Below are 72,089 nucleotides of genomic sequence, written 5' to 3'. Positions count from 1 at the left end.
TGGACTGCTAGAAGGATAAGGAATTGGCTGAATGGCCACATCCAAAAAGTTACAATGTACAAGCTCAATGTACAAGTGGAAACTAGTAATGACTGGTGCCCCTCAGGGTCCGTACTTGGACCAATAGTGTTTAATAACTTCATCAATGGCAAAGACAGTGGGATTGAGTGCACCCTCAGCAAGCTTGTGGATGACACCAAGCTGAGAGATGTAGTTGATACGCTACTGTGGAATTATTGCTGGAGGTGACTTAGAAATTAAATCTATATTCTCATTTTTAGGAAAGGAGTACCTGGGAATGGTCCCACAGTCTGTTACCTTTTGATAAAATACTCCTTATAATCTCATTATAATACTAAAAACCACACCCCCATCCCAAAGCTACCCACCTCCAAGGTGCGACCACCCCTCACTGAGCCTGCACTCTGAATTTTTCTTGGTCTATACCTTTAAAAGCAAAGTGAGAAACTTTTACACCAATTACAACAAAGAAATATATGACTAGAGTCACTCAAGCTCCACCTGTAAAGTAAAAATAGTATAAAAAGGCTTAAGAGAGGAGGGGTGTTAGGGAAGATACCATCTCAGACCTGCTCTGACATCTGGGAACAGCTGATGGGCTGAACCTCTCTTTCCCCCCCAATAGGGACGCCTTTGGGTAAGATTCGGACACTTGGCTATACCAAGTGTCCCCCCTGGGAGATTTAGCAACCTCTATAGAGTTGTTTTGTGATTTAATGCGCTTGTAGCTGTCTATATTTCTCATATTAACACTTGGCTATACCAAGTGTTTCCCCGGGAGATTTAGAAACCTCTATAGAGTTGTTTTGTGATCTAGCGCGCTGGTAGCCAGGCTGTATTATTCATATTAACACTTGGCTATACCAAGTGTTTCCCTGGGAGATTTAGAAACGTTTGTGATCTAACGCATTTGTAGCCAGGCTATATTACTCATATTCTTGTTATTTTTACCACCTTTGTGGGCAGTAGTTCTATCAGCGGCAATCCAAAAGAATTTGTGCATCTGTTGCTTTAATAAACTACACTATTCATTAATATAGCCGTAAGAGTTCTTATTGAATGTGACCAAATTCCTTAAGGGTGGCTGTGATAGTTCATGCAACATGGCTAGTCTGAAAGTGTATGGAGTTACAAGTGCATCCATAATTGTTGGGATTCAATATATATATATGTGTGTGTGTAATATATATATATATTGAACAAGATCGGACTTGTAATACAGGAAATTAGGCATCACTCAGAATCTAAGCCTAGCCGGCCCCAGGCCCTCTGATATCTGAGGACAAGCTGGAATGCAAGGGGCTTTATTTTCTGCCAAATTGCTCAGTCCTTTAACATGACAGCTACAGGAAAGGGATGCCATCCAGAGGGACCTTCACAGGCTGCATAAGCGGACCCATGTGAACCTCACTAAGTTCAACAAGGCCAGGTGTAAGGTCCTGCACCTGGACTGGGGAAATCCCCAGCATCAGTACAGACTGAGTGATGACTGGATTGAGAGCAGCCCTGTGGAGAAGGACTTGGGGATACTGCTGGATGAAAAATTGGACATGAGCTGGCAATGTGCGCTTGCAGCCCAGAAAGCCAACCATATCACGGGCTGCATCAAAAGAACTGTAGCCAGCAGGTCGTGAGAGGAGATTCTGCCCTTCTACTCCACTCTCATGAGACCCTACCTGGAGTACTGCGTTCAGCTCTGGGGTCCCCAATGTAACAAGGACATGGACCTGTTGATGAGCATCCAGAGAAGGACCATGAAGACGATCAGAGGGCTGGAGCACCTCTCCTGTGAAGACAGGCTGAGAGAGTTGGGGTTGTTTGGCTTGGAGAAAAGAAGGTCCCAGGAAGACCTTAGTGAGACCTTTCAGTATATAAAGGGGGCTTATAGGAAAGATGAAGGTTTTTTACCAAGGCCTGTATTGACACGACAAGGGGCAACAGCTTTAAACTGAAAGAGGATAGATTTCACAGAATCACAGAATCACTAAGGTTGGAAAAGACCTGTAAGATCATCAAGTCCAACCATCAACTAACAATACCATGCCCATTAAACCATGTCCCACAATGCCTCGTCCACATGTTCCTTGAACACATCCAGTGAGGGCGACTCCACCACCTCCCTGGGCAGCTTATTCCAGTGTCTCACCACTCTCTCAGTAAAGAAATTTTTCCTAATATCCAGCCTAAACCTCCCCTGGTGCAACTTTCCTCTTGTCCTGTCACTTGTCACTTGGGAGAAGAGACCAACACCCACCTCTCTGCAACCTCCTTTCAGGTAGTTGTAGAGAGTGATGAGGTCTCCCCTGAGGCTCCTCTTCTCCAGACTGAACAACCCCAGCTCCCTCAGCTGCTCCTCATAAGACTTGTGCTCCAGAACCCTCACCAGCTTCGTGACCCTTCTCTGGACATGCTCCAGCACCTCAATGTCCTTCTTGTAATGAGGGGCCCAAAACTGAACACAGCATTCTAAGTGCAGCTTCACCAGCGCTGAGTACAGGGGCACGATCACCTCCCTACTGCTGCTGGCCACACTATTTCTGATACAGGCCAGGATGCCGTTGGCCTTCTTGGCCACCTGGGCACACTGCTGGCTCATATTCAGCTGGCTGTCAATCAACACCCCCAGGTCCTTTTCTGTGGGGGAGCTTTCCAGTCACTTGTCCCCAAGCCTGCAGCATTGCATGGGGTTGTTGTGGCCAAAGTGCAGGACTCAGCACTTGGCCTTGTTGAGCCTCATACAATCGGCCTCGACCCATTGATCGAGCCTGTCCACATCCATCTGCAGAGCCTTCTGACCCTCAAGCAGATCAATACTCCTGCCCAACTTGGTTTCGTCTGCAAACTTGCTGAGGGAGCACTCAATCCCCTCATCCAGATCATTGATAAATATATTAAACAAGACCAGCCTCAAAACTGAGCCCTGGGGGACTCCGCTTGTGACCGGTCGCCAGCTGGATTTAATTCCACTCACCACGACCCTCTGGGCTTGGCCGTCCAGCCAGTTTTTTACCCAGCGAAGAGTGCACCTGTCTAAGTCACGAGTCGCCAGCTTCTCCAGGAGAATACTGTGGGAGACAGTGTCGAAGTCTTTACTGAAGTCCAGGTAGACAACGTCAACAGCCTTCCCCTCATCCACTAGGCGGGTCACCTGGTCATAGAAGGAGATCAGGTTGGTCAAGCAGAACCTCCCCTACATGAACCCGTGTTGGATGGGCCTGATCCCTTGGTTGTCCTGCATGTGCCCTGTGAACGCCCCTAAGATGAACCTCTCCATAATCTTCCCCGGCACCGAGGTCAGGCTGACAGGCCTGTAGTTCCCCGGATCCTCCTTCCGGCCCTTCCTGTAGATGGGTGTCACACTGGCAATCCTCCAGTCGTCCGGGATCGTACCCTGTTAACCAGGACTGTTGATAAATGGAGAGCGGCTTGGCAAGCTCCTCCGCCAGCTCCCTCAGTACCCTTGGGTGGATGCCATCAGGCCCCATAGACTCGTGAGTGTCCAGGTGGCATAGCAGGTCGTTAACTGCTTCCTCCTGAATCATGGGGAGTTTGTTTTGCTCTCCATCCTTGTCTTCCAGCTCAGGGTACTTAATACCCTGAGGATACCTGGTGTGGCTGTTAAAGACTGAGGCAAAAAAGGCATTAAGTACCTCAGCCTTTTCTTCATCCTTGGTAATGATGTTCCCCCGCACCACATCCAGTAGAGGATGGAGATTCTCCTTGGCTCTCTTTTTGTTGTTAATGTATTTATAGAAACTTTTTTTGTTATCCCTTACGACCGTGGCCAGATTGAGCTCTAGCTGGGCTTTTGCCTTCCTAATTCCCTCCTTGCGTGTCCTAACGAGGCTCTTGTATTCTTCTTCAGTTGCCTGCCCCTTCTTCCAAAGGTGATAAACTCTCTTTTTTTTCCTGAGTCTCGGCAAAAGCTCCTTGTTCAGCCAGGCTGGTCGTCTTCCCCGCCGGCTCTTCTTACAGCACATGGGGACTGCCTGCTCCTGCGCCTTTCAGATTTCCTTCTTGAAGAAGGTCCAGCCTTCCTGGACCCCTTTGCCCTTCAGGACCATCTCCCAAGGGACCCTTTCAACCAGCATCCTGAACAGGCCGAAGTCTGCCCTCCAGAGGTCCATGGCAGTGGTATTGCTAACCCCCCTCCTTACTTGGCCAAGAATTGAGAATTCTATGATTTCATGGTCGCTAAGCCCAAGATGGCCTCCGACCTTCACTTCTCCCACCAGTCCTTCTCTGTTCGTAAAGAGCAAGTCAAGCAAGGCACCTCTCCTGGTAGGCTCGCTTACCAGCTGTGTCAGGAAGTTATCTTCCACACACTCCCTGAACCTCCAGGATTGTTTCCTCTCTGCTGTATTATATTTCCAGCAGACGTCCTGTAAGTTGAAGTCCCCCCACAAGAACAAGGGTTTGCAATTGTGAGACTTCTGCCAGTCGCTTGTAGAACGCTTTGTCGGCTTCTTCGTCCTGGTTGGGTGGTCTATAACAGACACCCAACATGTTATCCACCTTGTTAGCCTTCCCCCTCATCCTTACCCATAAGCACTCAACCTTGTTGTCTCAATCGTTGAGTTCTATACAATCAAAACACTCCCTAACATAGAGAGCCACCCCACCACCTCTCCTTCCTTGCCTACCCCTCCTGAAGAGCTTATAGCCATCCATTGCAGCACTCCAGTCGTGCGAGTCGTCCCACTGTGTTTCGGTGATGGCAACTACGTCATCCTGCTGCACAACAGCTTCCAGCTCCTCCTGTTTGCTGCCCATGCTGTGTGCATTGGAGTAGAGGCATTTGAGCTGGGCTATTTATTTCGCCCCCAACATCGGCATGCCACCCCTAGGCTCATCTCTATGCAGCCTGGTTTCATGCCCTTCCCCCTTCAAATCTAGTTTAAAGCCCTCTTGATGAGGCTCGCCAACTCATGAGCAAGAATCCTTTTCCCCCTTGACGATAGTTGAACTCCATCTGCAGCCAACAGGCCCAGTGCCGTGTAGACTGCCCCATGGTCAAAAAAGCCAAAATTCCTCCGACGTCACCAGCCTCTGAGCCACGTGTTAACCAGGTTCACTTTCCTGTTCCTTTCAGTGTTCCTCCCCACCACTGAAGGGATTGAGGAAAACACTACCTGTGCTCCTGATACCTCCACCAGTCTCCTCAGTGCTCTGAAGTCCCTCTTGATCACTTTTCGGCTTCTTTGTGCAACCTCATCGCTGCCAACCTGCAAAACCAACAGCGGGGAGTAGTCAGTGGGCCGTACCAGACCAGGGAGTTTCCTAGTGACCTCTCTCACCTGGGCCCCAGGGAGGCAGCAGGCTTCCTTGTGGGTTGGGTCTGGTCAGCATATTGGGCCCTCTGTTCTCCTCAGAAGGGAATCGCTGACGACAATTACCGTCCTTTCTGTCTTAGTAGAGGTGGTTCTGATGCGTGGTGCAGACTGACACACCCTAGGCAGCCCCCTCGAAGGACTATCATCCATATCCTCATTAGCCTGGCCCTCAAGTTCCAGAGCCCCATATCTATTGTGTAGGGGCAGCTGGGAAGGTGAGGGAGGCCGGGAGGGGATTCGCCTGCTGCCCCAAGCAGGGACCTGTTTTCATTCCCCTTCACCTCTTAAATCCCCTCCTTCTGCCCGGCAGCAAGAGGGTAAAGGGATTCTCTGCTTCTCATGGAGCCTCCATCCTCTGCCTTTCCCTCAGGGATGGTAGGGTGTGGCTCCACCAGTCTATCTCCCTCTCGCACTCCCTGATACTCCTCAGCCTCTCCACTTCCTCTTTCAGCTCTGCCACCAGGCTGAGCAGATCATTCACCTGGTCGCACCGCACACAGTTGTTGTGTCTCCCAGCCTCTGGTTTGAGCGACAGGCTCAGGCACTCCTGGCAGCTGGAGACCTGAACAGCTGCGTGCCTGGGAGGGAGCTCCGTCTGTGTCACCACATTTCTTCTGGCGATGGTTTTCGGCTGGGTGGAGACCATAGCTGGGCCTCTTCTGGAAGGGTGATGACCACCCGTCAAGAGAGCCTCTAGAGCCAGGAAGGGAGGACTATTCCCTGCCCGCATGCCTTGCCTACACACCCTGCCTGGGTGAACTGACACTCAAACTGACACTCCCTGCTCTTCTGATGCACCACGCCCTGTTTGCCTGCCCTGTTTGCTGAGCTCCGGGTCACTCGCGCTCCCTGGGGCCTGCTCTTGTACTTGAGGGGCTTAGGCCCCTGGATATAAAGAAGAATTTTTTTATGATGAGGTTGGTGAGACACTGGAACAGGTTGCCCAGAGAAGTTGTGGATGCCCTGTCATTGGAAGGGTTCAAGGTCAGGTTGGACAGGGCTTTGAGTAACCTGATCTAGAGGAAGATGGGGTTGGAACTAAATGATTTTGAAAGTTCCTTCCAATCCAAACTATTCTATGGTTCTATGATTCTGTATCTACATGTTTTTAACAAAGGCTATACTATTCCTTAGACATCCTACAAAAAATGATTTGCAAGTAAATAACATTTCCAGTCAGTCTAAACACTGATCTTCCTGCTGTTGGACTCTTAGCTTCCTTGCACTATATTTATTTCTTTATATGGGCTATTGAAGCCAATCTACAGCTGTCTGAAGTCCTAAAATTCTAGAGTTACTTAAAGTGACACAGAAAACAGGAACAATTTGCAGTCCTGGCCTTTAATCTCTAGAGGAACAGAAAGGATTTTTCCCCTTTCTTCTTGATCTGCTAATAGTTTTGCTAGTAAATAAGAACTGCTTCTTTTTTGGGAAGCATATTGGGTAATTATTCCATGCTGTTAATTTATAGCAGCTGTCCTTTTCTTGGGGCTTCTTAGAGTAGATTTATTTGAACCCTAGCTTGTTCTTTTTTTTTTTTTTTTGTCTTGAAACATTTCTCATCTATTTCTTGAAATCATGATGCTTGGATTCAAAAAAAAAGAAAAAAAAGAAGAGTCAGGGATAGGCATTGCAAAATGACTCAGATTAGTAGAGCCAACTTTCTTATTTATAAACTGAATAATCAGCTTTGTACTTTATAATCATACTTCACAGGTAGATCAATTACTCCATTAGTACTTCTAAAGGCAAGAAAGTAAATATATTAAAAAAACCACAAAACACCACAATAAAAATCCCTTCTAAATAACCTCATTTCTATTTGCTAAAATAGCATGAAAAGGAACATGAAAGACAAACTAGATGAACTTCAAACAAACAAATTAAGGAAAATAATTTTTGGTATTATTTTGAATAAGTTAATCTATGTATCTAATTACTGCAAACAAAACTGACTCAATTCTTACAGAAGACAAAAGCCATACAGCTCAATCCTTCTTCATTTCATATGACACTGTCTGTTAGGGAGAGTTCTCTTCGTTAAATGTCAGATTATGTTTATCTCATCATCCTGCCTTTTTTCTTTAGGCATATAAAGCTGTAGATACAAGCTGGATCAAGGGGAAAATACACCAAACTATTCTGCCACAAGGAGTAGGCACAGATATGTTGCGTTTCACACCAGAATTGTTCAAAATCACAGCTGAGTCATACAATGATTTTACTATCCATTTTCTTCAGATCTGAGTATTAATTGACCTAATTGCAATATTTTTCCCTCATCTTTTCTCTGTTGGTTCCTGCTTCTACATTGGCTGTGTACGCATGAAATTCTGACCCTGTTAAAGTGAGTGTGAACTTCTTTAAATACTGCTTAGGCTTATACAGATTCAAAAGGTTTCCAAGGATAGCAGCCGTTTTTCCATGTTCTTTTGTGTTACAAAGCGATAGATAATCAAAGAGAAAATGTGAAGCAAATGGTATTGGTGTTCAAAGAGCAGCACTCCCACCTCATGGGTAAAACAGAGGGCCAGAGCAAAGAGAAAAGATTAAAAAAACCAACCAACCAAACAAACCAACCCAAAAACCAACACAGGAGGCTTGGAGAGGCTGGTATACGGTGAATATTTTTTAAAACATCAAAAAGTGTGAAAAGAAAGACAAAAAAGGTTAGAAAAAAGAATATGTGGTGATGGGGAAGAAACACACTATTTGTACTACATGCTACTCATTCCACAGTTTGAGGCTTCATGTTTTAGCATGGTTTCACAGACATTTCTGACGTGCACCACTTGAAACATATGTTTCCATGTCTTCTTCTATTTCTGTTTAATGTTGCAGTTCTATAGGAGCCTAACGCCCTGAAATGCAGATTATTACCAAAGCTACTAATTTAGCAGGTCCATTTTTTATTAGGAAACTAAAAGCTTTTTACTCACCTGCAGTCAGTGGAAAAATGGATAAAGAGTGGTATCTATGCTTTCACACAAGTGGAAATAGAATTCAGACATCATGCATTAGCACATTTTACCTCATTAAAGTGTGATGTTCTCTCAGTTTGACTAGAGTGCCATTCTCAGCCTGCCATCTGAAGGGCAGCTGCTTTAATAATTACTCTTTGAATGTAAGTTCAGAATTGAAAATGAAGTTCATTAGCTAAGTTTGAACCACATACGTAGGCCATTTTTAACATCTTTGAAAAAAGTTTATGTGGATATTGTTTCCTTCTCTGTTTATTTGAGACTCTGAAGTGCTGGTCTCTTTTATTAAGGGTTAATTGAATAGACCATATGGGAAATGACTGAATTAGAGATCTATTAAAATTGTTAAATGTGCAGAAGTTAATTTTTCAAAGTTATGACTTTGTTTTGACATCAAGTTTTCAAATTTTACACTAGGTGAAATTACTATTACTTGTCTCATGGGACTGGCTATTTGTGGTATTCTCCCATGGTTGAAAAGAAACCTGGTGGCAGAAAGAAAACAACTTTCCATTCAGAGTATGAGTTCAGATTCTTTTTTTGATGTGGATCAAGGATAAATTTTACACAACCTGGGAAAATGCTCAGACAACTTAAAATTATCTTAGTGGGATTTTTCCTGTCCTCGGGATATATCTGACGAAACAAAACTACCCATATTTTCCCCCCAGGTATTTACCCTTAAGACATTAATTTTATCAAGTACTGAACTCCAAGTGAGTAGCCAGGAGCAATATCCTCAGGCATGAATCGGGGGGGGGGGGGGGGGGGGCGGGGGGCGGGGGTGGGGGGGCAGGGGGGAGGGAGTTTAGTCTTTAAACTAGTAAAAAAAAAGAACATTTAAGCTTTAAATTGAGGAATGGCAGAAGTATCTCCCAGAATTTTCAGATCTGTTATAAATATGCAGCAGGTAAATGACAACACAGCCACGGAGGCAGAAGCAGTAGAATTTTAAGGGAAAGAACTGAAATCGATCAACACAGATCAGGAAGATATTTCATCCAGTAAATTGGCAAGATGAGATTAGAAACAACTACAATGTTTATAAACTAGTTTGAGAAGCATTGGAAATAAAATGGAGAATTCGCAATTCTGATTCAAGGCATGAAATCAGACTTTACAGAAAATACTAATAACAACAGTTACACTTGGACCAGAGTTACTGAAGGCTCAGCTGTTTAGGAATAAGAGAAATGAAATAGGGGAAAAAGTAGTTGAATAATACCATACATAGAAGAAGTGTCTTAGCATTAAAGGGAAAAAAAGGAACAAGAATATAATAGAAACTGTGTGAAGCACCTATTGTGTGAGTAAAAATGTATAATTTCTGAGGCAGGAAATCTGCTCTAGATCTCCAGTACTGGCTGCAAATAATGATATCTATGGGAGAAACAAGCAAAAATAGAAAATGTGTGACAATAGGAAACTTTAATTTCCTAGATATAAACTGAAAAAGCACCACCTAATTTATAGATAGTTCTGGAAAACAATTATTAACAGCTTTTTCTGAAAAATAACCAACAGATCAGCTGCAAGGTTTACTATTTTAATCTTAGCAGTGAGTATCGTATCAAAGCACTGGTCACATATACCAAAGTTGAAAATAATAATGGTTGTAATGATATTGAACTTCTCATTTTAGTCCAAAAATAAATCCATAATTTATTGCTTCTATTAGTAATGCTGTAGAAAGGAAAACTTAGGTTACTTGAGGAAACATATAGTGAGGTTAATAGAAATGGAGACTGATTAATATGATCCTTTTTAGGAAGGGTAGAACAGTGCAAATTAAGCTTCAAAAATTGTTGTTCTTTCTCAGTTTAAAGGAGATCTGGTCTTTGAGTTTTCTTTACATTATATATTAATCATACTTCTTTTCCTGTCAAATTCTTTCAATTCTTTTTTCTGTCTAAATTCTTTCAAAATGCATACCTACTTCCTCTGACATGTATGATAGTATTTCAGCATAAAGGAAGAAGGACAAATTGTTTCTTTGTATCACTAAAAATGTTGTTCAGGAGTTTGGTGATAAATCTTCCTTCAGTTTTCATCAGTTACAAACATCAGAAAGAGCTATAACATTGCCCTACCTTAGATTAGATAAGATTGCTATAGATTAAAAAAAAAAAAAAAAAGTGTGGATTGAAAAAGGGGAAGAAAAGCATATTTCTTACTTTCTAGCATGCTCCAGATATAATTTTAGGAAATTTCCTATAAATTTAGAATACTATGACACTAAGGAAAACATCGCTATTTGGGGTTTTTTTAAATCATTTATCTTAAAGAGTCTCCTGATGGTTTATAGTTCTGGATAGTCTATGGTCTCTTATGTAGATTAAAAACTATTAGTTATTTGCTTGTGATTCCACAAAACTTCATTTCATAACCCAAGTGGCCTCTGTTAATCTCATGTCATGTACTCAGAAAAATGTAATCTGTTGAAAAAACACACAAGCCACAGTTCTCAAAATAGTACACTCTTTATGAAACAAAACTTGCACTTCATGTTTTACAGTAATTTATTAGTTACATTAAAAATTCATGAGTTTAAGACATCAGTAGATATAAAAGAAATTAATCTAAGAAAGAAGAGCTGGTGTTTGAATTCAGGTGTTACTTTATGTTATTTTGAGATGTTATTTTAAAATTGTTTTATGGAAAGGCCAGGAAAACTTCCTGTCTCAGATGAAGCAGGAAAACCAAATGCTGCAAAGTAATTGTTCTCCCAATACCATCAAAATGTAGCAAATGTTGAAAGGTGAATCTTATGAAAGTGCAGAGCAATTTTATTTTAGAACTTAAAGAGAGTGCCAAACATGCATAAACCATGATCCTTATAAAGTATTTGAATATTAAAAAGTCAAAATCCTTCATTTGACAGTGTCTGACCTTTATGCTTATCTGCTTCTAAAATACATCTTACCTATCAACCAAAACTTTAATCACTTTCTCATTTCAGATATTGAAAGAAAGATTGCATTTAAATCAAGCAAAGGTCATCTTTCTTTGAAATATAGATTACTCACCTGCACTTTTTAAAGAAGTGAAGACTGGAGAACAAACACAGGAGAAGCAGCTCTCTCTCCACACTGACAAAGTACTGAGTCAGCAGTAGAAAGGATTAAACATAATTATGCATAACTCCCAGAGACTGTACAGTCCAGCCCAGAAATGAGATGCAATTCAGTTTCAAAATGTATGAACTTCATATAATGAAAAAGAAATGAAATGAAATGTTATAGTCTCAGTCTTTTTGAACTACTTCTTAAACTGCAGTTAGGTTAAAATGGCACCAGAAGCATCAAGAGATAAGAACAAGTGTGTACTTCGTCCGAGACCACTTGAGATTAAGATGAAGTTTTCCAACCTCTGTTTGATTGCTTACATACTAAGCAGATGATCAGCTTTTCTAAACTCTTATATACACATTTGTTTTACTAAAATATTGTATTAAATTTTAACGCTTGGCCCCAAATATCAGCAAAATTCCAACATTTAAGATATATTCACAATGTGATTTCTATGAGTCTCTGAATGACTGAACCATTCATAGAGAAAAACAATTTCTGCTATCAAGTCTTCTAAAATAAAATGTAGCAGAAGAGCTACCTCTAGTATTTACCCACATCTGAGAATCCGAGTTTTTAGTTTGTCTGAACTCATACACACTCATGAACATGAGGTTATTTTGAATAACACGCAAAACTGTAATATTAACCTAATTAGAATTACAATATATTTGAAATAGTAATTTGCTTTTGCTTTAATTTTGTATTGTAAAAGCTATGGAACACAGTATGAGAAGGTGCTATGGAGGTAACTGACTTCTCCAGCTTGAAAGAAGGCTCTCCATTCTGCCCACATTGCCTACAATGAACATTCTACAGTGGTGGGTAGCACAGAGTCATTACCCACGTGTGCTTGATCAAGACAGTATGATTGAAATGCCAATTTGAAAGTATATTGGACTGTATAAACTTGGGTACTGCTGCACAAGACAGTGTGTTAGTCCAAAATTAGGAACACTAAATAAAACACAACACAACTCTTACAGAAGTGTCTTTTATTTTTTTCCCACTATACTGCCCCTGTCCTCCCTCAGCACTGTGATAAAGGCTTGGAATATCACGTCTTCCTACATGATTCTTAGTTATCATTTGTTTCTACCTTTCTAGAATGCACTATATGGAGTCACAGAAGCCATTTCTTCTAACAATACAAGGAAATTATAAGATATAGCAATGCAAGATATGAGAAATTTGCAAAATTAACTACTTAATTCAGTTTGGAAATAACTGTATTATCTAACTTCAATATTTGCAAAAATATATCCAACAAGAAATTAGTCATTTCAAACACTTCATAAACTACTAGCTCGATGAGAAGAAACATGAATTAGACAGGGTTTTTTAAAGATGTTTTATCTGTAGAATAAATTCCAGTCTCCAGTATTTTTCTTAAATATGAATGCTAGAAAGTGTTTGTGGAAGTACATCTAATAAGAAATAGCATTTTGTAGTTTTAAAGTATAATTTTTCTTAGAAAAAGGTATGTTTTCTGACAGAGTTTACAACTCTAATAACATTCCCTATTTTTTAGATAGAATAGATTAGATTCTTATAATGCTGGGGCACAAAAAAAACCCCAATATGTCTTCATAAGTGTAGGTTTTGGTATTTCAGATGAAAGATTCTTTTTCTCCTGAATTCCAGGAGAAGACATGTGTGTTGTTACTTGGATGTTGAACAAAGAGCTCTACCTTTGAAGACTGTTGGTGGTAGCATGATTACAACCTCTATAAAAGATCATATGCAAAGTAGAAATCACAATAATAAAAAATACTTTTAAAAAATGGTTGAAAGATAGAAATCCTAAATGACTTTTTGGTATTATTATGATGTTTTTTCCTGTTCAGGGTGGTAAAACTGTTGTAAAACTGTGGTAAAAATGCTGTTGTCCTCACCTCTGTCATTGTTACAGAAAGTATAAATTACATTTGAAGTTTTAGGTCAGCATAGGTAATTCATTAAAATTCATCAAATAAAATATGCCTGTGTGCTATTAAAGTCTCCAAGTACCACAGGTAAAAAAAAAATAGTGCAGAAATCTCTCTAAAAGGAACAAAACCATCAGCAATAGACTATTAATTCAAGAATGGACATTTTTAACAGTTCTTTTTGCATTGGTTTTAAAGTTCCTCGAACCATGAGCAATGCAAAACAATATTAGCTTGGTCTAACTTTCATAGACTAAATCAGTACCCATAAAATCTTCCTCAGTTTTCAAGGCACAGTTTAACTGAAAAAACTCACCAGAATCTATATTGCCAGAGAAAAGTTTCTCTTTTCTGTCATGATTAATAGTTAGTTTCTGCTACCATTGCCCTCCAGTAAGGATGACTTGAAATTTATGCTACATGTGAGTTAGAATTAATCCTTTTCTACCTAAGCATATTGGTATTATTTTTGTATTGCTATCTGTATTGCATTTGCGTGGCAAGGTTTTGATAGCGGGGGGGGCTACAGGGGTGGCTTCTGTGAGAAGATGCTAGAAGCTTCCCTGATGTCTAATAAAGCCAACACCAGCCGGTTCCAAGACAGACCTGCTGCTGGCGAAGGTGGAGCTCATCAGCAAAGGTCTCATCAGCACCTCTGTGGTAACATATTTAAGAAGGGGGAAGAAGCTGCTGCGCAACAGCAACTGCAGACAAAGAAAGGAGTGAGAATATGTGAGAGAAACAACTCTGCAGACACCAAGGTCAGTGAAGAAGGAGGGGGAGGAGGTGGTCCAGGCACCGGAGCAGAGATTCCCCTGCAGCCCATGGTGAAGACCATGGTGAGGCAGGCTGTGTCCCTGCAGCCCATGGAGGTCCACGGTGGAGCAGATATCCACCTGCAGCCCGTGGAGGACCCTATGCCAGAGCAGGTGGATGCACCCAAAGGAGGCTGTGACCCCATGGAAAGCCTGCTGAAGCAAGCTCCTGTCAGGACCTGTGGACCTGTGGAGAGAGGAGCCCACGCTGGAGCAGGTTTGCTGGCAGGACTTGTGACCCTGTGGGGGACCCACGCTGGAGCAGTCTGTTCCTGAAGGACTGCACCCTGTGGAAGGGACCCATGCTGGAGCAGTTCGTGAAGAACTGTAGCCCATGGGAAAGACTCACACTGGAGAAGTTCATGGAGGACTGTCTCCCATGGGAGGGACCCCACGCCAGAGCAGGGGAAGAGTGTGAGGAGGAAGGAGTGGCAGAGACAAGGTGTTACGAACTCACCGCAACCCCCATTCCCCATCGCCCTGTGCCGCTCGGGGGGAGGAAGTAGAGAAGTTCGGGAGTGAAGTTGAGCCCTGGAAAAAGGGAGGAGTGGGGGGAAGGTGTTTTTAAGATTGGGTTTTATTTCTCATTATCCTACTCTGATTTTGATTGGTAATAAATGAAACTATTTTCCCCAAGTCGAGTCTGTTTTGCCCGTGACAGTAACTGCTGAGTCATCTCCCTGTCCTTATCCCCACCCATGAGCATTTTGGTATATTTTTCTCTCCCCTGTGCAGCTGAGGAAGGGAAATGATAGAGTGGCTTTGGTGGGCACTTAGCATCCAGCCAGGGTCAACCCACCACACTATCTAACGTTTATCAGATCAAGCATCAGTTTAGACTCCATGACCACAAAATAATCTCATCACTCTTCAGCATTGGGGATGATCTAAGCACTGAATATATATATCCCCAGTAAATATGAACGCTTTAAAGTTTCCCAACCTCAGTCCAAATTATTTGATCACCACGTTAATACTGGAATTGGATCGAGTACAACTCTGCTCTCAGGGATCAGGTGCTGTGCACACACACACAGAGTTTTAGAAATAAGGACTGAATATTATATTTCATTATTTGAGTACCAATAGCTTGTCATTTAATTATGGACTAGTCATGAAGACAATGACTTAAAGTTTGTATATGTAATCTTAATTTTGCCATTTTATGTCTTCTGAATGTCAAAAAAAGCTTATTGCTTTTTTAGCATATTGTTTTATTAACATATGTAAATAAGGAAAAATGTAAATGTTGGATGCATGCATTATTTTCAGCTTGCAAATTGTCCAATTTTTCATCATCCAAAATGCATAAGAAATATGCAAATATTTAGTAAATAGAACCATTGAATTAAAGGAAAACAAATCTTTATCACACCATGAAGCTCATGAGGTTCGCAGTATGTAGAATTCCTCTGTTAATACTGATACATTTTGGAATACTAATACATCTGGTACAGGGGGGAATTTAGTCAATCACAGCAGGTGAACCAAAAAATATTTTGCAATTATATTGGTGAAGTTTCTTTCTTATGACTTTATCAGTTTATTATCCTTTTCTTTAACTTTAAAGAATAGAATTATTTAAAAATAATTTGCCTTTCTCAGAAAAACATGAAATTTTCCCTACTTTTGAAGAGTTTCTTGCAGTTCAAACTCATAAATTATTCTGATTTTTAAAAAGTATATAAGCTACTCTAAGTAGCTACTCTAAGAAGTGTAACTCTATAATTCTCCACGTAAAGATATAGTCTGGTCTAGATCTAGATGTCACTCAAATAAAATGCTCAAGTATAAGCACAGCTACATAAAAATGAAAGTAGCCCACACAGGGAAAATATAAACCATGTGTCACTGATTTAAGTGAAAGTGTGACACAACCTCTCTTTCGATAGCTACATAGATGTTGTTATGGTTAGCTAAAGGGTTGAAAATAAGCAGCATGTATACACCAGCTGTGGTGGGTTGACTCCAACCAACAGCTAAACACCCACCCAGCTTCTCGCTCACTCCCCTGTCCTGCAGGCCAAGGAGAAAACATAAGGAAGGCAAGAAGACTCATGGATCAGGATGAAGACAGTTTAATAACCAAAGCAAAAGCTGTGTGCAAAAGCAAAACAGAAAGAGGAATTCCTTCACTACTTCCCATCAGCAGGCAGATGTGCCGCTTCCTGGAAAGTAGGGCCATAGCGTGCATAACAGTTGCTTGGGAAGATGAACGCCATAGCCACGAATGTCCTCCCTTCTTCCTTCTTTCCCTGAGTTTTATTGCTGAGCACAATGTCATATAGTATGGAATATCCTTTTGGTCAATTTGGGTCAGTTGTCCTGGCTACGTTTCCTCCCAACCTCTTGCCTGTCCCCAGCCTACTCGCTGAAAGGAGTAGTAGTGGTGGAAAACCAATGCTGTGCAAGCACTCTTCAGCAATGGCCAAAGCACTGGAGTATTATCAACACTATTTTAGCCACAGATCCAAAGCACAATACCGTAAGGGGTGCTATGAAGAAAGTCAACTCCATCCCAGACAGACCCAGTACACTAATGAGCGAGGTAGGAACGGGCAAGAACATTTTTCCCTGTATGCTTCAAGTTAATGTTCTGTGCCAAGTTTCAATTGAGTTTAACTAAGAAGGATGGACCTTCAGAACTATCTTTGTCTTTGCTTAGTCTCAGCCTAAGCCTCAGCTAATAAACAAATTACTTACATAGGGCTCTAGCTACTCCAATCTATCAGTCAGCATTGGTTATCAAATGAGTAATGCTGAGTACATCATGCTCTAGTCATCACCTACCACCCCAAAGGTAAAGAATGATGAAGTAGCTGGCTTCACATGCTCTTTACCAGGCAGAAGTACAGAATGTCAGCAAAATGTTTTACATAGGCATCTCAAATAGACTGATGAAAAGTAAACAATCTGTTCCCATGACAAATTAGAAACTGTTAGCAATATGCTTAAGAGTCAGGAAATCTGAGTACTGATTATACTGATGTTAACTTTCTAAGACTAATTTTCTGTATCGTTGGTCAAGGCATTCAAGTCTCTCAGAATCTAAATTCCTGGAATACCTTAAGACATGTTTAACCTCATAGTAAGAAAATTATGCCTTATGGAAGTCAGAATTATAATTATGCAAGATAGCAATTATTTCTGTTATACCAACATCTTCGGTGTAATATTAAAATTTGGTTACCTTGGATAATTATTTTTTAATATATATAAAAGGTATATAATATAGCATGTATTACACGTATACTATATATAACAAAGTGTATTTTACTCAGTAATATATAAATTGCTTATAATACATTTCATTTGGCTATCATGGTTTTATATATATATATAAAAATAAAATATAGATATATGCTTGATAAGATTATCAGTGAATTCAGTCAGTCTTACTTTCTAAGCACTGCTGTACTCAACCTAAGGTATCCTGCAAATAAAACAAATAAGCATCCTTGAATAGTACTGAAATACACACCCACATTTCTCTTTTTCCATTTGCACACATTGAACATCTCTAAGTTTTGTTTTATCAAAATTTTATATTTGTAATTCCTTCTATATTTTCACAGAATCACAGAATCACTAAGGTTGGAAAAGACCTGTAAGATCAAGTCCAACCATCAACTGACACCACCATGCCCATTAAACCATGTCCCACAATGCCTCGTCCACACGTTCCTTGAACACCTCCAGTGAGGGTGACTCAACCACTTCCATGGGTAGCTTATTTCAGTGTCTCACCACTCTCTCAGTAAAGAAATTTTTCATAATATCCAGCCTGAACCTCCCCTGGCACAACTTGAGGCCATTTCCTCTTGTTCTGTCACTCGTCACTTGCGAGAAGAGGCCAACACCCACCTCTCTGCAACCCACTTTCAGGTAATTGTAGAGAGCGATAAGGTCTCCCCTGAGGCTCCTCTTCTCCAGACTGAACAACCCCAGTTCCCTCAGCTGCTCCTCATAAGATTTGTGCTCCAGACCCCTCAACAGCTTCATTGCCCTTCTCTGGACACACTCCAGCATCTCAGTGTCCTTCTTCTAGTGAGGGGCCCAACACTGAACACAGTATTCGAGGTGCAGCCTCACCAGCGCTGAGTACAGGGTCACAATCACCTCCCTACTCCTGCTGGCCACACTGTTTCTGATACAGGCCAGGATGCCGTTGGCCTTCTTGGCCACCTGGGCACACTGCTGGCTCATATTCAGCTGGCTGTCAATCAACATCCCCAGGTCCTTTTCTGTGGGGGAGCTTTCCAGCCACTTGTCCCCAAGTCTGTAGCATTGCATGGGGTTGTTGTGACACTTGGCCTTGTTGAACCTTTTGTATTCTTGGTTGTATTCTGTTTTTTCTTTCATATTGTTTTTCATACTAGTATTTAAATGTAAAATGAATATATGAATGCAATAAAAGATGATATAAGAATTCGAAAAGACAATGTGTTTCCATATTTTCATATTAGTTCATATAAATAATGTTATATCATTGATGTTTTTATGAGGAAAACAAAAGAAAAACTGTAATAAACAAATGAATGCATTTGATTCTTTACAAAATTATTGTAAATTCATTAACAGGAATAGAGAGGAAAATATAAGAGGGATGGAGTTTTGCTCGGTGATTACATTTATTCAACATGCCCTCTTCCATACTTTTTTTTCCTGTCTGTGAAATCCGGTGTGAAAACCAGTCTCAGTTCATGGAGTTTCAGTTAGTTCAATTTATTGCCAGTTAGCAAACTTTTAATTTATGATTTGGGTATTGAAGGGAAAAATAAGTAATTTAAACAAAAACTTAAGGAGATGCCTTTCTTCCCCTTCCCCCAGGCTCAGCTCAGTGCAACACATCTCCTCCTCCCTTCCTAGTCTGAACTCCCCTTGTTTTCACCACATCTTATGCTCAGTCCCTCCCAGCTAATTTGGTAAACAATGGGAGTTACAGAAGGCTGATATTGGCCTTTATTTATTTGATATTTATTATCTGGTTTATTTCTGCTCCTCCCCACTTCTTTTTTGTTTTCCTCGACTGCTACTTGCTTCTTACTGTTCCTCTGCTCTATCATGTGTCGCCCATGGGCTGCAGGCCCTCATTAGGAAGAAAAAGTAGACGAGGCCTTCAAACAACTGGAAAAAGCCTCATGTTCATAGACTCTGGTCCTCATGGGGGTCTTTAACCACCCTGAAATATGCTGGAAAGACAACATAGCAGGGTACAAACAATCTAGGAAGTTTATGAAGTACTCTGACAACAACTTCGTGACAGAGACGACTGAGAAGCCAACAAGGAAAGGTGCTTTGTTTGACTGGACACTAAATAAGGAAGAACTGATCATTGATGTGAAAGGTGGGGGCAGCTTTGGATGCAGTAACCATTCAATTCAAGATCTTGAAAGCAGGGAGCAGGGCAAAAAGCAGGACAACAATGCTGCATTTTAGGAGAGCAGACTTTAACCACTTCAGAGATCTGTTTGGAAGATTCCCATGGGGAACTTCTCAGAAGTTCAAGAAAGGGAAATGAAAAGTCCTGGACCTGGAAAGGAATAACCCCAGGCACCAGTACACACTGGGGGCAAACTGGCAGGAAAGCAACTTTGCTCAGAAGGACCTGTGGGTCCTGGTGGACACCTAATTTAACATGAGCCAGCAATGTACCCTTGCAGAAAAGAAGGCTGACCAGATCCTGGGGTTTATTAGGAAAAGCACTGCCAACAACTCAAGGGAGGTGATCCTTCCCCTTCATTCAGCTCTGGTGAGGCCACATCTAGAGTACTGTGTCCAGTTCTGGACTCCCCAGTAGAGGAAAAATATAGACTTCCTGGAACAAGTCCAGCACAAGGCCACAAAGATGAGGAAGGGACTGGAACACCTCACATATGAGGAAAGGCTGAGAGAGCTGGGATTGTTTAGCCTGGAGAAGAGAAGGCTCAGTGGTGATCTCATCAATGTATGCAAATATCTGAAGGGGGGATGCAAAGAAGATGGAGCCAGGTTCGTTTCAGTGGTGCCCAGTGACAGGACAAGAGGCAATGGGCACCAACTGAAAGACAGGACGTTCCGTATGAACATGAGGAAACACTTTTTTACTGTGAGAGTGACTGAGCACTGGCACAGGTTTCTGAGGGAGGTTGTGGAGTCTCCATCCTTGGAGGTATTGGAGCCATCTGCACATGGTCCTGGACAACCTACTATAGCTGACCTTGCTTGAGCAGGGACATTGGACCAAATGACCTCCAAAGTTCCCTTCAACGCTAGAACTTTCTGTGATTCTGTGAAATAATTCTGTTTAACATTGTTTGTGAGGATATGTGAAAAATTTCAACAAAATTGAATCAGTCCACTATTTTCACTTCACAAAATAATCCTGTTCTAATTTTCTTTATCTGTTATTGAAATAATTACACTAATAAAAATTTGTTAGTGGAAAGTCATTTAAAATAGAGTTTCAGTTAACAAAAAAGGCAAAAATATCTTATTCTTTTGTCATTTAACATCCGAGTCATCAAGAATATTCATTAAAATATACATTAAAGCAGTTTAGACAAAAAAGTATTTGCAATAGCAAATTTCTTCTTCAGGAATTATGTCTCATTCTAAAGGAATGTTTGTAAATTCAAATACAGAGGATCTTACTGTCCTTTTCTCCTTCATTTTTCTGAGATACAGAGCTTGTGAACTGGTAGTATATTTTTACAGCAAGTGGCCTTGAGCCATTAGAACAATGGGATATACTAAGTGACTGCTCGTTACATTGCCTTTACAAGCAGCTTATAACGAGCTTTTGAAGGAGTGAATTACACCAATCCTAATAAAAAGAATAGGAAAAAACAATAATAGTACCACATATCAGTAGGCTAGCATCATTTTCAAATCATACAATATGTGAAGAATGCAAAAAGTGATAAAAATTATTTTCTTCAGGCAGCAGGCATCTCAGTTGTATTCTTCCTTCTTGTTTGTATAAAATAGTCTGTATTTTGCTGTAATATTTATGATTATAATGGAATTTCATAGCAGGTGGTTAGGACACACATGATTTTCCATATTATCAAGCAATAGTGTGAAACTAGCCTTGTAAAATGCAAAAACATAAATGGGCATCAATGTCAGAGTTCTATTGAATTGAATGTGGAACTATGGCAATTTACATAAAGCAAAGAACTCTCCTAAGAGACAAAGGTTCCTAATTCAGCAAAATCGTTAAAAACAGCCAGGTGTGAAGTGAACGAAAAGTCCTATTAAATGTGAGAATTTACAATACATTACTGAATGTGTGTCTGAGAAATGTATGAGCATTTACAAAATACTGTAAGAAAGAGCAGAGAATTGTGACAGAACTATAACTGAATAAGATCAAAATATTCTCCAAATAGATGTATTCTCCAACAGGTATTTCCATTAGAGCTGCTTATTTTTCCCCTACAGATAACTATAATATTAAAAAATCCAGTATTCATAAATAGATCTTGAAGAATACTTCAAGATAGAAAAAATGTACAGAAATGTACAGAAAATGACAAATAGAAAAGTTAATACCACAAATAGTGTAATTAGTATGTACTGGGTTTATTGATTTGCTTGGGAGAAGTTCCTGGTTGTTTAAAAAAAAAAAAAAAAAGTTTTTTGTTATATTTTGTTATATAATACATAATATATTTTTAACAGTATTAAAATTATAGATTATAATGTACAATCATATAGTTCTCAGCACATTTAAAAAAATTCAAGAAATGGCATGCAATAAATAATTCTGTATTCAATCTTCCCAACAGGGTTCTAATAATTTTATTAAGTACCAGTTATATTTTTCTTATTGTGAATCTTCCGTTCAGATAAATAAGGTTGCATTTAAATTATAAAATTGATTTTATGTGTCAAAAATATAAACTGAAGACTAAGTCAAAATCAGGATAAACTTTTCTTTCATGGCCAAATCCTTCATATATTTGGACTAATATACTAAAAGTCTGTCCTTCGTCTCAGGCAATTTTTAAGGTTTTGTTTACTATCCAACCAAATGGAACCCATTTTAATGACAGAGCAAAATTATTAGTTCTATCTCTGCAGTTCTCAACATTTTGGAAGGTGAAATCTCAATTTCTCATTTAGAAAATTCCATATTCTCATTTAGAACTGTATGTTTTACTTAAAAACATTTTTCTTGTCTGCAATACTACTTTTAAGACTTCTTATGTCACCTATAAACTCTTTTATAGGTGGTCTTTATCTCCCTATCATAGTAGATTCTTAATAAGATCCTTAAAAAGATCAGGAACTAAGCAATTAGTTCTAACTTCATGTTTTCATTTGCCAGCAAGTATTGAAATATTATCTTTGTTGACGTTTTCAATGTTTTCCATAAAATATTTTTCCTTACTGGATCTTTGATGAAGGGTATAAAATAATGACTGTATTTCTCCTACTCTGCCAGATATCATGTTTAACAGATAACTGAATATTAAAATCTATAGTCATGGAGATGAAAGTCTCATGTTAACAACCCACTCTCAGGTATTTCAGACTTAAATATTTCCATAGCAGAAAAAAATTTTAAAAGATCAGCACATACCTAATACATTTTTGTACACATAAAAATACATGCTATGATCAAAATTCTGAGGGAATCCTATAGAGGTGGTAGGAAAAGAGCAATATATTTTCTATCAGATCCTCTTTTTCTTGCTATGTCTCTTACAGACTTATGCAGCATAACCCATAGTTTAGCTCATTTCTCTCTATCCAGTGCACGCATCAACTGATTCCCCCTCCCTTCTTCCACTCTGACAAATAGTATATAGTATAGTATGTAGTATATATATCATATATAGTGTATAATACATGCAATATATATAGTAGTATGTACTACCCTTTTGAGAGTAGTGTGCTGACTGGTTGTTTTCCATATGAAATATGAGGTGAATTACTTTCCTTGCATGTTCTAAAGATGGCAGTGTGGCTCCCACGTTGAGATGTAACACACACAAATTACATATATGGTGTGTCTGCATGAGGAAGAGACACCTTGAAGCCAAAGACTGTATTTGGTATTCTGACTCAGTGGCTTTAACACCGATAGAGATTAAAACGTGCTGAAATATTTAGCTACGGAATGCAACGATTCCCAAGAGTGTATCATTACAGGGAGCTGTCTTGATTCTTTCTTATTAGTTTGAGCTTGTAAGTGAGAAAATTTACTCAATGTATGTTATTCTAAAACTAGAAACTACAATATTTATTATTTGTTCTGAGTTTAAGTGACTAGATATGTTACATTGTCCACCTTTGCAGATGGATAATGCACTATAGCCTTAAAATAACATGAAGTATGAACTGATTGGAATGGAGTCTCTCTGTCTCCCACTTCCATCTGGGTTATTTATCTTTTTTCTTTTTTATTCTTTTTTTAATTACTTTATGATCACAAGTATTGAATAGAAACCTGAAAATAATAATAGCAGTGTGGTTAAAACGAACATAAAAAGCAACCATCCATTGCTTTTTAATCCATTATTTCAAAAAGCAGTTGATCCAATTTTGTATTTGTCATAGCTGTTGCAGAAGTCTGCTTTTTTTCCTGTCACAGCAACTGATGACTGCACAGATAGTCAATGAAAGTTTCAGAATACAGACTGAAGAATGGTCCTGATACAAGTGAAATAAATTTACTCCGCTAGCAAATACAGAGGTCTTTATCAATGAGCATGTGCGCATTGAAAAATGTTTACTCTTCCATTTTTGGAATTTGTTGTCTAACATCTGAAAAAATCCCCAAACTAATTACAAGTTTAACTACATAATCCTAGTTTTCTTAGTTTAGAATCAAGATAAATAAGACATGAACACAATTGGCAGAATTGGGGGGGGGGGATTGTTTTCTTTTATATTTGTTAATATTCCATCTAAACTCCTTTTGCTTTGAGTAACACATCAACTTGTTGCTGAACCTTTTCTGTTACCTGTATCTTTTCTCACCCTGTTTCCAAAATAGAAAGTTTCTCAGTTTCTCTATTCTAAGTACTGGGAATACAAATATCTCTCTGTTTCACAAATCATGTACTTTAATATTTATTACAAAACCAGTTAACTGACTCAGAAAAACATAATTGGAAGCAAATTAACTTCTGCAGCCAGGTTTTTAGAGGACTACAAATTGAAGGGCAGACCAGTCAAAACATTTGAGGGTGGGACTGCCATCCAGAGACACGTAGGCAGGCTGGAGGAATTGGCCACCAGGATTGCCAGCAGATTACAAGCTGGGCATGAGCCAGCAGTGTTCCCTGGCAGTAAAGAAGCCCAAGAACAACCCATGCTGCAGTAATAGGAACATGGGCAGCAGATCGAGGGGAGTGGTCATTCCTCTTTCCTCAGCACTTGTGAATGGGTGAATTCAGTGGAAGGCCACCAAGCTGGTCAGGGACTGGAGCACTTGCCATGTGAGGAGAGGCTGTTGGAGCTGGGCTTGTTCAGACTGGAAAAAAGATAGTTTTGGGTGCATCTAACAGCAGTCCTCCAGCTGGGGAGGACCTTATAAAGAAGACCTTATAAAGAAGACAGAGAGGTTCTCTACCTTGGTGCATGGTGACAAGATGAGAAATAACAGCCATAAATTGAAACAAGAGAAATTGAGACAGGGTACAAAGAGAAACTTTTTCTCTATGAGGACAGTCAGGCACTAAAACAGGGTTCCAAAACATTTGTGTACTCTCCATCCTCAAGGTTTTTGAGACCCAGCCACATCAAATCCTAAGCAGCCTGATCTGACCTCACAGACAACTGTGTTTTGGGAACCCTGAGGTCCCTTCCAACTTGAATTTTCCTACGAGCCTATGGTTTTTCCAGTATTTTGTGTCAGTATGCATTGAAGGAACAGAGCCTCCTAGTGCTATTTTAGCAGGAAAAGGAAGTAGGATTGAGAATGATTGTGTGCTTCCTCTCAGTGAGATGAATTGCAAAATCACTGCAGAATAAACTGCAACAGTTCATCATGTTCCTGAGGTCCTAGACTGTATAGAGTGACCTTTCTTCTTTCTCATTGAACTAAACTAGAGATGAATCTGAACCCCAGAGCCTGGATAAAATTCTAGCACACTGAAAGGGAATGGTAAACTCCCCCCTCCCCCCGACTTCAATGGAATAATTTTTACTTTCACGTCTAAGTTATCATAATTCAGGCAGAGTCCAACTGAGAAACGTAGATATGAAAACAATTCTACCCTGTATTTCACCACAGTTTATGTATGCATAATGTTAGGGTTCATTACAAATGACTTTATAAAAGGTTAAGAACATTGAATTCTTAATGGAAGAACTTCAGAACAGCAATTATTTAAATACAGGTTTGTTGGGTGTGGAAACAGGTCAATTCCTTCACTCCTGTCTTCCCATAAAAGTACAGAACAGTTATCTCTTCTATTTTTATAAAAATACCACAATTAACACACAGAGAAAATCATCTATTTTAAGTCTCATTCTTGAAATCAAGTGATTTGAGAAAGCCTGTGTAAGATTTTAGGCATATTTGTTGAAGGTAACTTAAAATTATGGGTTTGTAAATTCCCAAATCTCCCAATATTTCCAATGTATTTGAAAAAAAAGAGTACTTTTATGACTTTGAATCTTACGCAATGATTTTAGGATATAGATCATAGTTTGGATGATCGTCGTGGCAAAGCTATCTATATCACAGTCAATGCTTATTTTCACCTTCTAAACATGGTTTGTAACATAGTCATATGGAACAAACAGCAAGCATAGTTTACTTTCTTCTCAAAGAGTTACTATGATTATTCAATCATTGTAAAAAATATGTAAAGTTTCTATTTACTTTTAATTTACATTGTTAAGTAAATAGGAAAGTTTCCATATTAACATTCTTCTTAATAGTGGTATTATGCCTAATTACTCAGTCCATTCATAAGACTTAGCATGAAATAAAATAGCTTTTTGACAAAATGTTTATTTTCAGAAGCTTATCAGTGAGAACGTGGATTGTCTGAACTGTCCAGCAACAGTTCCAGATTTCCATTCATACCTTCAAGCTTCAGCATATCTTTAAAAGAGATAGGATGATTTAAATTACAGTTGTGTTTTTGACAAGTGCAACACTGAATATCTAATACAATATTTAAAAACCTATGCATCTGAATAAAGCTAAAAGCTGATAATATTATTTTTCTCTTGTTTCTGCTTTGTTTTGATTGATAATGATGATAGCAAGCATTTTCCAAAAAAATATCTAAATGCCATAAAAATTTAATTAGAAATAATAAACAAATAACTAACCCCCATGTCACCAGCATCTCAAAAGTTGAAAACAGTTAACAAGATTAAAAGCTATTAGATTGCCAAGAACATTATCACAACTGCTGTTTAAAGATAAGAGTATGGTGTCATGGGATAGGATGAGTATTTCAGATGACTTTGGACATCAAGGAAGGACATATTTTACCAAAAATATGTGAATATATAAATACCTGTAATGTAAAAAGACTCAGGGAATAAATCAGTTCTGTAAGTTACAGCATGTCATTTCAAAGAGTTTCAGAGAACATGCTATAGTACTGCTCAAGACAAAAACACTGAAATTTTCTCTGGACTTTTTCATTGCTTCCCCATTCACCCAGCTGTCTCTACTGCCTTGCTGTCCTTACTCATTCACTCATTCACAGAAGAAATCAAGAAGCAATTTACAGGAAAGTTAGGCAGAACAGTTGGAAAGAGAAAGATTACATGACAATTAACTTAAATGCTGAATCAAAGTTCAAGCATCCCAAATCAGTTAGGGATGATGAAGGAGAGAGACTGAACATGCTAATTGTTGCTGGGTACAAGAAAATTAGTGGCTTCCTCTCACACTAGAGTTTTCTCAGATGACAATGAGATGTTTAGACCAAAGCATACCTACAAATGTTAATTCAACAACATACTCCGGATTTTTGTTACTTTATACTGTTTTTTTTTCCTGAAGAAGGACTTCATACCAAAGACAGATCCATTATCTTCTATTATTTCTCAAGTGCATATCATATTCATAGTCTAAATTTTCTTCAGCAAACAATGGTTACATGACTGAATATCCTGCTTTGAGCAGCAGGTTAGACTACAATACCTCCTGAAGTCCCTTCCAAACTGAATTATTTTATGATTCTAAGAACTGATAAATTTTTAGTATTTTTAAGGAGATATGGAGCCAGTGCTCCAGAGTGATAACAGGGCCAAATTTCCTGCACTGTATAACTAAGTTATGTTTCTCTGAAACTGTTTCTCATCTATGTATACACACACACACAGAGTTATAAACAAGCATTGCTATGCATACATGTGTGTATGTACATATCTAAAATATAAAAATGAGAGTACATGCTATATAAAATTACATCACATAAAAATGAGTATAATATTGTAAAATGATTATTAATTGTGGGCTTGTTAAGAAAAATGTCTGTAATGCTTTTAAGCTCTAGTTATGACAGAGTCTATATTTTTTTCTCATTTTTTAAAATTATATTTCCTCAACTTGTGTACAAAATAACTTGAAAATTCTCAATAAACTCACAGTAAGATAATCCCCAAATTCTTTGTTGAATGGTTTTGGAAGAAAAAAAAACCAATCAAACTAACAACAAAAATTCTGCACTATCTTTCCCCTTATCCTCTCCTTGCACATGTTTACATCTTTATTTGCTGTCTCATATACTTGTCAGGACCCAATGATCTAATTCCTGATACCAGCAAAAAAGATACAAAATAGTGTAAGTCTCCTTTTGTGCCCATCAATGCAGTGAATGTTCTTAAATGATGCATTTGCTAGCTATGCAGCATCTTCATTCAGATAAATGTTGCATCTGTCCCTAGATGTAGTAGATTAAATTATTTTTGCTTTACATAATTTTGTGACACACACATAATAAAAATCTTTATTTTTGATAACAGTTCTTCCAAATATTGTGATACCACAAATACCCTGTAATCCAAATACACATCATCACAGTTCACTAAAATCACATCAAAGCTTTCTGTGAATTTACAGTAGAAAGATACAATAAAGGAAAAAAAAGATAAATACACCCCTCCACACCCACACCCCCTTCCTGGAAACACAAAGGAAAAAAGCACGTTGGTTGATTTGGGTAGTTCTTACCCTGAAAATCTGCAGGATATTCTTTATCTCTTTCCTTTTTATGAATCTTTTGCCCAGCACTCCACTAGGTAATTATGACTCTGGAGGACTGATGTTATTCTAGGACTCAGTTCTTAAGAAAGTATCCTAAGGATTTATGGATCATTAAACAGCTGTAGGGTACAGATAAGATATTTGATTCATAAAGAAGAAAACCACAAACTTAACCAAATGCTTTCGATCTCCTGGAAGGGCCTTCAGAAAACAAATCTGAGAATAAGAAAACAAACCAATGAAAACATTCTTTATTAGTACAACAGTTTTAGACCATTGGTATTAACTATTACATCTATTTATGTTCATGTAAAGAATTAATTATAGAAAGCATGCACAAATTTTCTGGATTTAAAAAAAATCTGTACTATTTACAAGTCCATAAGCCTTAAATTGATAATAAAACATGTGTGAACAAAAATTAAGAATAGCATATACTAAAGTATGATCTACCAGTTAGACATCCAGTTTAGCCAAAGCTGTGGATGACCAGCTGTGACCATCCTGTGGTCTAGCTTTTGTCTGTATTTGGTGAAAAAAGGAGTGAAAAGAAAAGAATGGCTCAAAGAGCCATCTCAGCTTCCTGAGTTTTATATCTTAGGATATGATAAATGATGTAAAAATTGTGGTTTTTATCCTGATGCAATGCGTATCCAACATACATACATACATACATACATACATATATACATACACACATACATACATACACATAGAGTTCAGCATTCCATTTCTAATACTAGGAAAACTTCTATTTCACAGTTGGAGGCTGACAGCATATGCAGAAATCATATTCTTTCCATTTCTCTTACATGTGTGACATGCATAGGCTTTTAGCTGTAAAAAGATATGTTTTAATAGATGCCCCCTATATTATCCTCTCCAGATGCATCAAGTACAAAGACACACATATGCAAACAGATCTCTCCATTGACCCCCAGACCGCCTGGCCACTCCAGCAGCCAATTCCCAGACTGTTCCCTCCAGTATCCAGCCCAGATTTATAGCCTCTTCAATAAAATGGCTCCTAAGCCTCTTATCGTACTTGCCAGCTACCCCAGCTTGATTTTTCTAGTGATTACACACGAACATCTACCTATACAGTATGCACGTACTCTGGTCTCTGGCACCACAGACACGCAGGCCCTCTGACATGTGGTCTGACTCCTGTCACTGGCACTGCGACTTCCATACACACATGTGCATACACAAAAGAGATCCCCTCATCCAGGAAAACTGTTAATAATGTAGGAGACTGTGATGAAAGGTGCAGGCACAGCCTGACAATCATTCTGATCAGCAACATTTATGTGGAACACATCCCCTTGTATCTCATTATCTATCTGTTTCACCATCCGTGTTCCTCCCCAAACCACTTTGATGCCTCCTTTTCCCGACCTTTGGTTCATCATCTAAACATCCCATAAGTCTTGCGCAATCCCAAGATGCTCTTCCCTTGCATCTCATAAAAAGTCCCACACTGCCAGGCAGTGACCTCCCTCAGTTTGAAAGGAGATCCTGAGAGCTGCTGCCCTTGATTCACCCTGTGGGTCTCACTTCAAGCCCATGGGGCTCATGGCTCCAATGGGACACCCCAACTGCTCTGATTAGGTTTTTGGGTTTCTCCCACCTGCTATTGTTCTTTTGTGTGTTTGGGTTTTTTCTGTGTGTTTGGGGTTGTTTTGTGTGTTTGGGTGTTTTTTGTTCATGTATACAAGTCTTTAATCACATAACCAGACAGAAATATTTTATTTTATAAACTTTTTTTTAATAAGCATATTGAGGTAGTTTCCTTTGTAAGCCATAAAGTTTTGATCACAAGTATCATACATATATGCTTTGCAATGTAAATAAAAGAATTTGAGTTAAAGACAAACACCTCTTTGGAGGTGTATTATGGTTTCTTCATTCTTACTTTTTATTGTTGAAAGAAAAAAACCCCAAAACCCCAAACATTTTAGATGCTGAGCCATAGAATAATACTGTTACACAAATTACAACATGAAAATGCTAACAGTATACGATGGATTTAGGCATGCAAGTAGTCACATCAATTTCAATAGTACTTACTAATACATTTAAATTAAGTGCAGGTATCTTCTAGTGCATTTTTCTAGTGCATTACCAACTATTTTTCCAATGTGTCACATCACATGTAATTTCTGTACTTGTCATATAGATTCATAAATCTCTGAAAGGTTAAACAGCAAGATTGACTCCCATATATTTTAGATCATTAATACACAAAAAATTGTAAATATTATATGCTATATCTACAGAAGATAATGTCCTTTAAAATAACATCTGATGCCCACATAGAATCTGCAAAAAAACGTAATTATGAACAAAGAAGTCCACCCATGTAAAAGACCATTCAAATGGTATTTTTTTTTTTTTTTAAGGCGTTTACCTGAGTTCTCCTTTCATGAATGCAAGAGTCTTAAAAATTAAAGTTTGACAGATATGTTTTCCTCCTTTTTCTCCCAGTCATCTTCAAGGAAGCAAACAACAGCTCTAACAATGCAAAAAGCAGAACAATATTGACAACACACAGGCACAACAAAGGTCACTGTACCAAATACAACATTAGCTAAATTAGACAAAACCTGACAGGTCAATTTTAAGACAGTAAGGAGCAAACTGGTACATTTCATATTGATGATTCACTTTTTTATTCCATATTGAGTCATACTTATTCGAAACCTCTTTTCATTTGCACACTTTGGATCATGCTCTATTTTTTGATTCCTACCTAGTCCTTTCCCCTGGAGTTAATGTGAAGCTACTGCTCTCTTCGGTGTAAGACAGATTCTGGTGTAGCCCAGGGAACATGATTTTTGCCACTACTAGTAAAAGCCACAGGCTTTGCAGTGTCCTGACAGTGTGTGCAGAAAGACTGAAGGACCCAGAGAGACATTTGCAAGGAAGATTCCAAAATGGATAGTAAGAAGCTTTAGTATTACCATTTTGATGACAGTAATAATGGTGGTTTTCTGTATTAATGAGATAGAATGTTAGAACTTTATCTAGACTACCAGCATATTCTTTGCTCTATGTATATGGTGTGTGTGGAATTTGGATAATGAGGTGGGATTCCTGTGCACAAAGAACCGTTAAGACTGCCCTTGCTATCTCTTGTGCGACCTGGGGAAGTGGAGACTCACCCGGCTAACACAGGGTGCAGATAAGGAGGGGGTCCTGTGGAGGCAGGACAGCCCTGCTTGTGGTCAGCAAAGGCAGTAAAATAACAAGAATCTGAGGGGCTCTTTGTTTCTTCGAAAGACTTCGTGTCCAATAACTGACCTTTGCCTCATTACCGGTGAAATGCATATTACAACGCACACTCCTGCATGTGCTAATGAAGATTATAGAGATCACGCTAAACATAGTATGACTATAGCACTCGTCTCTCCACCCAAGTCATGCTACAGGTCACATATGGGGGGGGGAACCTCATAGTTTTGGGGATAAAAGATGGAGAAAATGATTGTTAAAGGGGGAGAGAAGAACCTTGATACCTAATGGACCAGTCGACGGGCTGTGTTCTCTTCCTCCACCCCAGGCAGGGACGACTCTCAGGGTAAGCGCTGCGCCTCTCACCCTCTGGGTGAAAGTTATCCCCAGGTTGTTGTATTACTATCAAGTTTGCTAGCAATATTAACCTTAATTAGTAGCACTATTGTAGTTAGTGAATTTATCAACGGCAATCTCGAAACTGTTTCTGTCGCTTTCAATAAAATACCTGGTTTTGATTTTTGTGCATCTGCTTAGTGCAAGTCCTTTTGCTGGGGCTGTGATAAACGAATCAGTGAAAGTCCTGGGACTCTGACAGACAAATTTCGAAACTGCATTCCTTTTAATGTGACAGTGTGTTCTCTTTTGCCAGTAGAATGGTTTTGAATGTAAAACCAGTTACGATGTAGTGAGCCTAAACAATATGCAAATTGTGAAACCTAGGAGAAAAGAAAGGGTTGGTGAAAGAAAGATGCTGTAAAAAAAGACCCCAATATTTTTTATGTGTAGGGCAAGAAATTACAGGACAGTAAGTTTCAAGCAAAGCTGTGTGACTGCTGACAGTACTGAGAAGAATCCTTAGTATATCCAGTCAGCTTTAAACAAATTTTACTCTCTTATCTGTGCTTTTTTAAATTCTCATGTATGACAGCACCAGATAATGGTATTTTCCATTAATTTAAGCAAATTTAAACAATTTAAATTTGGGGGCATCTATATCTTTCAACATCAGGTCTGGAATACTGACAGCATTCAGGAGAAACCTCCATGAATGGACTATGAGAAAATACAGAGAAAGTTCTGTGGCCATGGTCCAGTGTGCAGTGTAAATACAGAGTAAGTAACATTGAGTCAACAGCAAAGGAGAAAGCAGCTCAGTACCAAGATTTTCTGTTCATTTGTTTTGCATTAGGAGTTAGTGAATGAGTTAATGATGTGTTCTACAGAAACACACTTAGAGAGAATAAGGTAAGCACAAGAAGAGTTTATAAATTTGTCCTCAATCTAGACTATCAACTACAAGACAAAACCACAATACATCATTGGAACACAGGCATATCTGTCCAAGGCTTTGAGTGTAAAGCCACACAGTCTAAGAAACTATTCTGTGACCAAAAGGTAGTCAGCCAATTTAGAGATCTAAGTACTCAGGAGAAAGAAATAACTAAATATCTTTTCCATTAGAAATTTTGTGTGCCACACAGAGAAATTCTGAAACTCCAGAGCATCTACCAAGTGAATGTATCAAAATTCAAGTTGCAGAAGAAACTTCCCTCCTTACCGCTTTTAACTAGCAACTCACTTTCCTTCTGTTTCTTGCAGACATGGCTGAGTATCTGTATCTATCTCAATCACCTCTCTTTTTTTTTTTCTCTGGAATTTGCTTCTTTACCATTTTTGCAGTCACACCACTATAATCAAAGCATTCCTCCACATAGCAACCTGCACATTAGGGGAGGTTTTGAATATGAAGACTCATATATGAGTTCATATTTGGGCCACACTTTTCCGTTTTATAGCTATCTCAGATCCCCACCCCACCCCGAAAAAAAACAAAAACCCCAAACCAACAAAACCAAACCAACCTTTTAAAAAATTTCTGTTCATTCATTTAATCTTGATGAAAAGCATTAACTATGGGTGGTACCTTTCTGTGAGATGATTCTGTTACTCAACCTTCAGCACAACAATAAAGTCAATAATTGGCTAGAGGAAAGTATCAGCATAATTACTGGTGTCACTTAAAAATGTCAAGCTAGTCTGAGAAATGAACACAGCTGTAGAAAACAGTTTTTATATGGTTAAAAAAATGCAATTATTACAGTTATTTCTTTTTACCAAAAGACCCCTTTTCACTTAGAGCTCCAACACAGTTTTAGGATAGCATGTAAAGAGCAAAATGGTAAGATAATTTTGGAAGGCTGCATAAAGAAAAAAAGATATATGATTAATAAAATATTTCTATTCCTTCCCAACCTGTTGTATTTGTTATTTATAATAGCAGGTAAAATTAACTCTTTTTGAAAATGTGTTTTCTTGTTTCCTAGCTACGGAGTTACAAATTTTCTATTAGCTTTTGTCATCTTTACTACCTTTTTGCAGCAAGGTATGATGTATTTTTTCCTTCAGCAGACCTACCAACAATGTCTGTGGCAGAGAATTACAAAAATTTACTTATGACCTCATTTTGTAGAAAAGGCAGTAAGCAGTCAAAAGACAGTTGTTGAGGAGGGAACAGCTTTAAAGGTGCACTGAGACAGAATTTTCCTAGTGCAGCATGTACTTCAGAATCTCTTTTATAGAACACTACACAGAACAGAAGATTATTTTATTTTCTCATTGATCAGAATGCCACATGCAGCATTTCAAATGCAGTGGACCTCAATAGTTCATGAAACTTCAAGCTGCTATTAAGTGGTTGAATCCAGTCCAAGACTAGGTCTCTTCACTATTGACCTCAGTCATTGAACTATGCAAAATGGAAGTATTTCAGCTGTCCAGTGGGAACATTTGTGAGTGCTTTTCTATTCCAAAGGAACAAATGTAAAATATAATTGACTCCAAGAGCAAATTGCAAAAAAACTCGGCAAACAGTCTTAGAACATAAATGTTCATACAGTTCAAAGGGTGGTTTTATTTTTTTCCTGTTGTGGTTTATTTTTGTTGCTAGTAGAAGACCTAAAAAAATGTAGATTTTCTTGGTTGAAGTTCTGCTGTTGCTGTAAAACAACAAATCTAGCACAGCACTAATATGTCTTAAAAACTGAAATGTGAGATAAAATGTATCATAAGCAGATGTTACTCACAGTCTTTATAAAAACCCAACAACATATGCTAATTTATACCTTGAAAACTATTTGCTTAGCAAGGCTCTCTGCCAGTAGCTATTATTTTATGTTCTGAATGATTGAGGTCTATGATAATAAAAGATGACATGTCACAGTTTTGTCAGTACAGCTGTTATTTTGTTTCCTCCATTTGCATAACTACTAGGTTTGTAAGGAAAGAAAAAAACTAACAGAGAAACAGCTAATTGTTTCTAACAGCAAGTTGCTTGTAGACATAGATAATTTCAGAAACTGAAGCAGTCCTTGACCAGTGTCATGTAATGCTGTCTTACAAAAGGTAAAACATACAGCGAAGACAGATGTGCTATGAAGGAAAAAGCAAAACCCCCCAAACAAACAAACAAACAAATCCCAAACAAACAAACAAACAAACAAATAAAGTAAAGGAAAAATAAAGATTTTAGTTCTAGTCTGAGATGTAAACTGGCACACTGGGATCTGAAATTGCAGATTATACTCTGCTAATGTCGAAGTACTGTGTTTATCATATCCGCATACTATACTAAAAGGATAATTACCATTATTCTGTGTATTAGTAGTCTACAAAAATATAGGAAAGCATGACTACTGAAAATGCTTAATGATTACTGATCACTTTGATATAGTTTTTACATATCTGGCTTAGAAGGACCTGTTTATCAGAAGAAATTAGGACAATTTTTGATGTTAAACTGGTTAGCCAAAAACTGAGACACTTTACAGTATTGATCATTATTAATACTTTATAAGATATAGTATCAGTTAGTTTTGAAAAAAAAAAAAAAAAATTTATGTCCTAAATGTAACATAGACATAGTTACATTGTTCCAATCCCTAATACTTTCAAGTATTTTTATATAGCCTCTTTTTAATTATTGCTTGTGTCTCTGTTTTGCCTATGATTTCTCTCCCTGTGTCCCTTTTTTATTCAAAAGAAAATTTCTACACATTAATGTTTTGTTTGTTTGTGGGGTTTTTTTACTTGTGCAGTAAGTAAGTGGGTTACACAAAGATAAGTAGTCAGATAGGTTTTCCAGCATCTGGATGGAAAATCTTTCAGATTGTTTTTATCATTACTCATTTGACTCCTGAATACCGCTTGTGCCCTTAGAAAACTTTCTGCAGATTGTCAGACCTATTGACCACATGACTGGATATGAGACGCCTGCAAAACAAAAAAAAAAATTGATTCCTTACTTTCAGAGGTTTTCACTGCTTTCTTATTTATATATTCTGTAGCTCCTTACCTGGGGCTCTTTACTGAGAGAGTGGTGAAGCATGGGAACAGGCTGCCCAGGGAGGTGGTGGAGTGACTCTCACTGGAGGTGTTCAAGGAATGTGTGGAAGTGGCATTGCGGTAAATGGTTTAGTGGGCATGGTGGTGTTGGGTTGATGGTTGGACTTGATGATCTTACAGGTCTTTTCTAGCCTTAGTGATTCTGTGATTCTGTGACAGGGAAGGAGGTGGTCGTTCATGTATTGGATAGTGCAGGACCTGAGAATGATACAAACGGTATGGAATAAAGAGTGGAGATTGTACTGGGTCTGACTGGGATGGAGTTAACTTTCTTCTTAGCAGACTATATGGAGCTGTGTTTTGGACTTATTAGTAAAAGTGTTGATAACAAACCAATGTTTTGGCAATTGCTGAGCAGTGCTTTCACAATGTTAATGCTTTTTCTTCTTCCCACTTTGCTCCAACCCCCACTCCCCTCCAGTAAGTAGGCTGGAGGTGAGCAAGAACTGGGAGGAGAAACAGCCGGGACAGCTCACCTGAACTGACCAAAGGGATATTTCATATCATATCATATGTTACGCTCAGCAGTAAAAGCTTGAGGAAGCAAGGACTAAGTGGGGACTTTCTCAGTTACCACGTTTGTCTTCCCAAGTAACTGTTACATGTACTGAGGCCCTGCTTTCCAGGACATGGCAAAGACCTGTCTGCTTATGGGAAGTAGTGGATAAATTCCTTCTTTGCTTTGCTTCATATGCAGCTTTTGCTTCACCTTTTAAACTGCCTTTATGTCGATCCATGAGTCCTCTTGTCTTGTTTATATTTTCTTTTCAACCCACAGGAGAAGGGAATGAGTCATTCTGTGGATGCTTGGCTGCTGGGTGAAGACAATCCACCATAGCAGTTTAATGAAAGTAGCAATTACTTTAAACATAGGGATATGGGATTTTAGAAATTGTATTTTCTAGTACAAAGAGACCCGAACATGAGAAAGTATAGGGAGAAATGAGCACTTTTTTGTATTTGTTCATGCAAAAGTCCCATTTAAATATTGCTGAACATTAGCCTTTGAAGAATTGAATGAATGCAGTTGACTCCTCTGGGCACCTCTACATCAATGATGATGTCAAATCATTAAAATAGAGCTCTTCACTACAGTCCCTGATATAGTTCCAGGACAAGGCAGGATAGCAAGTTACTGCAGGCAAAATTTTGAACAAGTCAGATTCTGTAAATGTTTTCTGTCCTCAAGAAAACAGGATGCTTTTTACATTATTACATTCTTTTTTTAAGTTTGATTAGGCTTTCTATTAGAAAATAACAGTTAAAGACATTTTTTTTTCACGTTTCTAATAATAGCCTGGATAAGACTGGACTGTACTCTCCTAGTGAAGGAATAACCTTGTAAAAGATCTGCTATGGCCATACTGAGAAACTGTGTGACCCAGGTGACAGAAGGGAGACCTTCTCTTACTGTCCTAGGAATTTTTTTCATGTATTAATCTATTTAAGCGATGTGTCATTGTGCTACCAGTAAAATTGCATCCAATCATGTTTTGGTCTTGAAGTACAAAACTGAAAAAGAAGTTGATGCACTTAGCAGAAGCTAGTCTTCAAGGAAACTTTGGTTATTATTAAGTTTTGAGATTCGTGAATCCTTCTTATCTGCAGCTGGTTTTGGAGCAGGCCCTGGAAGCTTTCTTTTTGATCTCTTTTCTTCCATATAATAAAGTCTGAGAAAATATAATCAAGTTTAAAATCATAGAATCATAGAATGGTTTGGGTTGGAAGGGACCTTAAAGATCATCTAGTTCCAACCCCCCTGCCATGGGCAGGGACACCTTCCATTACACCACGTTGCTCAAAGACCAATCCAACCTGGCCTTCAACATTTCCAGGGATGGGGCATCCACAGCTTCTCTGGGCAACCTGTTCCAGTGCCTCACCACCCTCATGGTGAAGGATTTCTTCCTTGTATCAATCTAAATCCACCCTCTTTCTGCTTAAAGCCATTACCCCTTGTCCTATCACTACATGCCCTTGTAAAAAGTCCCTCTCCAGCTTTCGTGTAGGCCCCCTTCAGGTACTGGAAGGCTGCTATAAGGTGTCCCAGGAAACTTCTCTCCTCCAGGCTGAACAAGCCCAACTCTCTCAGCCTGTCTTCATAGGAGAGGTGCTCCAGCCCTCTGATCATCTTTGTGGCCCTCCTCTGGACTCGCTCCAAGTCCATGTCCTGAAATACTGAAATAATACCCAGATACTCAATGTTATTTTTTTATAGTGAACACCTAAACCAACTAGTGTAACATAAATCTGTGTTATTTTCTTCTATGAAAGCAGTGGGAGAACATTGTAAAGATCTGGATATTCAAATTCAAAATGCAGATAAAACTTACAAGAGTAACTATCCACATAATCTTTTTTAATTTACTGCTCATGGGCATAGAGGAAAACTGAACAGTTTCTTAATGAAAAAAAAAAAAAGAGGAAGGACTTTTGTTCTGTGTAGCAGCTCAAATAAATGAAAAATATTAGTAAAGCTCAGACATACAAATTAAAAAAAAAAGTCACATAAACCAAAGGTAACGAATTTGGTAGATTTTACATACAGTCTCTGTACTACATTATAAATTTATATGAAATTAATAGATAACTTAAACACTATTGCATAAAATGATTTCCTTTAAATTAGTATTTCTTACAATTGTGAAGTTCCTTTAGAACACATTTTGAAATTACATAAAATTGCTGTTGGTTCCTCATTGCTGTAATGCTCATTAACACTCAGGCATTGATTAATCTCGCCTGCTTCAGCTGAAGCTCTGTGAATGCCATCCATGGTAAAGATTTGACCAACCTTTATATCAGTCTAGCTGAGAGATGGTGAGAAGAAAGCAGATTGATGAGAAAACATATAAAATAGCCTCAGGTGGTACCCAGGACTAAGGATGAAGAAACCTGCCACGTAAACAACATCCTCCTCTTCCAGTGAAGAATGCAGGAGTGATGATGACAATCTGTTGTAACTGGAAGCAAGCAGCAAGGGCTGGCTGCTCTGCATGGGAAGGTGAATGCCAAGAATCATAGCAAGACAGGACAGAGAAGCGGCATCACCTGCAGGGATCCAGGATGAAGAGCCAAGACGTCAGAGTAAGGATCAGGTCTGGCAATAGTATTCATAAATTCCTGATTCTGCCCAAAGACAATGAAGTTAGCCATTATTTATATTTTCTATAATTGGGGGGGGTTTATGTCTTATTTTTAAAGTTTTAAAATTTAATTTCATTTAAATATGTCATGATAATAATTACAATTACTAATTTTAAGGCTATATGCTTATAAATTCTTAAAATTATAATTCAGACACAGAAGAAGTATTCCAGACTCAGATTTTTATGACACAGTGCCTAAACACTGCAAACATTTGAATGGATCATTTATCATTTAATTATGCATATGTGGTGGGTTGACCTTGGCTGGATGCCAGGTGCCCACCAAACTGTTCTACCACTCCCCCTCCTCACCTGGACAGGGAAGAGAAAATATAATGAAAGGCTCATGGGTTGAGATAAGGACAGGGAGATCCCTCACCAATTACTGTCACTGGCAAAACAGACTTGACTTGGGGAAAATTAATTGAATTTATCACCAATGAAATCAGATTAGGATAATGAGAAATAAAACCAAATCATGAAACACCTTCCCCCCACCCCTCCCTTCTTCTTGGGCTCAAATTCACTCCCATTTTCTCTGCCTCCTCCCCCCCAAACAGTGCAGGGGGACGGGGAATGGAGGTTGTGGTCAGTTCATCACACATTGTCTGTGCCACTCCTTCCTCTTCACACTCTTCCCCTGCTCCAGTGTGGGATCGCTCCCACAGGACACAGTCCTCCATGAACTTCTCCAGCATGGGCCCCTTCCATGGAGTGCAGTCCTTCATGAACAGATGCTCCAGCGTGGGTCACAAGTCCAGCCAGCAAACCTGCTCTAGTGTGGGCTCCTCTCTCCATGGGATCACAGGTTCTGCCAGGAGCCTGCTCCAGCACAGGCTGTCCACAGGGGTCACTGCCTCCTTCAGACACATCCACCTGCTCTGGCGTGGGGTCCTCCACAGGCTGCAGGTGGATATTTGCTCCACCGTTAACCTCTATGGGCTGCAGGTGGACAGTCTGCCTCCCCATGGTCTTCACCACGGGCTTCAGGAAAATCTCTGCTCTGCCTGAAGCACCTCGTCCCCCTCCTTCTTCACTGACCTTGGTGTCTGCAGAGTTGTTTCTCTCACATATTCTCACTTCTCTTTCTAGCTGCAGTTGCTGTTGCAATGGGTTTTTTTCCCCTTCTTAAATATGTTATCCCAGAGGCGCTACCACCATCGCTGATGGGCTCAGCCTTGGTCAGCAGCGGGTCCATCTTGGAGCCGGCTGGCATTGGCTCTATCGGACATAGGGGAAGATTCTAGCATCTTCTCACAGAAGCCACCCCTGTAGCCCCCCCACTACCAAAACCTTGCCACACAAACCTAATACAGCATAGTATCGAAAGAGAAGCCAATACTCCAAAAGTGGAAAGACAAAGTGATAAGATACTTATCCAAACACCAGCATCCTGGAAACTGTCTTTATAATCTGAGTTTTATTGATTTTATGGCTATTATGGATCCTCAGAATTACAGTGTGGCATTTATGCACTAAGGATGAGTTAACATCACTGTTGTAATAGTGACCAAATGAAATACATCCAAATCCTTAAATTCTGGATTACAGAGGCACAATTAGTATCAAAATTCTAGTCTCTCTTTGTAGATAACTGTATTTTGTTGGTCCTGTGGTTCTGAATAATTCTGAGAACATTTGAAATAAAATTAATTCTGAGATGATGGCACTTATTTTACCTTGCAAAATTACACTTCTTAGTGATATGTTTCTTAGGAAAGTGATGAAAAAAGATATGCAAGTAAAAAAGCAAGTCAAACATCACCATGTAGGAGCTCTGCAGTTTCTATAGTATCTGTGTTGAGACAGTATCTTTATTTTCTATAATTACTATTAAGTACAAGTAACACTATCTTTCTTTTATTAATTTGAAGAATTTATGTTCCATTTGCATATTTACAAAATTCCTAAGAACATTTAAGAATATATGAAACTATTACCTCCAACACTGAAAATCAGCAATTCAAGAGCCTGAGAGTTTCTTAGCCTTCACTTTGCAAATATGATGCTACAATGAAATCTAAAATAGAATCTTCCCTGAGTCCATAGGCCTAAGGAGTATCCTCACTGCAAATGAGATTCAGAATATCATGCTCCACTCATTGCTGCAGGAAATTTCTATTTTTAGAAATTCAGGACTTTAAGACATTCATTTTAAAGAAGTTTTTAAGAAAAAAAATATCTCTGACAAGTGAACAAATATTTCCCTCTACTTTTTTTCATATGAAACTTTGAAACATCTTATTGCTTTTTCTTCTTTTTTTTTAACTGACATTCTCTTCCAACTCCTTGCTATTAATCAATAAATATTTTTAGCGGAATCTACTCTGCAAGGAGTGTAATCAGTCTTGATAACAGTATCATTTACTGTGCCACTGTATAATAACAACAAGCAGACATTACAGTACTGCAATTCAAAACAATATCTAAATGATGTTTTCTTTTTGGTTTTGAGGGAATTTAGCAAATGTTTATTAATCATTAATCTAGTGGTATGTTTTGTGGCATTTTTGAAATGTCATGTTATTAAACTTTTGTGAACTACTGCTGAGTACTGTACAAAAGCCTGAAGAGCTAAGTCTACAGACTAGTCTACAGCTATCACATTTTCATTTCACATACATATATCATATTGCAATGCAACAAGGGAATGAAATTAAATTTGCTGCAGAATGTTAGCTCTTATGATCTGTTATTCTCATAAGAATACCAATTGATAGCAAATTAGGAATCTGATGACTGGGAATAGGAAAATTCTACAAAATGAAGCCTATATGTAAAGTTTTCTGGACCAGTGGGACCTCTTTACAATGTATCACATCTAAGAGATCCCTACTAATATTTATTGGTTGTCTGTAACTTTTAATATAGTCCTTGTGTGATTTGCTATAGCTCCTAATTCTTTAAATGTAACTGTTGTAATGACTCTTTCTCCATTTTCTTGCATGACACTCATTTCGGTATGTTATAGTTGCCATTAAAAAAAAATTATCTGTTACTACATGTCTGTAAAATCTTCTATATACATGCTGGACAGTTTTACCAAAGGAGCAAAATCCTGCTCAGATGACAGTTTTGTTCCTTTCTATTCTTAAAGAAGGAGACTTTCATTTAAAAAAAAAAAATCAAATAAAGTCAGAAAGAGAAGATTCTAGACCCATGTGTGATATAGAGCCTAAATACTGCAACCATTTGGATCGATCACTTATGGTTCACTTACCTATAGTACCAGTATAGTACCAGCAAAATTTCAACCACTGAAAAACAAGGGAAATGAAAGCTTAACTAAACACCAGCATCTGGGCAACTATCAAATATGGTGTTTATTAGTAGTGTTTTCCATGTTTAGCACTGGAATTGTAAATCAGAAGAGAATAGCTACAGGAAGTTAGAGACAGTTTCAATATCATGTATCAAAGAAGTGTAATTGTTCTGGACTATGTCCAAACTTTGGTAGTAAAAATGAATTGAGATGTTTGGGGTAATGACGTTACAATAAAGATTCAACATTATATCTAGAAAAGAGATGCTACCTAGTTATTTTTTATTGGCTTGTAAAATATGATGATATTCCTAACACTGCATAAAAGTATTCCATAAATTTTAAGCTCTTTGATATCATGAGTTTATAATGATATTTTGCAGAAAAAAGTACATTTGCTGTAAGCATTTTAAGGTCATACAGGCAGAGGATAACAATTATAAGTAAGCTTTGATGCTACAGCTGAAAAACATGGGCTAATTTCTTCAAGGAAAAAAGAAACATTCCATGGTTAAAGGCGCGATACAGCTGTCTTAGTTAATGAAAAAAAAAATGTTTACACATAATTTTTCTCTCATGCTGGTGATATCTAATTCAAACATACTTTAAAATCAATATAAATTATAAATATTTCTTTTAATACAAGGCCTTAGTTTCTAGGTGAAATTTTCACTGTTTCTGCTGATTCCGTTGAAACATTTAGGACTTGATCTCACTACTCTCTTAAGTCATGGGAAGAATCCCAACAAGATCAAAAAGATTTGTGGTGAGTCTTCATTTACAGAAACAGAGATATCCCACTCAGGTATGAAGGTTTTTGACAATTATGACGCACACAGATAGAATTTATCCTAACAAACTTGCTGAAAATAAACTTTGGAAAAGTGGAATTTTTCTGGGTAAGAAAATCAGCAGCAACAGAACAATGCAAAATAGTCAGCTAAAAAATGAAAACTGTATGTTCAAAAAAATTTTTTTCTCACAATTTAGCTTGTAATATTTTATTTTACCTGAATCTATGAAAGGAATAAAAAAAATTTTGTTATAATTTGAATTTTATAATCAACATCTAGATTACTGTGTGATGGAAATTAAATAGCTACAGACAAATGGGTCCTTTAATGTGTGATCTTAACCCCAAGTGCCTGTACGCATCAGAATAGAAGCTTACAAATGCATTTACTTTATGAATTGTATTCTGTCCATGAATCTTCTTAGAATCCTTTTGTGATTACTCTGACATGTTTACACAGTCCATTCATTATATTCAGCTCAGTGGTGGTCAAATTAGAACCTTGATGCTCTCTGTAGGCAAATAAGTGTGAAAGCTTTAAAGGGTAGGGTTTTTTTATGTAATCTAGTAATCTTTTCCTACATGTGTATTTCACAACTGAGTTACCTATAGGAATTTCATTATAAAATATTAATGACAAGTTTTTTTTCATTGTTATTAATTAATTTACTGGGCTTCCTTTTCCATGCAAACTGAATTTTTATCTGTGCAAAACACACTGAAAATGTATTTTACTTAACTTTAAATTTTAAAGTGTGAGCAGGGGTAGTGACGGAGCAATGTCTGCTGCTGAATATAGTATCTGAAGTCTTCACTCACAGTGAACCACTTTCATGAATAAAAAACAGGAAGAAAACAAGCCTCCTCCATCTTTCTCCCAAGTACTTTGTAGTATTTTCTATAGATAATCAATGCAGATGTCAAAGGTATACGAAAAGTCTTTAATTATTGTCTATTTTCTCCCTTAAATTGCCAATGATTTCATAATACTTTGGTTTATTTCTACTAAAGGTAAACTGTATCACTGTAATAAGCATGAAAACTCCAGCCATGCATTCATTGTCTCATTTGTTCTTCTAACTCAAGAATACTAAATTGGCTTTTTGCCTTCATTAAAAATGGACTTTTGAAATAAGCTTTAGAATAAAACTCTAACTGTTGAATATCAGTTCTGTCTAGGTTAGGAATGAATTTATTTAGACCACTGGGGAAACTGATCCTATACATCTGATGCAAACCAGTAAAATTTCAACATTTATCTCATTTAAAGTAGATGAGGATTTGACTAGACAGGTTGCCTTTATTAATGTATCTCTAGAATTGTTAATTATGAATTATTTATTTTATGTGGCATTTGTTCTAATATATTCTTCATTGAGATTATTCTTTACAGGCACCTAAACAAAGACATCTTCATATTTCTTTCTAACATAAACAGCATATTTCATTCATTTCTTTTTCACTTGTGCCACAAAATGTTTTGATCAGTTGAATTATAAGCAATTTCATGAATGCCAATCTCTTAGTCGGGAAAAGAACAGTACTTTCTAAAGTATTTTTATCATGTTAATACAGTTTTAGGACTCAGTAAATAATTTAGGCCTTAGGAGTTTTTCACTACATCAAAAGATGATGACAGATTAATAAGAAATCTGCACCTGAAGAAATTCCTCAAGGCTATTCTATTTTGAAAGAAATTTGCCTTCCAGAGAGCTTTCAGTCAAGCTCCCTTGTCACAACCCAAAACAAAATGGATAAAACAAGGGGAATGGAATCGGAGCATCTATAGCAACTACAATTCAGACATCGATGAGGATCTGTAAGGATCATAATATTACCGAAAATATAACAATAATTACACCCTTTGAGAATATCATTGATTGCAAGTCAGTACAGTATGTTCTAATTCAGCTCCTTTCATTTCAGACTTCACTACTTAAAAATATCTTTTAGGAACTATTGGACTGCAGAAATTCAGTAGAAGTATCTCGGGAGGACTAATCTCATGCATGGAGACATGCTGGGTGCTGACGGGCTGGAAAGCAACTTTGCTCAGAAAGGCCTGTGGGTCCTGGTGGACATGAAGTTAAACATGATCCAGCAATGTGTTCTCGTGGCACAGGTGGCCAACAGCCTCCCAGGCTGCATTAGGAGGAGTGTTGCCAGCAGGTGGAGGCAGGACATCCTTCCCCTCTACTCAGCACTGGTGAGACCACGTCTAGAGTGATGTGTCCAGTTCTGGGCTTCCCAGTACAAAAGAGACATGGCCATACTGGAGAGAGTCCAGCACAGGGCCACTAAGATGATGAAGGGCCTGGAGCATGTCTCCAGTGAAGAAAGGCTGAGAGAGCTGGGACTGTTTAGCCTGGAGAAGAGAAGGCTAAGGGGGGATCTTATCAATGTGTACAAATACCTGATGTGAGGGAGTTAGGAAGGTGAAGCCAGACCCTTCTCAATGGTGGTCAGTGGCAGGTCAAGAGGCAACAGGCACAAACTGAAACACAGAAATTTCCCCTTGTATGTAAAAAAAAACCTTTTTCACTTTAAGCATGGTCAAACACTGGCACAGGTTTCCCAGAGAGGATGTGGAGATGTTAAAAACCCAACAGGACTCAGTCCTCATCAGCCTGTGCTAGTTGACCCTCCCTTGAGCTTGGGTTTTGTACTATATGATTGCCAGAGGTCCCTTCCTACCTCAAACATTCTCTGATATTGTAACTCTATGATCCAATAAAATGATATAACATGATCATAATTAATTTTTTGACACTTCCAAGTAATTTTCTACTAAATTTAATTTACTAAAATTGATTAAAAAATCTCATTTTTATTCTTGATGGCTATGATACTCATGTGAAGTGATAAAACTTAGAGGGGGAATTTTCAAGAACTTAATGATATTTACTTCATAAGTTCTGTTAAACTTATGAAGTAAAAAAGCTGCTGTTAAGCCTTCTTTCTGGGGAAAAAATCTCAAAATACAAAAATATTTTAAATAATTCATTATGGTTTTAAACAATAATGTGTCCTGATGGCATGTGTTCTAGTACTGATGTACCTTGAAATTAAGTAATCTTGGATCAAGTTTTTAAGTTTAATTTCCTGAACAGGCATCTCTTTTTTTTTTTTTTCCTGATAAACTTTGAACTTAAGGTAGCACTCATATGTTGTCTTAGGACCCCACAGGATACCTCGGTACCTCAGTAAAACACCACTAACAACCCCTCTTTCTAGCTCTAAAATCTTTCTCATGTCATTGTCATATACACTTTCCTCCAAGACCATTTCATCCATCGAAGTGAATACCAAGGAAAACCATATTTGGGTAGTTTGGACCCACCTCCATAAAGGACATGAAAGGAAAGTTCCTATATGCTGTATACACATAGGAAGCTAACCTGATTCTCATGCTATCACAGTAGCTGATCTGGATAGTTCCACTATCTATATAGTACAATATAGCCACTTTGCTGTCTGTTGTTTACTAATAGTGTACATCTTAAAGGGTAGATGAGATTCAAGAGCTGAATCCAAGTAAGCAAATGATGCAAAACCCTAGTATTTTCTGCTACTTTGAAAAACTGCAAACAAATGTCCTTAACTATCTCCTCCAAGTCATGGAAAGAAACTATTCTGCTAGAAAAATATTCCTTGATATGTCACTTCCACAGTCTTGTAAAATAGCATTAAAAAGCATACAAGGAACATATCCACCTAATTCATACTTCTAATTGTGGCCAAATTTCTATTAGAAGTTCTTTTAAAAATTTTAATTCCTGACTACATAGATTAAAAATCTGTTAAAACTAAGTTATTTTTTGCTTTGTAGATAATTGTTTTCAATACATTTTTACTTATATTTCTTACTCACCAATCTAGCATACTTTTGCAAATAAATCTGCTTCTTTTTGCAGCACTTGTATGTATTAATTTCTCAGTTACCTCAGGATTCTTCACAGTGCTAACAAATACTATGTTATAATTTCCATGTTCAATAACATTGTCAATTGAGCTGTTAAGCTGATTCATGCTTATCCTAGCGAAAGAAGTCAGCAAGGAGCTTTGAATCTTTTGGTAATGCTGCAGGAAGATTTCTAGGCCAGCATTTACCCCCTACCTCTTTCTCATCCCCCATTATTTTGTGTCATAATGCATGATTACAGACTGATGTTTGCTTCTGTACAGGTCAGCAAAAAAGAAATTGCATAGCCCACATTGGCCTCCTTTCTTTACTTTAACTCTGTCAGTTTTAATTTGTTATTTTTCAGAATGTTTCAAGCACTGCCAGATTGAGGGATTTTATCTTTCTAGAAAAAATATTTTCTTTTAATTGGGGGGGGGATATTACATTTTTATTATTACTTCCACACAAGTGAAAAAACAGATTAATATTGCAATATTGATCTTTATCAAGAATGTTTTATGCAAGATACTGTGAGATAGCATGTCCTGCATTTGGAATAAAGGGTTTTCATGAGTCTATACTCAGCTTTTCTTATTTTTAATAGAATAGCTTAAGACCAGTGCTTCTCAGTTTGTTTTCAAAAAAATATTGGAATTTATTTACATGGAATGTTAGCTGATTGAAATATATTTATTAAAAACCCTGAGATATATAGTACAGACATATGAAATATTTTATTTCAGTTAATTAATAAATCTGGCTGTGATAGAGTTAAATTTCTTCATATTAGGTTGTATGGGGCTATTTGTTGGATTTGTGCTGGAAACAGTGTTGATAATACAGGGTTGTTTTAGTTATTGCTGAGCAGTGCTTACACACTGTTAAGGCCTTTTCTGCTTCTCACCCCACCCCACCAGGGAGTAGGCTGTGGGTGCTCAAGAAGTTGGGAAGAGATACAGCTCGGACAGCTGACCCCAACTGACCAAAGGGATATCCCATACCATGTGACATCATGCCTAACAATAAAAGCTGGGGGAAGAAGGAGAAAAGGGGTGATGTTCAGAGCTGTAGAATCATAGAATCATTTAGGTTGGAAAAGACCCGTAAGATCATTGAGTCCAGCCATTAACCTAATACTGCCAAGTCCACCACTAAACCATGTCCCTGAGCATGTTATGGCATTTGTCTTCCCAAGTAACTGCTACATGTGATGAAGCCCTGCTTTCCTGGAGATAGTTGAACATCTGCCTGTCAATTGGAAGTGTTGAATGAATTCCTTATTTTGCTTTGCTTATGCGTTTTTTGCTTTACCTATTAAACTGTCTTTATCTCAACCCACAAATTTTCTCACTTTTACGCTTCCAACTTTTCCCCCCATCCCACTAAGGGCGAGCAGCTGTGTGGTGTTTGGCTCCCTACTGAGGTTAAACCACGACTTCTGTTCTTTATGGTCTAAGTATCTAAGTAAGTAAGGTAGGACTGGCAGAGAAAATACTGGACCTTTTTTTTTTCTTTCTGGAAAAGACAGTCCTTCATAATTTGTTTCCTTTCTGAGAATTTGTTATTTTTGGCTCTGTGTGTGTGGAATAAAGAATGAATTTTTATTAAAATAATAAAATTATATTTTTGTGATTGGACAGAGTATCTCATGACATGTGTATAAAAAAGTTGAAGATTGTCAAAATACACCTTTCTCAATAAATTTAACAAAAAGTGGTTTAGGAGTCAACTCCTCTTAGGCTATGAGGGACACTTGGTGAGAATCAAAGGAAAGGCCTCTTAGGGGGCAATAGCAAGGGAATAAATCCCCCTTAGTCCTCTTGCTGAATCTACCATAATGGAGCATGGTCATGAGTGTTGCAGTGAATCTCAAAGTGCCCTACAGACTGAAGCAGAGTCAGTTGGAGTTGTGACTGACACACATGAAACTCTTGGCATTAATACTCCAGAAGAACTAAAGCTTCCTAGAGACAGGGAACTTTTAAAGACTAGCCATACAAACCAACAAATAAATCACATGGACTAGCAGACTGAGGAAATGGTGATGCCCCTAAGGGCAAAGATTGGGGACTGTGGAAGAACACCAAGTGAGGGTGTGCCACTGCAGTCATTGGTACTAGGTGTTTCACAACAGCCTAAGATGACTGTAGAAACAGATGTCTTACAAGTTTTGATAAAATTTGTGGTGCTTTAGAGACATTTTCAGTTGAGTACTCCCTAGAGGAACCATTTTCAATGTATTTAAATTTGCCAACCCCTAATTTTTTTTTTTTAGAGAGTCCATTTTTAATCTGACACATAGAGGTGGCTGTGAATTCTAATTCTAATTGTTTATTTACAATTTTGTCCTTCGTTTCTAATTGGATGGGTTACACTTTTTTTTTTCAACAAAACATGAAGACTTTTCCTTCAGCATCAAGTTTCTACTTACATAATTAATGACATTAATATTAAAGATTTCCTTGAAGAGCAATATACATATAAGTTCATAGTTAGCTTACAGCTATTCAGACTGTGGAGGTCTTTTCTTTTCCAGTTCATGCTATGCTTTTTTTCCTCTTAATAGGATCAAACAAGATCCTGTCTAGAACTCATATTTCAGCCAATCATTGCTGGATAATTCAGAAAACTTCTCTGCTTTCTTCACTGTTAAAATCAAAGTTACCATCTTCTGGCAATGAGATGTGAAGATAGTGCTTCAATACTCTTCTTTTAATAAAGACTAAGGAGAGAACTAGGAAGTGTCTCTTTTCTTTTTTATGTCTCCATTACATGTCAATTCAATCTGAGTCAAAATTATTTTCTCTTATGAAACAGATTTGCAGTTAAAGCATCTCAACAAAGATTTTCCCCCACTCTTTTTTTCCTCCTCTAAGTATATTGACCATTGTTCCCTATTTGTTTATAGTTTTAAGTTGTGGTTGTGATGTCATGTTCAACTAATTAAGTAAGAACGCGACAAAGAGAGATTGAAATTTCAAGGTGACACTCTTTCAAAGAGATATGAAAGATGGAGGGAGAGCGGGGCTGGAATCCAGCTTTGCTGAACTAACCAGACAAGTCATTAGTAGTGCTTTGAAAGATAGAATAGTTTACAGAAAGAAGTGTCCAACATCTCATGTTCATAGGCACTTTCTTAGCTGTCAGTACTTCCTAATGACTATTGCTCAAGGTGTATGATAATGGTTATTTTATGAGCATGTATAAAGCTTCTTGTCATTAAACATGTACTACCTGAATGTACCTCAATACACTTTCTCAAGTTTTTATCCTTTCCCTATTGAAAATCATCAAATATGCAGAGCATCTTTTCTATGTATCTCGGAGTTGCTAAATAATCTGAAATATTTTGGTGAGAGAAGCATCTTCCAACAGCAAACAAAAGTGATAGAAGCTGCTGATTAGATCTGTAAGCTGATTTAGGTGTCTAACCATTCTTTGATTTTGGTGCACCATGAGAGTATTTGCGTAAGGTGTTCAATAAACTTGCTCAGCTGCATTTTACTCAGTATTTCTGACAATCCTGTCTTTTGCTGTAGATAGAAACAACACCTCTATGAATGCCTAAAGCTTTCAGTCTTGCAATTTGGTGGTTCACATCCAAAGATATTCAATCACTTTATTATTCACAGTGGCAGTCGAATGGAAAATTTTATTTCTTGATGTCAGTTCCCTCATTTCATGCTTGAAGTACTCTGTACTTTTATCTTTGAAATGATGGTGCTATGCTTGGAGGAAACAACACCGGCTGAGTGGTTTTAAACTCACTAGTTAAGACTTTTGTTTACATATATATTTAAAATTGTTAGTTATTACCTAATGCAGTACAGGGGTAGTCTGTCTGGATCTAAATCAGGTATAAATGTTGTTACAATGTTCACTTTTTATTTCCAGCCAGATGGACAGGCTACATAGTCACTTTTTACCAACTCCTTGTGCTGAGGTCATTTTGAGACTGTCTGTTGATTCAAATGAACAATTTTGTCACATAATAAGTTTGAACTGAGACCTCATGTTTCCTGACTAAAGCCATTGACCCATGGGTGAACAGAGAGCAAACAAGATTCTCAGTAAGTAGGAAAGGGAGTAGCAAATGTAATTATAACAATGCTTTTCTTACCTTTGTAATGATTAACCTAGTAAGCAAGAATCAGTGCTGAAGGGACGCAATGAGTGGTGTCAAATTGCCAGGACAAAATGAAATTCATTAAAAACAAAAGATAATCCTGGTGGATTTTACAGAAGTTAATAATTTTAATGATAGTGCTGCTCCACTGTGCATTCTGTAACTGCCAGTACAGAAGAGACAGCCAGTGTCTGAAAATCAATGCTTACAGCCCAGCACAGATACAGAATAGATACTGCCATTACTTGCTTTTCTCCATCACCTTTTTGGAATTTGAAAGAAATAGTCCAAGGACCTTAGGTGTTGATAGATCAAATGTTGAAAAAGTTGGCTTCACTGGTCACTTGTCCACCAAACAGCTGTTAAACAATGTCAAACCAGCTCAGATCAAGACAAGCCCAGACCAGCCCTGAGACCCTGCACTGTCAGGTCAGTAAAAGGCCTGTGAGCTTACTAGTAATGGCCAAAATTATATTTACAGGGCTACATTCTTATCACTGGTAGTGACTTCTAGAATTTGTTCCTGAAATTCCTTTTGGGCCAGGAGCTGGGGGGTGGAAGAGAGCAGTGCAAGGAGGGAGGTCTCCTTTGTTTTGATTTACATCTAAGTTGTCCATACACAGCTTTTTTTTTTGTTTTAGTTTTGGTTTCCTTCACTTCATAGAATCACAGCAATATTGCTTGGAAGAAATATCTGGAAGTCATCTAATTCAACATCCAGCCTGAAATAGGATTGTTGCCAACATGAGATCTGCTCACTGTGACTTTGGCTAGCTGAGCCTCAAAGGATGAAGATTCTAGACTACCCTGTGTCAACATGTTCCAGTGCTGGACAACCATCCCAATAAAAATACATCTTTTCCTAAGAGGTAACCTGAGTCTCCCAAACTGCAACCTGTGGCTATTGCCCCTTGCTAAAACTGTGCTGTGTTTGTAATTCCTCCTAACATAGCTGTAGGTTGCTAACAGTGTACCCCCTAACCTCATCTCCTTCTGATTAAGCAAGGCAAACACTCTCAATCTCTAGTTTTAAGTGATGGGCTGAAAGGTTCTAACCATTAAGATATGACCTTTACCTTTTTTTTTGTTCCTTTTTTTTTGCTTTTTTGGCCCTGACAAATGTTTATCCCACATACATTATTGTCACTGTTTCAGAGCAGCTCTTGAGTTCTAACACTTTGAACTAGGCCTGACTGCTAGTGAAAAGTTCTTGCTTCCCTCGGGAGCTCTTTAATATATCTCACTTGAAGTTACAATATCTAGAATTGTAGTCTTTGCATTTTTCTCCAGCATGATAGCTGCCCAGTCTGTCAAATTGTCTACCAGGATATCAGTTTAGAGATTTTAAGCAAAGCAACTAAAAAAAAAATATGTCAAAGCCCCTTAATTATTAAAAAGACTCAAAATAGATCTCAGACCATAGGTATTCCTATTCCTGAATTCGCAAAAGGAACTTGACACTGAAGCTTTGAATACTGGCACTTAATTCCACATTTCAGTGTGGCGAATGGAGTGTAACCTCACAACGGTTGTTCAGATCATTAACAATCAAATTATATGAGCTGTAGGAGATTTTACATTTTAAAAATTAAAGCCAGCTTGCTTCACAAACATCACTTTTCTGCCTTTCAGAACCATTTCATATGTTTATATCCTTTGAATATGCTACTTGCACTGTACATCAGTTTTGACCAGATTTAAGAAATTTTACAATTTGAAAAATAGGTAATTAACTCTCTTAAGCTTTTAAGACTGAAAAAATTTAACTGAATATTAAAAAATAATGTGAATTGTAAGATCATCCAGTGGAATCGAAAAATTTTAGAAAAATATATGCCCAAAAGTATTATACTAACTGTTTTGATATATGATAGAATAAAATGTTTTCAGATTTGTTGTAATACAAATGGAAAAATAATAATTTGTGTGTAACTCCTGTTAAAATAGCTTTTCTTACCTTGCTGCTATAACAGTATAGTTGTCAAAATAAATTACTTATCAAAGTCTTTCCCTTCTCAGCATAGGTTTTTTTTTTTCTTTTTGCTCTCTACACAAAACCTAAAATGGAATAACATACTTTAATGAACTCTATCTTAAATTACTGCCCTAGGCAAAATGCAATATAAGTACAAAGAATAAAATGAAACCTTAATATGTGTCACTAATCAAGAATGTACAAATGAATCCTGATTTTTGACAAGAGCTGGTACAAACAGCCTGTTGCCTCAGGAAGATAGCATTCTAACCTAAATTATTATAGATAATTCTAGTGTCATCAGCATGACTATTTTATATCATATGCATTTTCCTTCTGAACTCTAGAGGCTCAGTTCACCAAAGGGTTATGCTGTCGCATTCTCTATGGTTTTTCCCACCCCCAGATTACTGGAGAAAAAAAGAAGTGGAAACATCATACTTAAGTATGCTTGCACACATGTTTATTATCACTTTCACCCTCTCAGTGTATTGCAGTTTATTGTCTCCTTTTTTACATAAGAACATTTCAGTTTGGTAGAAGAAATCCCAGGGAAGCATAAAAGAGAAAGCTGGTCACTCCTAATCTAATGATAAAGATAAAAACAGACTAGCCTCGCTTTTGTAATACAGCATTACCAAATTACTCACTCTGTAAATTGGTACTTAGCTAATGAAGAAATTAGTATCAATTCCCCAGTATCTAGTGGGCCTTCATATCCAGACAGTTAGTGGTAAAACTATTTTTTTTTCCTCTTTTCTAAATATCTTGAGTTCCAAGAAGTTTATACTCTTATGGAAAGCTGAGAACAAAACCGTATTAATATTCCATACTTTGTTTAGGTTATGAGTGAAACATAGCAAAATGGTTTATTTTTTCCTCTTAGGATAACATAAATTATATTTTATTGTATTATTAAAATGAGTAATTAATCAGGTTTTGATTAAAAGACAGATAAACTAACCACTGATTTATATTCTTTTCTGCACTATCTTACATTCCAAACTCTCTTATACAGTTATGATTTGAAAGGTGTTTTAGTAGTATGAATGCCACATTAAATTACTTGCTTTTACAGAAGTAGTCTTACATGACTTATTTTTCATATGTCAAAATTGATATATCAGTGATTATACAAGAAATTAAAACATTCTCTTTTGTCTTTAGAGTTGGGGTGGAAGCAATGGTGTTACAATGCACAGATTTTTTACTTCACTTAGTCGGTTTACTGCAAAGTATGAGTGACACACCTGAAAAGTGTGAAAGACATACTTGCAGACTAACTGGAATGGTGCTGCAAAATGCTCCTTCCCAGAAAGAAAATTGCTAATGATGGAAGGGTGTATTTTTGTGAAGATTTGAGTCACAGACCATACATAGCAAGACTGCATCATCACATATTCAGGGATCATGGCAAAATTACAGTTGAACTCAGATTCAAAAAAGAACTTTATTTTCATAAGTTTTAACTCATATTTTATTGAGTTATATTTTACCATCTTAATTTTAGTGGGATTGTTTACATTTTCATGCTATGGTTTCTATTTGCCACCAACAGGGAAACAACAGTAAGAAAAAAATTTCCAGAAATAAAATCATATATATTGTTTATGGATTTTCTTATATTTTTAACTGTAGGTTCATATGATTTTTAAGCAATTCTACATGGTTTTACCTCTCTTAATCTGAGTAGCCTAACAGTAATGTCTTAGACTTTAAAGGGGTAAACTTTAACAGAAGACTTTGAGGTTTAAGTGAATTAACAAGAATAAATGTAAAAAGTGAGTCCCAGCTACATGAATGTGTCCTTTAGGTTAAAAGGATTCAGGATTTAATTACTCTCAAAGTCTGTGTATTACAGGGGTTTAGGTGTCTTAGCCTTATAAATTATAAAATGTAACCTACATATGGTTAAATCTTCAACCTGTCTTTTTCTGCCGTGCTTATACCCTACTGTTGTGGTTTAACCCCAGCTGGCAACTAAGCACCACACAGCCACTTGCTCACTCCCCCCTGCAATGGGATGGGGGAGACAGTCAGAAGAGTAAAAGTGAGAAAACTCGTGGGTTGAGATAGAGGCAGTTTAATAGGTAAAGCAAAAGCTGCGCAGGCAAGCAAAGCAAAACAAGGAATTCATTCACCACTTCCCGTCGGCAGGCAGGTGTTCAGCTATCTGCAGGAAAGCAGGGCTCCATCACACGTAATGTTTACTTGGGAAGACAAACGCCATAACCCTGAACATCCCCCCCTTTCCTTCTTCTTCCCCCAGCTTTATATGCTAAGCATGACTTCATATAGTATGGAATATCCCTGTGGTCAGTTGGGGTCAGCTGTCGCAGCTGTGTCCCCTCCCAACGTCTTGTGCACCCCCAGCCTACTCATTGGTGGGGTGGTGTGAGAAGCAGAAAAGGCCTTGACTCTGTGTAAGCACTGCTCAGCAATAATGAAAATATCCCTGAATTATCATCAACACTGTTTCCAGCACAAATACAAAAAATAGCCCCATACTAGCTGCTATGAAGAAAATTAACTCTACCCCAGCCAAAACCAACACACCTACATATCAAGTAAAAGAGAAATATCCTTAAGTATAAAAAAGGATTAATACTTACAGAATCTAGGGAAACTCCAACAACCATTATAGACTAAATATAAAGAGAAAATAATGTCATGCTGCTCTCCACTTCAAAACAATAGAAGCAGGGTCCTTATTCTTTAAGAGGAGAACATTGAAGAAAAATCTGAATGAATGAATGCTCAGCAACATGAAATTTCTGAAACTTCGCCATTGCCAGAGTTATTTCAGAACCATTTGGTATACCTCCCATCTCAACATTTCTCATTCACAAAATATAGTTTACTGAGGCTTGACTTGTTTCTGCTAGTTACTGAGTAATGTTTAATCTGTATTATTGACAAAAATACCTAAAGGCATTATAATGATGAAGAATGTAAATGTTGGTCTGATTCATGTAGTCAAATGCATAGCTTGTTATGCTTTTTGTGCTAAAACAACTTATCAGAAAACATGATACCAAACAACTTCCAACAAATCTTTAGTGAATAGCTTTCTTAAAAGCTTACAGAAAAGACAAGTGAAACATATTAAACTCTCAAGGAGATTATGTATGTAATATGTAATTTATATATCAAAACACAACAGGCTGAATGTCCTGAACATGAGATACACTGTATAATGGCTTACTTAATTTCAAATATTTATTTGAAGATCTCCTTGGAACTAAATCTCTATCAAAATGCCATGTACCTCCAAATTCAGTCATGGATACAGCTATGGATTCAGTCATTGCCTTGAATCACAGAATCACAGAATCACTAAGGTTGAAGTTAGGATAGAGTTATATTTTGAAGTGAGGTAAGGGCTCTATGCTTTAATTCCCTTTTTTTCTTAATGAGGTATGATAGAATCACAGAATGGTTGCAGTAGGAAGGGACCTCTTGAGAGGTCCCATCTAGTTCAAATCCCCCATTCAAAGGAGGGTCAACTAGAACAGGCTGCTGAGGGCCGAGTCCAGTTGGCTTTTGAATATCTCCATAAATGGAGACTTCACATCCTCGCTGGGAAACCTGTTCCAGTGTTTGACCACCCCTAGAGTGAGAAAGTTCTTTTATGTTTAAGTGGAATTTTCTGTGTTTCAGTTTGTGCCCATTGCCTCTTGTCCTGCCACTGAACACCACTGAGAAGAGTCTGGCTCCATCTTCCTTACTTACTCCCATCAGGGAGTTGATAGTCTGAAATGCTCTCATGTTGCTTAGCAGTGTAACATAAATAATAAAAAATGTGAGTAGCAGAATCTAGCCTTGAGAAAACTATGTGCTTATTTTACTATTTTTTTTATGCCTTCAGAAGTTAAATACCTGTTCATACAGAATATTATAACATATTTTATGTATTTTTCTTCTTTTCACTTAGTTTTCTTGGTATTCTGAGTAGATAGAATAGGTCTTGACATTTCTTACTGTTGTAGAGGATTGCTGCATGTTATTGGAGAGTATTAAAAATGGAAATAGCTTAAGGATGCTCAGTCACAAACAGGCAATAAACTACTTACCATTTTGGATTATGTGGAGATGTGCTTGTAGTTTAGTTGCTAATTTTTACTTATTTTATATACATTATAGACCTGAAAATGTTTTTTAAGACATTATTTTATTCATAATTCTGTAACTTACTAATAATTCTGTAGGAGTATTTACATAGCTCAGCTGATGGTAAGTCAATGGATGCACTCATATGACCTAAATGACCAGGCCTCGTTATCATCACTTCTTGCAAAACAGAATTTCTTAGATCTACTATAGCTGGTATTAGAAGACAAACTAACTTCACCATAAAGTTCAGATTGTTAATTTATCCTAAAAAAGACTGTTATCTGTTTTCAGTCCATGCATACGGCTGGAGTCAGATAATATGCCAAGTATTTGGAATCATAACTGGAATATATGCTAAACGAGCTGTCAATTTTCTTGAAAAGGATCCACAGAGTTAAAACACAAATGTGCAGAAGGCAATGTCCCTGATATAGTATTTGTCTAGGATTTATCCAGACATCTGAGTATAAGTTTTTGAATAGACTGTTTTAAAAATAGATCAAGACTAGAAGGAGATACCACAGGGAAGGATCAAAAAGCTTGGTGAGGGAAAAAAGATCACTGGATTTTGTGAAAAATGATTATATTCCCTGAAAAAGAAATAGAAGTGAGGCTAGAGAGGCCTGAGAAGGTACTAGATTCTTGTTCAAGAGCACTGTCTCTGCAGAAAAGAATTTAAAGAGCTGAAATCTTAGCTAACATAAGGAAGCAAAAGCCCAGCACCCAGTAATTTTTTTTCTGGATTTGGTGTAAAAAAAAATTCATTTTGAAGACACTGATGGATGGCATTTAAGAGCTAATCAGGACTTCGTTTTTGAGAAGCAAAGGAAATGTTGTTAATCTCAAAGATTCAAATTTGCTAAAACAGTATTATACAGCTGATAAAAGAATTGTGATATAGTAGCAAGAAAAACAGAGGAGGTTTAAAGAAAAAGAAAGAAAACCAAAAGAATATCCAGGAATAATTCTGTCCCTATAAGCATAGCAGAGAGGAAGATACATTAGTGTAGTCAGACATTTTAATTGGAGAGAAATTGACACTATATTATATCAGAAAAACAATACTGTTTTGTTATGTTTATAATCTTCATGATGCTCTTTAAACAGGTTCTTGACATTGCAGAATAATTCTCATCTTGGATAAACACCCAAAAGGTCACACATAATATGAACATCTTATGCTTAATTAAAATATCCAAAGCCAATGAAAATTGTGTTGACACAGATCAAATACATCGTGTAACATGTCAACAAGGTCTACCAGTTAATTTATTCTAAAAATATCTTTCTGCCAGTTCATCTAATGATCATTTCTCTCATCCTAGTTCACAGAGAAAAATAATTTGAAAGTGAGAATGGACAATATTCCGTTTCTACAGGTAATATTTTTCAATCAGCATTTTTGGTTAATAAAATCATTATGGACAAATTGTTGTCATATACTTGACTTTGAAACAGGAATATCTTTAAGGAATATCACAACAAATTATTGTTTGCCATGTGATCTGTTTAAAATACTTGCTTCCACACTTCAGCTTGATTGTTTTAAAGAAACACAAAATGTAGTTCAGAATTCCATTTCTAGGTAGAATATACCATTCTACGTAAATAATACATAGAAGAAATTTCCTGAGATCTATTCTGATAATGAATATACAGAATTCAACAAAGGTATATGTAAAGTGCCTTAATCTGGGATGGACTAACCCTTTGAAACAGTATAGGCCTGGAGATGAATAACTAGAAAGCAGCTTTGCAGAAAATGGTCTGAAGATTGTTCTGAACATGTTGAATACAAATCAGCAGCGTGCCCCTGCATCAAGAAAGACCAATCACATAATGGTCTATTTTAGAAAGAGTGTATTCATCTCTGTTCATCACTTGTGAAACTGTATGCAGAATGCTGTGTCCAATTTTGGCCTCCCCAGACACTAACATACTGGAGCAATTTCAGTGGAGGACCACTTCCAGAGGGCTGGAGCAGAGGATGAACAAGCCTAGAAACTAGGCTTGGAAAATGAGAAGATCTGGGTCAACAAAAGGAAAAAATGATCTACTGTGATAGTGGTCACACATGGGAACAGGTTTACTTGAGTGGTTGTGAATCTGCATCCTTGGAGATTTTCAGAACTCGACTGGACATTGCTCTGAGCAACCTGTTCTAACTGGATGTGCTTTTGTGCTGGAGGTAAAATGAGATAACTGGTGGGTTTCCTTTCTAAACTAAATGATTCTATGATTCAATATGGTAGGAATTAAACCTGGAAGGTCAGATTTATCCCTGGTGTTGCTGCATTTACAAAATCATTGAAATGAATTTGGGAAGAGGTATTTAGGTACATTACAGGTTTACACTAATTAAAAGTGCTAGCTAGATGCAAAATCCAAATGTGCTCTATTGGGTAAGCCCCCCCCGTGGGGACTTTAACTTCTGCTGTAATATAGCTTTTGGTTCTGCTGCTTTCTTTAGAAGAGACTGTGGTATTTGGATAATGAGGTGGGATTCCTGTGCACAAAGAACCTTGCTATCCCTTGTGCGACCCGGTAACACAGGTTGCAGATAAGGAGGGGGCCCTGTGGAGGCAGGATAGCCTTGCTTATGGTCAGCAAAGATAGCAAAATAATAAAAACCTGAATGGTTCTTTGTTTCTTCGAAAGGCTTCGTGTCCAATACCTGACCTTTGCCTCATTACTGGTGAAATGCTTATTACTACTCACACCCCTGCATATGCTAATGAAGGTTATAGAGATCATGCTAAAAATGTATGACTGTAGCACTCGTCTCTCCACCCAAGTCATGCTACATATCACATATGGGGGGGGAACCTCGTAGTTTTGGGGATAAAAGAAGAAGAAAATGGTTATTAAAGGGTAGAGAAGAGCCTCAATACCTGACGGACCAGTCACAGGCTGTGTTCTCTTCCTCCACCCCAGGCACGGAAGCGTCTCTGGGTAAGAGGAATCCAGCAGAATGATATTTTCTTAGATCTAAAAGGAATAACATTCAAAGTTCCTATTGGCCTTAAGCACTGCAGAACTTAATCGACAGTAAGATTTCAAATCTGTTTTCCTTACAACTTCACACTATGATTAATATAACATTTTTTCCCATATTTTCACAAATATCTGCCTTGCTGCAGCTTAGATCTTGCAATGGCCCTATCAAAGGAGTGAAGAAATAGTTTAAGTTCAGTCGGTGAGGTTATGCTGTGGATCAGTGCTCAGGTACAGCAAGCTTCATTAAATAATTTGCACAAGCCCCCAAACATTAGGTCCTGCTCTCCAGCAGCCAAAATGCATCTCACTCTAAGCCTTGTTCTTGGGCTTTCCCAGTTGCCATCAACCAGTATCCTCAACACAGACATTTGTAATGTTCCGGAGAAAGTAATTTACCCTGCAAAATAATGCATTTGTGATCTCGCTAGAATTATATAAAGGAGAAAAAAAAAAGGGAATTCACCTAAAATTTCAGTTTGCCTCAACTTATCAAATCTACTCAGAAGTAAAAGACACTGTGGGTGATACTGGCCAGAGAGTCTTGAAGTTATTACCTTAAACCCACAAGGCTAATGACCCAAGTGAATAGACTCAATACATCAGTTTGGGTGAAAACCAATTAAAAGCTTCTAATTAGAGCTGGTTAGAATAAGGGCTCTTATTTTCCTTGAGTACCAACCAGAAGAAAAATAAATGAGCCACTTTGCAGGGGCATCCAGTATATTTTTGGTTTTTTTTCTTTCCTTTTGGAACTTAAACATTTCTTTATACTGGAATGCAAAGTTACTTTAAGTATTATGATTACTATAATGGCTGAAGGTTTGAAAATAATTAAAATTATTTTTTCAATCAATTGAAATTAAGCACAGGAAGAGAAAGTACTATATCACTTTATTTCAGGAAGATTGTAATTAATTATTTATTAGAATAACACAGATAAAAGATGCAGTTCCACCAGCACATATTGTTAAAGGTATTTTACTATAATGTACCTAGTTTATCATTCTGATAATAGTTTCACTGGCTAAATAATATCTCTGATAGAAGAACAGCTGAAAGTACCATAATATACTTAAGTTCCAGTTATGATTCTGGAAGTGAGAGAAGGATAGAGCAGATAAATGCCAGGAAATACATGAGAAAAAAAGGATGAATAATAGAAGGAATGTAGGACTGCTACACAAAAATAGAAAAAGATAAAATGTCACTGGATTAACAGTTTACTAATTAAAAGTAAGACCACCTATTTTCATTTTGAAAAAGCTATTAAGAGATACCAGGAAAAAATATATACATAGACATTGTAATAGAATCTCAGAAGCATAAAGACGGGAGTGAAACAAAAAAGTTTTTTCTCTTGCCACCTATGTAGGTCATTTCTTTTTAGGGCAGATTCAGCTCCTTCCCTTCATGAATAAGTGTAGACATACAGAAATAGTTTTCTTGTAGTCGCATAATATTTAAGGATATTTTCTTATCTAAGTTTTATGAAGTTATTAGTGATTTACAGTGCCTCATATTTTGATCTGAATTTATGGAAGTACTCTCAGCTTAAGACTAGTTTCTTAGCACAGGCGGCATTAATGCATTGTTTTAATTCTGGAGATTGCCACATCTAGTTCTAGAGATGTTAGCCACCACTAGGGTAACTGAAACCATCAATATATATTATATGTAATTTCTCTGAATATTAATTGGCAATAAATGAAGTTATTTTTCTCCAAGTTAAGTCTGTTTTGCCCACCACAGTAACTGATAAGCAATGTCTCTGTCTATCTTGATCTACAAGCTTTCTCATCCCTGTTCTTCCTACTCTCTGTCCTTCCCAGCTGAGGTGAGGGGAATGAGCGAGTGGCGAGGTGAGTACTTGGCTGCCAGACAGGATCAATCCACCATAGTACTGTTCTGAAGAGGGGATACTGTGGAAAGCTATGAAATTCACAATGCCACTAGTAAGTAAAAAATGCTTACAGGAAAAGTCACTAAATAATGAGAAGTGGTAGCCTATAAATGGAGAAATGCTAATCATAACTACTCCAGTGGCTGTTCATCTATGATTTCAATATTATGCATATAGGAAGTTTTATCACAAACCTCTGAAGGATAAAAACTTAAGACTATACTTATCCAACATGCCTAGTAAAAACAATTAAAAAAAAAATCATGTTTCATGGAGCAAATAGGTTTTTACTACCACATAAAGTAGTCAGTACTTGGGGTGACACTTTTGAATTAATTTTGATGCTCAAAGACACAATTTAGCCATTAATTTGTTTTCATATGGAGCAAACTCACTGACTTCAATGAAATTGCTCCCACTTTACTGTCATGTGAAAATCAAACTTTTATTACATTTTTTTTTCAATTCACTTTAATCAGTAATATATTGAAGGGTATTTAGCACATCAACATTATAGATATAAGTATAGTCACGTGCTTTGAAAATGACAGAATGTGGGCTTGGCTGAATATGAGCCAGCAGTGTGCCCTGGTGGCCAAGAAGGCCAAAGACATCCTGGCCTGTATCAGAAACAGTGTGGCCAGCAGGAGTAGGGAAGTGATTGACCCCCTGTACTGGGCACTGGTGAGGCTGCACCTCAAATACTGTGTTCAGTCTTGGGCCCCACACTGCAAGAAGGACATTGAGGTGCTGGAGCATGTCTAGAGAAGGGTGACAAAGCTGGTGAAGGGCGACAAGTCTTATGAGGAGCGGCTGAGAGAACTGGGGTTGTTCGGCCTGGAGAAAAGGAGGATGAGGGGAGATCTTAATGCTCTCTACAATTACCTGAAAGGAGGTTGCAGAGAGGTGGGTGTTGGTCTCTTCTCCCAAGCAACAAGCAATAGGACGAGAGGAAATGGCCTCAAGTTGCAGCAGGGGAGGTTTAGATTGGATATTAGGAAGAATTTCTTCACTGAAAGGGTTGTCAAGCATTGGAATAGGCTGCCCAACGAGGTGGTTGAGTCACCATCCCTGGAGATATTTAAAAGACATGTGGATATGGCACTTAGAGACATGGTTTAGTGGTGGATTTGGCAGTGCTAGGTTGACAGTTGGACTTGATGATCTTAAAGGTCTTTTCGAACCTAAATGATTCTATGATTCTATGATTTATTCCTACTAAGTGACTTTTTGAGACTGTAAGCGTAGGGCAGAAAACTGCATTTGATACAATGAGTGTCTGTTGATCTCTCTGCACTTTTACAATACAGTTCTCTAGAAGGTCAGAGAGTGAATTCATAGAGACATTCCTTTATCAGGAGGCAAGTTGTTAAAGCTACACAACATATTTCGGTAGAAATATATTGTATTCTTTGCTGTTGTTAAAAAGAATATATTAATTGCAAAGAGAAATCCATCTTTTTCAGTAAGCAATGCATCTAATCTCAGAGACAATATATATAAAATAGCCAATACATCTATATCAAAAACATGAAGCACCTGTTTCAACAAGCGACGTTTCTAATTTGATAAGAAATTACTTTGGTGTACTAGTTGATACACAGTATCTGTCTGATATGAAATCTTTCTTATTTGCAGGTTTGAGCAGATGATGCATGCAGTATATGTTCTGATAGTCAGCACATGTGTCTCAATAAGAAATATAACTGATTTTCTCAATAAGAAATATAACTGATTTAAGTACAACGTATCTGTTTCAAGAGGAAGAGCATCTCATGTGATGGATAATTTATGAATGTCTTTCAAAAGATAATGTATCCATGACTTACATCAAATTTACTGAACATCGTATTTTTTCATTGTGTGAAGTGTAAAATTTTCTTGATCTCCGTAATTCATATTTTATATTCCTGTTAGTATTCTAACATATCCATATCACTCGTACTTTTTCAAGTGAACAAAAAATAGATGTCATAAGAAATGAAACAACACATTACATATGCAATAAATTCAATCTCAACTCCATTTCCAAATCAACTGTGATACTCCAGTCTCTCAGTTAACACCACAGCATTGTAATAGCTGAGTAAAAGCAGTATTAGTATTTTTTCACCTTAAACATTTTGCAAACTTTTTATTAGATTTTTAAGGTAAAGTTTACATTAACAAATAATTTAGAACAATAAGGGAAATAGTGTACCTAAACATGCTCACATTAAATCTACCCAATCCCACATAGGCTTATTCAAGTTTTCAAAGCAGTCTTAGGCAGTTATAGATATTTCTTCTATATTAAAATCAAACTTTCACAAGATTGTCATCTATTTGAACATTTTTTGAGGTATCAAAATTCAAATTAATTAAGTTTGATCTTATTCCCACTATTGTACATGCCTACATATGTATTATTTCTCCTCTCTTTTCTGACATTTCCTCTATGTTTCTCAGGAAAGCTTATCTGAGTTTGTGGTGCTTAGTAACAGTAAATAAATCCTCATTTTTATTTCAGTTTTAACTGATGTCTTTCAGCAAATTAAACAGTCCTTTTTTTTGTAGAAAATCCATGTATTCTATATGTAATAGTGATAGAAACACATTAGCTATTCTCTTAAATTGTACTTCTGTAATATTCTAATTACAATTTGAAAAGAAATACACAGAGTAACATTATGTAAAATTTACAGACTTTCCACTGTAATTTAATTAAGTATATGTGTTATTTTCTAGTCATATTATGAGGAACATTTCAACTATTGCAGTGAAGATAATATTGTAAAGTATAGTTTCCTGTTTATGTAAGAAATAGCTTGTTGTTTAATGAGCCCTGAAACAGTTTGGCCAATTTAGTCAACAGGCCAACTCATTCATTGCACCACAGTCTGCATGATTATTGTTTGTAGTCATGTGGCATGGGAAGAACCATGCAAAAAACTAGAAAAGATGCCATATTGTGTCAAATATATTGTACTTCTTACCTGTTATTCTGCCTGCGATGGTGGCAGATGCTCTTTAGGAAGAACGTGCAATCCTGTCCACTGACTGAGGCCTGTTCACCTCATTACCACTCCCTCTCCACTCCCTCCCCAGACAGTGCACAACAGCTGAATTAGGGCAAATTCCCTTTCTTATCTTCTTCTAGATCTTCTGTCTATGAATTTGTCTAATCCCTTTTTGCAGAAGCAGATGCTATCTGCTTCTACAGTCTCCTGCAGTAACAGATTCCAAATATTCACTAACTGCTGTGTAAAAAAGTGCTATCTTAATGGTTTTAAACTGATCTTGTACTACTTTAATGACTGTCTCCTAGCCCCAGTATTGTGAGATTGTGTTCTAAACTCATCTTGTCTATCACTTGCTTGATTCTGTTAACCTTAATCATATAATGACCCTATCTTTCTCCTCCTTGCATTGAATAGTCACAATCCTGTTAATATCTCCTTATAGAGCTGCCACTGCATTCGCTTTTTCAATTGCCTTTCTTTGTACAATCTTGAATTCTACTACTTTCTTCAAATGCAGAGACCAGAACCTTTTATGGTAATTGAGGATGTGAGTGTGCCAAGGTTTTCTACAAAAAAAATGTTTTCCTTTGTTCTCAGTTCCCTTCCCAATGATGCTTAATATTTTGCTGACTTTATTTTTTTGGTTCTTGCCAGGTACAGAACTGCCATTTTTAGATACATGTCAACAATGACTCAAAGATTTATTTCCTGACCTGTTCCCACCAGTTCCCTGTTCAGCATTACACAGAAGTGGTTTCAATTATTTTTCCTGGATGCATTATTTTACATTTATCTACTTTGAAGATCACTTACCACCGTTTTGCCTGCTGATTCAACACCATCAGGTCTTGTGAGAATTCCTTATCATTGGCATCGTATTGGACCATCCAAAAAAGCTTAGTTTCATCATAAACTTAGATATTTCTGTGTACACTCCCTTTCCCAAGTAATCAAAAATACAGTGTTCTCCAACTTCTGTACAAACATGTTTGTCCACCCAGCAAGATATGTAGACCTGGTTAGCACTTTACAGATTCAGGTGAAACATTACATTGCAATTTAAAAGGGCGTTTCAGAGAAAACCAGATACTAGTTTGTTATCAAAGTCTTTGGAACCCTAACATTAAATGAATTGTGAAATTAACTGAAGAAACCCCATTGCAAATTTGAAAATCCTTAAAAATCAGTTTCAGTCTTTTCAAAACTGTAAGTTAAAAAAAAAAATTAAAAAATCATACCTATTCTAGGAGGAACAAGATTAAACTTGTAGGAAAGACTTTTTTTTTTTTTTTTTGTCTTTTTTTGCGTGCCAGGAAATAGATAACTCGGAACAGGATGTGATCACTACAATGTAACACAGCATACTGTGAGATTCCTGTCAGCCTGCGATGGACCTTTTAAAGTTTAGGAGTACTTATCCCTCAGAGACAAATCTGAAATTTAGGAGAGGCTAATATTTCTGTGTATACCATCTAAAGAAGATTTCTTTCAAGCTTTTCAGATGGTTTATTATATACATATTACCTTGAGGAAAGCCATGGATCATTTCCATAAGCGTACATTTTTTGTAGATATTCAATAAAAAAAGAAATATATTGCATCTAATACTGATACTTTATGGTTCATGAAAATTATTCATTTCAGTTATACTGTTATTTTTTCAAAAATTTGTTAACAATATAAAAAAGAGTATAGACAGCAAAACTTTAAACTCTTAAAGATCGTTCTCACTTTCAAAGAGTACCAATAATTTCTGATTTACTACCATTTAAGAGGCTTGAAATAAAATGCAGAGAGCCTTTATCGTTTTGAGTTGAAACTCAGCATTATCTTTCTAGAGAGAGATTTCCACTATCTCCTTTGCATAAATGTACACAAACTGAAAACAAGAGAGGATGGGAAATGGATCACTACTCAAGCAGGTGAGGGATACTGCCAGATTAAATTTCAATTCAGAGCAAAGCTTTTTTAATAATTCAGGGAACAGCTTTTATGATCCCACATATTAGAACAATGGTATTAAACAGTCATTTTAAAATTTGTCTTGGAGAATATTGCATAGGTATTTATAGGAATCTTTTAACTCTAAAGTTAAAGAAGATGAACTCCAGCCCTTGGAGGGTGATTTTGACCTCACTCACATTGATCTGAAGTAACAGTTTTGCTCCCACTGAAGTTGAGTGCAATAAGAGGAAGATCTGGTTCTAAGTTTAAATGACAGATCATTTCTGGTGACATTTGAAAAGATGTCGATTCAGTCTGTGCAAACACTGTGTTGTCAGAAGTTGTCAGAAATTGTCAGGGCACTCTTCACAGTCTCACACTCGGAGCAAAAGGCAGACACAGATTTTCACAGTCACAGTTTGCATAGAACAGCCCCAATTTTAAGGAAAACTGAGTAGTCACAGAAGGGTATAAATACCGTACGGCCTGAAAGGAAGTCAAAGTTGGAAGCTTTTAAAGTAAAACCTGAGTCGTCTTCCTCTTTTTATTCATTTTATTTGTTTTACTTGTTTCTCTTAGGAAGCAGAAATATCCAAATTTCAAATGAAACACTAAACTCACATATCTGTCATGGTCACTTGGCAGGCTGTTCTTTCTGAGTCTCTGTTTCAGATGCTTGAAAGTATTTCAAGTGAGAGGTCTGGTCAGTAATTTTGTTCATGATGGGACCTTACTGTTTGACTAACTATTCCAAACTGGGCATCTGGATTACTTGTGCAGTTTCCAGCAGTCTCAATAGGTTAAACAGATCTTGGAGTTTCCTTGAAGTGTCTAAAGAAACAGGACACATGTGGGGGCATTAAGAAACAATGGATAAGTGGGTGAATGACAGGAAAAAAATACAAGCCATTTGTTGTAAATAATAATGATCCTTTTAAATGGTAAGGAAAGAAACAAGGTAGCTGGACCTCAAGGAAAACAAATCTTAACCATTTGAGAGTGGAAGGAGTAGTCATTTCTTAGAGGTTTATCATGCTGATGAAAAAAGCCAAGAAAAGAGACAAATGTTTTCGAAAAAGACAGAAACATGATTTTCTTGGAAATGCTGGCTTGCTTGAGAACTACGATAATTTATTGGGAAATATAAAACTAAAAATATTGATGGTTATAGTAGAAATACTACTGTAAAATCATAGTTTTTCTTACCGGTTTCTTCTCTTTCCTACTTGTCTTTTGATGTTTATATTTCAGCTTCCCAGACAAGAGGATGGTTACAAGAATGACAGAACGTCCTCTTGTTTAACACTAAGACCTATGAAATCTTCCATAATTAATGCTTATGTTATTAATCTACTGCTGTTCCATCTTAGGCAATGATTTGCCTTACTTCTGAATATTAAACATTGTTACTGCTCAATTTCTGGAAACCCTGGATGACTAGATCCTGAAGTAAAGACTCCCTGTTGACAGCTTTCTGTTTATCAGTACGTGCGCAAAAGCTGAAGAAAGGAATATAAGAAGCAAGCTGCCTATATATCTTATGTTTTATCTCTACTTGAAATTCATTTTTAGTGGTGGCACTTCTTGTTATTATACAGTGCTGACATGGGGCTAGTGAGGTTTTCTAAAGTGTCTAGAGAAAAGTTTAAACTGAAGAGCATTAAAAGGTTATTTTTTTCACAGTTTTTATTTATGGATCTACTTGCAAAACATTAGCTGATTTTACTAATGCGGGGGGGAATTCTTGGGAATAATTTTCCTTCAAAGTGTAGTTTAGTGTAAAGATGCTTATTATTAGGTATTTTTAATACTACTTGAGAAGAAAGGTTGAAAGCAAACGTTCAAACAGACTCCATTTTTAAAGGCTTGTCATGCATTTCAGTCCCTAAAAGACAGCAACAAGACATAATATGACACATGATCTTAGCAAAGTACAATGAGAAAATGAAAATTAATTTTTAAAATATTTTAAAATCTAAAATTTAAAATAAATAAACTCTTATTCAGAAGATAATGAAGATAATTAGTTCTAAACCAGAATACACATGTTTAAGAATGTCTGTTAAGCTGTCTCACTTAATGGAGGAGTCTCTCTGCCATTACAGTTTAACTATATGAATTTTATAAGATTTAGCTCATCAAGGTTTCCTTAAAGGACTATTGTTTTCTGGATAATAACCTGGATAATGAAAGATAAAAAGACTCCAAAAAGGAAAAGAAAAGATGACTACCAACAATTTAAAATAATCTCATATCCAGGAATAAAATTCAAAAGCAAAGTGCTATTCCTTAGTAGCCCCAAAACTATAGTGAGCTTTGTAGAAGAACAATTACCTAATGAAGAAATAAAAATAAAAAAGTAATTCAGACAGTCAGCCAAAGGCAGTATTAAACCAGGAATAAGTTATAACAACGTCTTGAAATATCCTATAGAAGTTTTTTGTTTGTTTGCTTGTTTGTTTCCATTAGGATGTCATAAATTTCTGTTAAAAAAAAGTAATAAGCACATAATTCACCTGGGTTTTGACTCCTGTGTATAATTCACTTGAAATCCATTGTCTCAATATATAAAACAATAAACAAAATTTGAAGTATAGAAGAAATCCCTTCAGTTTCTGTTAAATATAAGGTGAGCAACAAAATGTCAGGGTCCTGAAGGCACTGCCAGCCCTGACTGTCCCTGCCCAGCCCCTGGGGCTCCCCACACCCTGCCCACAGCCCAGGACCCCTTTTCAGCCCCGCCAGGACCATCAGTGCCTGCCCCAGTAATGCCACAGCAGGGCCAGTCTCCAGCTCCCCGCAGCCCTGACCTGCCCATCCATTGGCCCAGCTGAGCTGGGCCCACCTGCAGGCCAGCATCCTGCAGCCCAGACTTGGCCAGGCCCCACGGCCCTGCCCGGCCATCCTGGGGCTGTGTCTCACCCTGGATCCCCTCACCAGGCCTGATTCTTACCCCCAACTGTTGTCTGATGTCCCACCTGGCCTTGGCTCAGCCCCACCATGATCTTTGAGGACCCCACAATAATCATTCTTCTATCTCAGTACTTTCCCATTCAGTACTAGCTATTGTGACGTCTCTCTGACCAGGTCGTTAAAGTTCCCCAGCTTATCTCATCTTTACCATCACCTTTGTGTTTCCCCTGCATTTTATCAAGTGTTTACTAAGATTCTGAGACATAATTGACTCTTTTCTAGAAAATTATTCACCGCTTTTCTCGGGCATGGACAAGCCTTGGCAAACGCCTATTATATTTTATCACTTTTTTCCCTTGACTTATACAGATTGCATGGGCAATGCCTATTCTGTTATCTTGTAGCCCTTATATTGCCGTTGCTAGTAACAGTCCACAAAATTTACACTGAGTTTTCAATACCTTAGGATTCAGGCTTGTCAGTCTTGCTCTGTCTAAGCTTTTCTTGACCTGCCTGCAGTTTTATTTTACTTGATGTAGCTGTAGAAGCATTTTTTTTAAAATTGATGACTAATTTCACTACCTCAGGACATACTTAATTACATCCTACCATGGGTCATAGAATCTTTTGGTATAAGGCCTCAATACTATTTTAATGGGAGGGGAAAAAAAAAAAGTGTACATTTAATGTGGAATGAATTCACATTATTTATCTTACTGGGGATTTAGTCATTAAAAGTAGAAAAGACAATAATTTTAAAGGAAAAAGGTATTTTTCTTCAAATTTCACAAAATCAATCTGTTTGCAAATTAAGTTTGAAGCATAATGAAAACACCTTATCTGCTGTTATTTTACAAGAAAATTATTACGCATTTTGAAGTTAAATGAAAAGTCTCTTCTACTTTTCTTTCCTCTTTAAGCTCTTCAAACCCTTCCCTTTTTTCATTTCCCTTTCCCCTCTCTGAAGATACACTGCCCAAGTTCACCATAATTTTTCGAAGCTCTTTTTATGTATCTGCAAGGCTTCCATACAATCATCTTAATTTTTTTTTCATTAAAAATTTTTATGGGTGTGATTTCTACAGTAAATTTGGCAACACTTAGGCTGCTGGTACTCTGATACCTCATGGTGAGGTAGGTTGTTTTATTGTTGCACTGTATTTTTCTATCTATCTCTCTGAATCCATACTTCTCAGACTGCAAGCTTGTTGAAGAAGCTACTCCCTTTAGTAAGGTCCCCAATCCAGCAAATCCTGGACCATGCGATAAACTACAGCATTTTACTGCTAATGTTAAAAGTTTGAACTGACTGAACAGAGCAAGATCCCAAAATTTGCTTCCTAAGATGTATATGGGTACCATGCATATTTTGTAAAAAAAGTAACCTGGCTATATTCTAGGAAAAACAGAATTAATTCCCAAATTCTGCGGAAATATCTTCATCTGTTATTATCATTGGAATAATATTGGAAGTTTGAGTCTCATATGCACAACTTTGGAAAGAGCAATAAAAATTTTTTTTTTTTTTAAATTGCTGGGTTTTTTTTAGTCAAGAATAAAATTGCAAAAAAATGTTTCATAAAATAATGAAGGCTATATCTTTCATTACAGAATCACAGAATCACAGAATCACTACAGTTAGAAAAGACCTGTAAGATCATCAAGTCCAATCATCAACCCAACACCACCATGCCCACTAAACCATGTCCCACAAGACTTCACGTCCACAAGTTCCTTGAACACCTCCAGTGAGGGTGACTCCACCACCTCCCTGGGTGCTTTATTCCAGTGTCTCACCACTCTCTCAGTAAAGAAATTTTTCCTAATATCCAGCCTGAACCTCCCCTGGCACAACTTGAGGCCATTTCCTTTTGTCCTGTCGCTAGTCACTTGGGAGAAGAGACCAGCACCCACCTCTCTGCAACCCCCTTTCAGGTAATTGTAGAAAGCGATAAGGTCTCCCCTCAGCCTCCTCTTCTCCAGACTAAACAACCCCAGTTCCCTCAGCCACTCCTCACAAGACTTGTGCTCCAGACCCTTCACCAGCTTCGTGA

Source organism: Gavia stellata, chromosome 5 (genome assembly GCF_030936135.1).
Source record: "Gavia stellata isolate bGavSte3 chromosome 5, bGavSte3.hap2, whole genome shotgun sequence".
Lineage (NCBI taxonomy): Eukaryota > Metazoa > Chordata > Aves > Gaviiformes > Gaviidae > Gavia > Gavia stellata.
Note: the sequence above shows the minus strand (reverse complement) of the source record.